This window comes from Hetaerina americana, unplaced genomic scaffold (assembly GCF_022747635.1).
Source record: "Hetaerina americana unplaced genomic scaffold, ioHetAmer1.1.p SCAF_137, whole genome shotgun sequence".
Taxonomy (NCBI): domain Eukaryota; kingdom Metazoa; phylum Arthropoda; class Insecta; order Odonata; family Calopterygidae; genus Hetaerina; species Hetaerina americana.
The window spans coordinates 43,431-104,378 of NW_027286481.1; the positions used below are offsets into that span (position 1 = coordinate 43,431).

The window sequence follows — 60,948 nt, forward strand, 5'->3', positions numbered from 1 at the left end:
CCTGTCGTAATACGCAAAACCATTGGTATATCTACACATTGGTTAATTTTTAGAATTTTACGCCGAAAAAATTAATCACACAATTTTAACTTCAAGTCATAATTCTTATTAGAAATATTTATCCCGAGAAAATATTCATGTAAACAAACAATCAATTTAACAGGATTAAAATTTTTAGTTTAGGTGCAAAATAAAATATACACACATAAGGTAATGTTAAATTTGAGTAATTTTTTTTTAATTTCTCGGCAGTGCAAAAGAGTTATAAATTCACAGGAATGACCACTTTCTATTAAAGTGAGAGTTTAAATAATTTAAAAATATTTAAATATGGCGATCACTTAGCGCCGAAATGAAACGAAATCGATTCTCGAACTCGCACTTAGTAATCGATTCAGAACGAACGACCTATCGAAATGTAGTCGGCCATTTTGAAAGTTACTGTTTTAGTGTAGTAAATGTTGACAGGTTGAAGTGCTCCAAAGATGCCTCGACACGAAAGTTTAAAGTGTAGATTATGTCTTAGCCGTGGTGGACGGTACACAAATATATTTTATGAAAACAACGATGCTGAGAAATTGGTGCGGGAAGCAATAGAAGAGTTGTTGGAATTGGAAGTAAGCTACGCGTTGTATGTTTACGTATTATTGATAATGATGCTTTTACAGTAAATTTACCACGAAATGTGCGACAATGCCCTATTTTAGCTGAAAATAGCCTTCAAATTATTCGGATAATGATTCGAGCCCCATTGAGAGCGAATGTTTAGGGCTTAATACTTTGATAATCATGTTTATATAGGTAGTCAGGGAAAGGAGCAACCCGTGGTTGCTGTGCTACAAATGCTTTAAATTGCTGACGGATTTCTACATGTTTAAGCAGCAGTGCCATGAAAACCACCATCTATTGAACAGTCAAAGGACAAAGAGACACGCGGAGAGAAATAACCGCCGCGCAACGGTGAGTCGAGGCCAATAATGATTGGTATTTTGTAATGCTATGAGGAATGTTTTGGATAACGTTATGCGTCAACGGAAGTAACTTAAATTGAATAATGAACATATTTATTTTTAATAAGTGTCCTCGCTATTGTACGCAAGTGTTAAGGTCTTATTACCAAATGACTTATACTGGCGTTTATATACAAATTTGGAATTAACCACTCTTCTGTTAACACTTCAAGCAATTTTATTCAATATTCAATTGGAAATCTCAAGGTACTGTGAGCTGAGAGTGAATTTTACTTAAAGTGTGAATATATTAAATGCAAGTAGGCAATCAATTTTCATAAATTGTGAGGTAACCGAAAAGGATGATAATATACAAATGTCCATGTAAACAATGATATCTCGTATTAAAATAAGATCTTGGAGTACTCCCTAGAATATTCTTTTGGTTCTTAATTTCATTAAGTCATTCAATTTTAATGAAATTGCCTCTAAAGGTAATTAGTAGGAATTATTTTGTGAAGTATTCATAATTTTAAAAAGATTAAAAAATAATGCACTTTTTAAACAAGTGTTGAGGGGAATGTTGGAAAGAGATTGATCCTTTTGATATATTTTATTAGTTAATATATTTTTTCAATTGATATCTTCTATTTTAATAAAAAAACTCGTAATTAAAACTTTTTTGTATTTTTTTGTCAACAGTTCATTAATATTTTTAAAACTCAAAAACTAAGGCTTCTATTAAGTTAAGTTGCAGTAACCCTATTTAAATAGTTATTAATATCTACTAAAGGCTGTATAATTGTAGGCTGCTCAATTTCATTTTACAGCATTTCACTTATCATTTTTTCCAGGATGTTACTACAAGTATATCCACTGGAGAAAATTTATTTCCAAATAATCGTGTCACATTAATTTTAATAAATTTCTCCATTGATTATTTGCAGAGGAATCTAAAGGTAGAGACAGAGTCAAATGATGCCTCCAATGATAGTGATGTGGGAGTAGCCAATTTGCGAGTGGTCACTGGAGCATCAAGCATTCTAGGAGAAAGATGCAATCCCAGTGTAAACAATGTAAGTACTCATTGAAATTCTAAAATTGATACCTTTATCCTCTGGATTCTGTGGAAATGAATTTTGATTACAATTTTGAATAAATCCATTAAATTGGAGAATTTTTATTCAGTGAATAAAGAGAAACTGAGATTTAAACCTGAAATCATCTATAAGGTGGTTTGGTTTTGCATTTTCGAATTGCATCTTTTAATAATTGCTCTTGCTGTTATATCTAGTCGTGTTTCAGGTATAAATTATGCCCCCACAGGTAAACATTGATACTCTCATTTCATATCCATAAAAAAAAAGAGAAAAACACTGGTGTGTAATTTAGATTCTCATTCATGCATAGGAAATATATATACATAAAAATGAAATGGAAAACGTTTATCATGAAAATAAATTTCAATTTCAATGTTCATCCTCTTTTTTAAATCTTTTTCAATATTTATATTTTGAACAATTAGGTTCAGATCACAGTAAAAAGAGAAACTTCAGATAATGATGATCAGGAAACTGTTGAAATGACAGCTAGGCTAAAAATAATAGACCACATTATGGATAATCGTGAAGAAGATTCTCTTCAGGTAAGGAAGACATTGGAACAGGTTGACATTTTCAAAGCTCATCCAAAGCTTTTGTTATTTTTGCAAATACTTATTCATTTGCATCTGAAAAGACTTTAGTCACTGATTATACTTAATATAAGAAATTTGTTTACACATAATTTTCTATAAATTACTGAAGTTCCATATTTTCACTGTTTAATAATTATTCAATTAACTCAGGGGATCGTAGTGAAGACAGAGGAAGTGGATGTTGAAGACCAAGAGGCCAATGAAATTACATCTAGCCAGGGAGATGCTGACCAAAATGTGAAGAATCCGGAATGAAACTCTCAAAAGGTAATTAATAAACTAAATCTGTGATATTAGTTCTATTATTGCTCATGTTTCTTTTTTTAACTCACGAATACTTAAAGTAGAAAAGTTTTCTGTAAGTCATCTTATAAAATACAATACTTTATACTAAATCTTTGATGCACGGATAGGTATTTATGAAAACCACTAATTTTTTTGGCTTGAAAGATTATCATGACCACAAAGCTATGTAATAACTTGCTAATCAAAAAGACAATAATGTTATATTACTGCTTATTATATAGAGAATGTGTTTTTATTGCATGTAATTTGTAAGTATTTTGCAATGCAAGAAGGTATATCTATGAATAAATATAGAAGTAAAATAATAAATGAAACCATTACTGTAGTATGACTAAGAGAGAGTTGAAATTTGCTTAAATGATAGTCATTAGGACATTACCAATCATCAAGTCATCATAAGAAATGCAGGCAAATTGCAAGAAGAAGGCATTTATAATCTAAGTGATGTAAATACTCATTTAAATTCTTAAATAAATAATTTGATCTTCGGGAACCATTTGATGGAATATTGATTGTAATTTGGATGAAATTCATAATATAGAATAATTCTTGTTTAATGATTCTGTACAGTCCGACATTTATCTGATTTTTTCATGCATGTCAACTAAAGGCCTGATATAATTTATCTAATCTCATCTGTAGTTCTCATTTATAAAGTTTCAATTATCTAATGAGAGTTTATTTTTCATTTTAAATATGTTTCCATCATTTATTGGTTTTCTTTGGTTACCTAGTGATATTATACATAAAAAATAATTAATGCTCAAGGTAAATATTGAAAATTTAATACCAAATGCACTTTTAATCAATTTTGAATTCCATTAATATTAAGAAAATTCATAAATCCTTATAATTATACCTTAAATCATTTATTTTTACTGTTTTTTCACCATTTAACTAACTTTGCAGACGATTGTAGACATGGATAAAATAGCAATTGAACAGCAGGAAACTGTTCCAGCTAGACATAGGGATATGGACAACAACGTGGAGAATCAAGAAGGGACTTCTGAGGTATTTAAGAAATATTATAACCATAATGGCACCAAAATAACCAAATTATTTTGGTGATATATGTGCTGTTATTGTAAATGCTTCTTCTTACAACTCGTGAATATCCCAAAATAGAACAGATATATGTTTGGCATTAAAGAACCCTATTAAAATGTCTTTTTAAGAGTTTTCATTTTGAAGGAACAGTAATAGGTGACATGGTCAGGCTAATTGGAGATAAAGTATCATAAATGTTTTTTTATATGATTCCATGCATTTTCTTTTGGTTGTAATAGCCTTATTGACACTTTACTTAGCCCATTCAGCACTTAGGTCAAAAAATATAAAATTTGGTCCCTTCCTCAGGTGTAAAGTTCTGATTGACCACGTCCTAAGCATAAAATAAAATGACAGGCACTTCTTTCACTCTAAAATTGCCTGATAGAAATCTTTTGAATTAGGAGGAATATTTAATTATTTTACTTAATTTTCATGTATTTCAATTGCATTCTTAACTGTTCTGCTCTTTTAAATGTTGCAGAAGGCCATAGCTGCAGACCATACTCTGTTTATGTTAACCTATAAAATATTCCAGATAAAACTATTTCAGTCTTTGGTGTGAGTTAATTTTTTTAATAAATATGTGCAATGTCATATTTCCAACCAACATAAACAGCCGTCAAGTGACCAGTTTCTGTTGGTTCAGAATTCAGCTGCTCACTAATATTTTGCACATGGAAATGAGTTCCATGCCTTGACGAATTAGGATGAAAGGAAAACACTGACCTTACCCTAGATGTGAATATCTCAACCTGAAAGTTATATTATTGATAAATCATGTTGGAAAAAATTTGTATATTTCTATAATCATTTTGAATATCCAATTTTTGCTTATATTCCCTTCTAATTAATGTTATAGATTAATATAAAACCTTATAAGATAATTTGCCAAATGGCCATACAATTTCTAAGTACCATTCAAAATTTGCTTTTTCTCTGCAACATTAATTATGCACAAAATTTCTCATTCAGAAATAATATGTAGCCAAGGAAAAGCCTATGAATATTATAATTTTAAGTAATGCCTATATAGGGCTTATTTTTAGGTGAACTTTATATTTACCTATCAAATATCTTGGTGTTGATTATTATTATTTATGTTTATTAAGGAGCTGTGTGTGCTCCCAAGCCTTCAGAAGGATTCAGAGATCCATGGTGTTGATTTGGTGAATGATAAAAGAAGAAATTTGATGGTGTTGAGAAGTTCAATGAAAGCTATTAACCATTCAGTACAAAAGTCATCAATTGAGGAAGAGGACAATTGTTCAGTCAACACTAATGTGAATTTGATGGATGATGATAACTGTGAAGAAGTTGAGATTCAGGTAAGGAAAGAAAGCTATTATGCATTGCTTTTATAACCAATGCTCTCTCATAACTATATACATTATGTTATATTCTGAGTGCATTGCTTTTTAAACTTAGGTAATGTTATGAGATGAAATTGCCTTCCATGTGGTTTTGCATGGCTAAATCCTTCTTTAAATGAGGACTGGTATAAAAAAATCTTTAATAACTGTATTGAATAACACTTTCATACAATTTAACTATTAACATTGTCAAATGTTCTCTGTTTAAGAATATGAAGGACTACAAAATTATTCAAGTACCAGAGTAATTTGAAGAAATTAGCTCCCAAGATGTATGTTCTTGATTAAATTATTTTGAAATTTTGACCATCTGTCATAATAGATAAGAATGGATATCCTTGGCATTAGTATCGTGATAGATGAGGAGAGCTTTAGATAGTGTTCTTTGGTGATAAATTGGGGCTGTCAATGTTCAAAATGACCAGGTTGTATTCTTGAACAAGATCATGATTCGAATTAGACAATGTGATGACTTCTTATATTTAAAGAAGCTTTTTGCTCTGAGAAAAATAAGCCGCCAGACCTATTCTCTGTATTTCATATGTTATTTAATTTAATTGGTGGGCCAAAACTATTATTCATAATGTTGAGGCATTTTCTTGTTAACAGTATTTAAATATTTTCATTTTATATTTTCAATCCATGGATATCAAAGGTTTACTTATATTTTAACAGTAAACTCTCCTATAATTTACCTTCTCTAAACTTGAATTGAAACACTGGCAATATCATTTGATGTTAGAAGGTTCAATGAATAATGTTAATGCTTTTGAAGAAATTAAGACAAATGTTCTGTATAAATGCATGGTAAAATTATTAATTTAAATCGAAATGTATAATTTTAAACCTTGTGTAATTTTATAGAATGGGTTTGGAAGTTTTTTGGGCATTTAATTAATGTTTTACATGGATGCAATGTACATTGGTTATGTTAATATTTTTCAGGATGATTTAGAAGATTTAGAATTGCATTTATCCTCTGATGAAGAAGTACACAATAAGGAAGAATGTGACAACAATACTTTGCAGGAGATGGGCGGAGTTACATCGGAACAGTTGAAGACACAAGGTAAGTGGAGCTGGAGAGACTGTTGTCTTACTTTTGCATTTTGAATATTTTAGAAATACTGAAAATGTCAGATAAAATATTATGACTAATTACAAAAATTGATGGGAAAATATTTAAATCAGAATAAGCCTGTAACAAAATTATTATTATCAGGTAATCTACCGGTCAATGTAGGTTATTGGATAGACATAAACACTAATAAAATAATTTCGACCCCTAGCAAAACACAACATTCTACGCTATATCAGGTCTCTCTTCAGCTCAGTTCTTTCTTCCTCCCATCATCCAGTCTAACATCCCTATTCTGTTCCTTCTCTTTCCTCATTTGCCTAACATTCTACCCTCCATTAGTCTTCAACATCCAGCTGCAAGTCAATACCTCCTTCAGAAACATTTCCTGCCTCCATAAGATATCTCCCAGCAAACCTCTTTCTTTGCCCAATATACCAAGCACTTCCTCATTTATTTTCTTCTCTGTCCATTTTACCTTCTCCATTCTTCTCCACACCTACATTTAAAAATCCTTCAGTCAATGTGTATCCTCCTGTTTCAATGACCGCGCTATACAGAGCTAGCCTTTATTTCAAAGTTTCCTAAAGTCTTTTAATAATGTCCTTGCTCAACATCCCTTTGCCTAAAGCAATTCCTATCCTTATGTCCCTATTACTTTTACTGTGTTGGTCCAATCAATACTGAGATACATAAACTGTTTTTCCAGCTCTAGTTTTTGCCTTCCTATTTTAATGTTAACCTAAGCTTTTTCATCCTAGAAAATTGCATATTCTTTGTTTTATCAATATTGATTCTCATCCCATACCTGTTGTACTGAATTGCCAATTTACTAAGCAATGCTTGCAGCCCCTTGGCTGACTGACAAACTAAAGCTTGGTCATCAGCAATCCTAACTGATTTTATCAATTCCCCACCCACTTTCATTCCTACCTCCAGTTCTTCCCATGCCTTCTTATTCATTTCCTCTGCATACATGTTGAACAGCAATGGTGATAATGGGCAACCCTGCCTTACACCTCTTCCTAACACTGCCCATCCTGACTCCCCGTTTCCCACTCGCACCTGAGCAGTCTTGGACATGAACAGGTAGCAGATTAGCCTCATTTCTCTCTAATCTATTCCTATTTTTGGCATTATATCTTGTGGTCATGTTCTTTATTCCTTTTGATTAAAAATCTCATTGCTGCAATGACATTACATGTACCTCCTCCTTCCTATACCTAAACTGATCATCCCGTAAGTTATTGATTGCCTTACTATCTTTCCTTTTGGTTATGATCCCAAGAACAACTGCAAAAGACTTTGCAAAATAAAATGCTCTCTTTCAGGAATTGACAAGGCAAAAATCCTAAAAATTAACAAAATAAAATGCATATAATAGATTTCATTTCACTGCTGCTGGTTGTTATTTTCTAAGTCCCTCTTGTTTTCAAACTTTAATAATTTAAGTACCAATCTGATACATATGTTGAACCACAAATATTCCATGGTTGCCTTTTTTACATTTTATACTAACAGTTAAGGATCTCTACCCCTTTTGGCCATGATTATAAATGGAATTGTTGAATATTCTTCCTCAGTTCGGAAGTTTCCTTTGTCAAGGTTTTAGTACACTGATCAATTTAACTCCAGGTTTATTTACTATGGTCTTAATTTGTAGAAACGTTTTTTAAAAGGCATTCCAATTTTTTTATTTTGAATATTTAACCTTTAATTATTCACTTAAGGGATTTTGAGTATAAAATTAAGTAGGATCCATACATAATAAGTATCATCGTTGCCTCTAAAAATCAGAAGCCAATGATGTTATCCTTACAGGTACCTAAAAAAATTGAAAATTTGTTCATCCTGCATCAATATACCTATACATGTTGGTTTATCTTCCACTTGTCAAAAGTCTACTGAAAATCATTTTCTAGAATATTGTTTCAGCATTTGTCATCAGTACTTGAACTGTTAGATTGGAGTATAATTGTTATATTTTTATCTGCATTGCAATGGCAAATTATGTCAGCAGTTTCTTTGTATTTTTGTTCCTTGCTCAAGACTCTTGCAACCACCTTTGCCCATACCTCCCTTAACACAAGATCTTTATTAATTATTAATGTTGGTTCCGCCCAAAAGGCTGGATTCTTTACTAACTAGGGAGGTTATTAAATGCATAGCAGAGTGAGAAATAGTTTCATTTTTGACGGCTCAGAATCAGTTGCAGTGGTCATGAGGTAACTTACCTGGCCTTTATCTTTATTAAGTTGTCACGCTTTCTTATACATTTTTTGCTACTTAAAAACTTCTCAGGCTTAAGACATCATTTGCATAAGCCTTTTTAATTAGTTCCAGGACTCCAAATTTAAGAGCTGGAACTAGAGCATTGCTCCCATATACACTAATTTCTTTCATGAAAACAAAAAAAAATCAGTCATAACTAATATCCACCATCTTTCTCAATACATTTTACCATGCTCATCTTATTGCAGTGGGCTGATATATCAGCTTTTGTATCCCTGGTGAAAATTGCGGCAGGCCGATATATTGGCTCTTGTGTAGGCTTTTGTTTAAATAATTGTAACTTATGGTTTTTTCTTTAATAATTTATGGTTTTTGTGCTATCAATAGGTTGAATTTGCTAGAACTACATAACCAATTTTTTATTTTTTTATTAGCAATTTTAAATGCTTTTAAAATACTATAATTCTTATTATAATTTTTCGTTCAGTTTTGTACATGTTGGGAAGCTCTGCCTAATTGTTTGCTCGTTTTTTTTTCCTGAGTGGTCTTTCCAATATGAAAAGCCACTGAAAGGCTACTAATCTGTTTTCATCTGTAATCTCTTGAATGTGTTGTTGGGTCGTCGTATTGATATATACCTGCTTATTAAGACTTTATTGAGATGGTGGAAATGAGACCACTGCTTTGTATTCATTTTGGTTTCTCTTGCCGTCCGTCGTATCTAATCAATTGTGCCCTGTTCAATGGATTACATTGTCAGCAGTTCTCTGTGAGTTAGAACTTGGTTTTTTCCTGCCTTTAGATTGTAAGCACATTGCTGCAGTCTCAAGGAAAGGGTAAAAGTCCCAATTTGACAACAGTAAGGTCAGCCTTTTCAATAAAATCAAACTATGCAGAGGCTGACAAAAAAATTTGCAATTCACTGGTTTCTCTTTAATTATATATAATATTTTACTACACGTCTTTTAGATTCTTTATTATATATAAATATCATAGTTTAATTGAAAAATGTCTTTAAAAAAATATTAGTTTTGTGTCTAAAAATCGAAATATTATTACTCAAAAAATATTCTTCAAATTTATGATACTATAATAATTACATTCATTATTCAGATGATGTAAATGCATTACATCATTATTAACTTTATTATTATATTTTAAATTAAAAAAACTGCATATGGATATCTAAGCAAATAACTTCATAATGTTTTTTTTTCTAAGGCGACACATTTTCTTAAATTAAACTTCGCACTTCTCACTAATACCCCTGAAATCCCAGCCACACTAAGAGGGTTAATATACACTTATCTTGGTCACTTTGAGGTTATAATTTCGCCAATTGGTCCTATATTTATTTCATTGCTAGGTAGTGAAATTTTAAATATATCAAGAAAAAGAATATTATAGTTAATGTATTTTATTCTTTAGAATTAAATTAATAGCCCATGTAATTGAGTCAGAATTATCTGCCCATGATTGAAACAAGGTCATACTCTTTAATTCTTTTTTTATTAAAGCACAATGAATGCTGGCATTTGAAATAGTCATGACACAGAAGTGCCTCAATTGCTGTTCAGCAGAACTTTTTGTGACACTTAAATTTGGTAATAATAACTTGTTTCGTTATAATTTTCTTTTAAACCCAACAGAATTGTCACATTTTATACACTGATATTTTTTTTTGTTTAAAGAAACCACCATAAAATTTGTTATCAGACCATAAACCTAAAAGTAAATTTCCTTTTTAAGCGATAAATATGTTTTTAAATCGTTTTATTTACAGAACTTTAAAGTGGGGGTTTTATTTTCTTTCTTAAATTTCTTGCAAAAAATTTATTTGCTGTGGAAAGTTCTAGCAATCTAAAGGACAAATATATGAAAAGTTATGCCAGGAAATGTGAAACGTCTTTTTTGGATAAATTGTATCAAAATTATGTATAAAAGTAATTTTAAGGGCACCATACTACCTTGATCAGAAAGTTCCCGGAATAACCACCGTGTGGCGCTCCCATCGTTCCGATTTGAGTTCTGTTTTTTTGTTAAATTGGTACATCTGTTGTTGATATTCCCTTTAAATCTTAGTGTCATAACTTGACATTTGCAAAAGTTACGTAGCCAAGAGTACATCTATCTCTGTGTGTGTTGGCGATTTTTTACAATTGCAGAAATGGATTTAAATTTGCAACAACGAACTTGTATTAAATTTTGCGTAAAAAACGGATTTAGTGGCGCACGGACGTTGGAAATGTTGGAAAAGTGTTTCGGCAACGATTCTCTAAAAAAAACGGTCGTTTACCAGTGGCACGAGCGGTTCAGAAGTGGTCGTGAGTCAATCGAAGATGATGAACGCAGTGGCAGACCATCGACATCGAAAGTCGGTGAAAAAATTGATAAAGTAAAAGAAATGTTGGTCAATAACCGCAAATTAACCATCAGAGAAATAGCGGAGGACTTGAACATTGCCTATGGATCCACCCAAGACAATGCGGTTAATGATTTGGGTTTCCGTCGTGTAGCAGCAAAGTTGGTGCCAAAAGACCTCAATTTCATGCAAAAAATCCGTGCTGACGTCGCAAAAGACATGATTTGCGAGGCTGAATCCGATCCCACATTCATCAAAAGGATCATTACTGGAGACGAGACGTGGGTTTATGAGTACGACATGCCATCCAGACATCAGGCAAGTGAATGGCGTTCACCAAATGAGCCGAGACCAAAAAAACCACGTCGTTTTCAGTCAAAAAAGAAGGCAATGCTGACGGTTTTCATGGATTACAACGGTGTAGGGCATCATGAATTTTTGCCAGAAGGCCAGACAGTAAACAAAGAGTATTATTTGGGCGTTATGAGACGTTTGCGTGAAGCAATTCGCCGAAAGAGACCAGAAATGTGGGCGGAAAACTCGTGGATTTTGCACCATGATAACGCACCGTCGCACAGTGCTATCATTATTCGTAATATTTTGACGAAAAATGCAACAAATACCATCCAACAGCCACCGAATTCACCTGATTTGGCTCCCTGTGACTTCTTTCTGTTCAATCGAGTTAAAAAACCATTACGGGGAACGCGTTTTAGCAGCCGAGAGGAAGTAATGGAAAAATCGCAGGAAGCACTGATGGACATACCGAAAACCGAATATAAAAAATGTTTCGAGGATTGGATCAAGCGCTGGCATAAGTGTGTTGCAGTCGATGGGGATTACTTTGAAGGGGACAATATAGATTTAGATGAATAAACTTGTATTTTTAATTTTCTGAATAAATTCCGGGAACTTTTTGATCAATGTAGTATGTCTCAGTTGGAAATCAGGGATTGCCATACTAAAAGTAGTTTCACATAATAAATAGATGTTATAAATAAATTTAGCATGAAACAAATTATTTGAGGAAAATGACTTTATCACTTACTAAAATGACCATTTTACCTGATTAGTAATTTGTCCATGAATGAATTGAGGATTTTATTAATCAATAAAGATTTTCATTCTCCTAGTCCCCATCTTAAATATTGTCATTTTGGTATTTTAACTTCTATATTTGGACTTTGTGCTTTGGGTAAAAAACAGCCACACAGTTAATTTCAATGAAATATCTATTCCCTAGGAAATGAATTTCCCTTTTTTATACAGCAGTCTTTTCTCTGATTCCATTCATTTAAAACAGGAAATATTCCTATTCCTTCTCAAAATCCTTTTACAAATTTAATTTTCTAGGCATTTGTTCATGCCAAGTAAACAATTGTGGAAATGTAATGCGTGATGGCATTGAACCCTTTTCGTGATATTTTTTTATGTATGTAAGTCAATTTACCACCAGAAAACTATATTCATTTTACTGCATATCTCTTTGTACTTGTATGTTTAAAGTCAACGATTAGGTGCTCATGGAATGTGCAAGCTGGTTGAAACAAGCCATCAGTTAAGTAAATTGGTGAACTCTTGTGCAAGGGTCATAATTTAATTTCTTGACATTAAAAATTTTCAATCATCATTTAGATTAAATAATTTTAATGGAACATGAAAATAATTCTTAAACATGATTTTATAAAATCAGGGAATGGAGCAACAAGTATATGTGTTTTAATTTGTTTGTTTCAAATAGAACTTCAATGGATGATTTGATTGTAACAACTCAGGGAAACAATTTCCTGGCCCATATCTTCTGAAAAAGTAATTTTAGAAGCTAAATGGTATTCTGCTAACCTTTTTGTGTTGAGTACAAATATTTTCAGCAGACTTTCTGAGAATAAAACTGAATACATTATTGGGTCAGCATCAGATAATGACGTGCTTTGTCCCTGGCCTTTTAGCTTTATTGAAGATGGCATAATGAAAATCATCTGAAATGAGCCCACATGCCATAGTACAATTATATTATAGGAGTAATTTATGTACATAAATGTTTAAATGTCATCTGGAGATAAAAAACTTGTTCATTGCAGCTAAAATTTTTCATTGATAAGATTACTTTTCTTTAAATCTTTCAGATAATTGTAAGAAACAAGATGTTGCAGGGAAAGATGCAGGAGGCATTTTATTGCATGCTTGTCAAATCTGCTACAAGGAATTTGCACAAAGGGACCTTCTCAAAGATCATGTCTTGCATGTGCATGTTTGGAATGCAACAAAATTCTATTGTGACTCTTGCTCAAAGGCATTTGACAGAAAAAATGACCTTGCAAGGCACATCAACTTGGTGCATGCTGGGAAAAGGAAGTTCCAACGTGAATTCTGCACCCAAAACTTCATCAAAACTTTACCTGCGCTCAAAGAGTCATCACATAATGCAGAAAGACCATTTAAATGTGCTATATGTTTGAAAGGTTATGTTCAAAAGCAGTATTTAATGAGGCACATTTTGACACATACTGAAGAAAACCCACATAGTTGTGAAATATGCTCAAGAGCATTTACTCATTATTATTATCTAAGAAGACACTTGTTGACACACACGAATGAAAAGAGGCACAAGTGTGAGATATGCTCAAGAGCATTTGCTCAGAATAGTCATCTAAAGATACACTTGTTGATTCATACTGGTGAAAAGCCATACCAGTGCACGATCTGTACTAAAGGATTTACTCAGAATAGTGATCTTAAAAGGCACGTGTTGATACATACTGGTGAAAAGAGACACAAGTGTGAGATATGCTCAAGATTATTTTCTCGGAATAGTCATCTAAAGATACACTTGTTGAGACATACTGGTGTAAAGCCATACCAGTGCATGATCTGTTCTAAAGGATTTACTCAGAATAGTGATGTTAAAAGGCATTTGTTGATGCACACCGGAGAAAAAAGTCTCAAGTGTGAGATATGCTCAAGAGCATTTGCTTGGAAAAGTGATCTTAAAAGGCATATGATGACACACACTGGAGAAAGACCACATAGGTGCCACGTCTGTTCTAAAGCATTCGTTCGGAAAAGAAATCTCAAGTCACACATGAAGTCACACACTGAAAAATGATCAGGGAGCAATGTAAATTATATTCAATTTCATTCACTCATGCTCATAACCGGAGCCTTATTGAAGGCCACATACATTTGAAAGCAGAAATGAGGTTGATATGTGCGTGAGAATTTTAAAAACAAGCTTTATCATTGAATAAAGGCAGGCTTAGAAACAAGTAAAAAACTAAAGTGCTCGAATTAAAAAAATCCTTCTCCCAAGAAGTACAGAGGCAATGTATGAATGACATGCATAATTTAGATAATGATGTTTATTTAATGATAAAAAACTTCCAAATAATTTTATCACTACCAAAGATCATTATAATACATAAATTTCAAGTTTGTAAAACTGTGACATCATTCTTCTGTTTTGTGAAACTTCTTTGAATAAAAATTAACAGTTATGAAAAATTTCGTTTGACTATCATTCATTTGAATATAATTAAGTGTAGCTAAAATGACTTAATGTTCCAATCATTTGATGACCTATGCATGAATCAACTGCGTGTAAATATTTAGATAGGTTGTTGATATGAAAGAGGAATAGTGTAGGACATTATGAGAATATATTTTTTACTTACGCTTTTCAGTGAAGGTGGATTTTTCATTAAGAGTGCTGTTAAGTTTGGCAGTTCATCAACAACCCTGATGTGATGCAAAACGTATTGTTGCATGACTTCGTTTAAAGTAAGAAGATACTAAAGAGATCCATCTTCAAATGCACAGCATTTAATTAGTATTAAGTAGACATCTATAGACGTGCCTTTATATATCAATGCTGAAATGCTGCAAGGGTATTCCCCAGCTCTTGCTGAACATTATGAGGATTGTATTGCTGACATTGTCTGGTGGGGAGAGTAAATTAGGAGTTAGGAGTATCTCTTTCTACACAAAAATAGAGATAAGAAGTTTACTACTTTCTGTGGAATGATCCTTCTGGATAAGGAGGTGTTGAGGTAAATCAGTCCAAAGTACCTTATTTTTATCTATTTAGGTCAAATAAGGGATCAATAGTGAAAGCTTTTCTCATCCAAACATTTCCAACTTGATTATCCTTAATGCTCCCACTGCTATTGAAGAAATATGGTTAATTGGGAATATAAATGAAGTTTTTTATACCTTGGGTTTCAAATGTATTTTTTAGTTGTATTTCCACTTTGCCTAATCATATGTTGTCTTTGGGCAAGTGGGTCAGGATGTTGGGATTTGTGAATATATGTTTCTATATGAAAATAGATTATAATGCAGGTATTTCTGTGGAATTTGCTTTCTTGATAAAGAGGCTTTGATATATTTCAGTCCAAACCACATGGGGTTAATGAAGGAAGTTTTTGTCATCGGAACATTTAAAAATTTATTTACCCAAATACTCCTGCTATTAAACCATATGTGTTCACCATTGGTTTCTTTGGCACTAAGCCACCTGATAATGTATTGGTAACGTCTGGAATCTGCCAAAACATTGTTTGGGAAATTGCTTTTAAAGGGCTTTTAACAAATGCAGCACTCACCTTGCCTTGAGCTTTTCCTTTGCTATCCTTAAGGTCTTACGTATCTCATGCCCCTTTAATCGTCTAATGTCGTACTATTTTGTATATTGTACTGTAGCACTTGATGGCTCTCCATCTTGTGGGTCATCTCAAAGGGATATTAGAATCCTGTTAAATTTCAGCATCTCAGTTTTTATCAGCTGAAATTGAATTAGTCCCCCTATACTTTCATAAACTTCAAGTGAATTTCCTAAGGAATTAATTCATTTAAAAAGAAGAATTTCACGTCTGCAAGAAATTCAAGTTTTTCAATTTTAATCAGAAACACAAAAGACATGTACTCGGACAATATGTTTAAAAAAACTATTTGAGAGAAAAATTTGGAACTTGCCTTTCAAACGAAACAGACATGCATTCAGGAAGGAATCATAAATATATCTCTGATTGAAATTGCATTCCTGTGTCAAGTTGAGAACTTTTATACTTATCCCTTATTATCATGCCTTTTCATACTCTCAGGAGAATTCTCTACTTAATGAGGATTTTCCTTAGGAAAGCAACTGGATTATGTTACCATCATTGAAAAAACTTAATCCCCAATTCATTAACTCTCTAGTTCACTGAAACTTGATAATAAAAGTTTTAGATTATCTTGCTATAATAATTGAATGTTTTTGTAAAAGATACTCCTGGAAATATACTGTATGAATATAATGACTAAAAAATTTTGCATACATAATAAGAGAATAGGTTACCTCCAGATATGGCCCAAGGAATGGTCCTCAAGGTCATTTTGAATATGGTCTACAAACATGTATGCATTAGTTTATAAACTATTCGATTGTATCTAATTAATAATGCACCTTAATTTGAGGTTATGAGAGAATTTATGTGTTTATATGTTGAGTGCCATTTGAAAAACCGAGATGCGTAATGGGCAAATTTCCTAATTACTAGCTGAACTTTAATCAGTTATTCAGTTACTGGGGTTGAGCAAATAACATGAAAGATTTTAAAATTCAATCAGAGCAATTAAGGAAATTCTAATGCTAGCGGTAAGATATTACAATACTCATTCTCATTTTTAAAAATTCCTTTTTTTATTGGGTATCCATGCAATAGGAGCCTTACAAAGAGCATATACACAATTTTGAACTTATATATATAGATGTTAAAATGTTTGGTCCTAAGTTGCTTTCTCCAAAAATGGCAGAACTTTTCTACTCTGATATTAATTGAATTTTATTACCTTTTATGTTATTTTCTCAACACCAGTCACTGAGTTACAGACTAAAGTTCAGTAAGTAATTGGGAAATTTGCCCATTATGCATCCTTATTTTTCAAATGGCCCTCCAAAAATTCTCTCAATTCTCTAGAAGTATTTATTAAGGCTTGAAAGGAGCAAAATTTCTATTTTTACACTATTATCATGCATATTTGTTCATACAATATGGTTATATATCCCTCTTTTGGTCATATATTAAACCTAATTGTGTTTTCAGGTTTGGGAATTATTTGCTTATTAAAGTATTAATGGTATCTATCTGGAGATGCAAATACATCAATTGCATAAAAATCTAAATTTTACTAATTTTCTTTAAAAAAGCATTGCAATTTTCCCAGGAAAGCTTGTCCTATACACTATAATATTGTCACTTTTATATGTATTGTATTTAAACAAATTAGCTGAATGCTGGCTTTATACCATCAGGAAAAATTGTCTGAAAAGAAAATCAAGGACTCTCCAGACATCTCATAGAGATGATCAATGTTTCTCTGATGATCTTCACATTTATTTTGTCAACATTTTTTCAGCTGTTGATATTGAATTGGTTATGCCATAATCTTTTAAATATGCAAAGAGAGATATTAGAGAAGATATAAGCAGTAAATCTATTAAAATTATAAAAATAAATAAATAACAGAAAATAAAGCCAATAATAATAAATAAAATTACAAATAAATGAAATAATTAGATACCACAAATGGTTAGAAAAATGAAATGGAAGATAGAAAATAAATAATTTACTATCTAGCTTCAATAATATAGCATAGATCCTTGCTAGTCTCAGGCACTCAAACACAATTAATAAAATTAAAAGTGGTATAATAATAAATGAAAATTATTCACATTCCTTAGCTTTGATGTAAAATACAGAATTGATTATTTTTAGTTGCATGCTCTCCCACTCTTTCAGGGCTTACAAGAGGTTTAACTCTGCACCAGGGGCTCACTAATTATACATAGTTATTTAAAATTAAAATAAATGAAAAATTATCACCTACTCTCTAGCTTGGATGTACTATATTGCAATGATCCTTGATAATCTCAAGCACTCATATTCAATTAGGGCTTAAAAGAGGTTCCCTTTGCACCAGTTATACATCAGTCACATGTCATATAAGTATAAAAGCAAAATAATAACAAACTCTCTAGCTTGGATGTACAAAGCAGCATTGATCCTTGCTAGTCACATACGCTCATACTCTCTCAAGGCTTACTAGTTTCTCTCTGTGCCAGTGGCCTACAAATCACTCACATGCCTCGATATGCAAAGATGCCATAGCCCTTACAATATTCTTCCACAGATTTGTTGTGGAATATCTTCTGACATTAGTACTGTGACTTTCACTTTGTGGAAGGGTAAGGGGAGGGTTCAGAAGCTCTTGCATAATAATACCTTGGAGGACAGATATTCCAGTCAGAAGAGGAAGTGCAAGGAGCAGTAGCCAGTTGGCTTTATGACACGGCATGAGAAAGGTATGACTCAAGTATTATGAAGCTGCTTACAAGGATAAAAACATGATACAATAATAGTCAAGGCAACTTTAAATTCTCAGGCTTTCTTAAGGTTTATACAAAGTTGAGAATAAATTATTTTTTCCATGAAGAACAATGCAATACCTTAGTTTTTGAAGGGTCTTTGTAAAATGCAGTAAACGTGCATTCCTATAGCTCCTGCATATGCCAAACTATTGATGGATAAACTTAAATATAAGTTCTTTCATGAAAGAGACACTCAAACTGTACTGTCATATATTTTTCTTCTTCCTTTCCACAGTATCTTACAATTCATCTACATCTGACTTAAATATAACTTTCCTAGCTATCAACATTCACACCTAGAAAAATAACTTGAACAAAGTCTGAATGAAACTTGTCAACTATCAACAGTAAATTAATTTCAACTGTAGTCACCCATCACAATCAAAATCGGTAATCTCCTTCTCACTCTGTTTTTGGCTCCTGCTTTTCTTCTCTTTATACGGGTCTGTATCAAGTCCTGTATCTCCTCCTGTTTTTTATGCACTTGTCACTATTACCTGTGTCCCACTTTCACTTACCATTGATTCTCTTGAAGACCATGAGTCTGTTTCCTACTCCTTGGGGTCTAGGGGATCTGAAATTTGAGAAACTCAACAAGGACCCCAGGTTCATTAGCCAACTTGTTCAGATGGTTTAGCACCACACTGAGTAATGGTGCAGGCACAGGCATTTGCTCAGTTGTCAACCCTGAAAGGGCTATCCCAGAATCTGCAGTATTCTGGGTATAAGCATTCTATGCTCTTGCTTGTCTGCTGGGCTGTCCTACTGGCTTATATAGCTATTGTGGTGGTGCTTGTACTATAATGGTGGGCTGCAGCTGGATAGTATTTGAAGGCAGCCGCAGCAGGATGTTACCCAATATTTCTTGAAATTGCATGGCTACTTCACAGCCATGTGCTTGGATGAAAGCAAGTACCCAGATTCTATTGTATACTACATGCTTTACTGGGCCTGGGGGTATCATTCAATTGGCCATAATGGCTACCATTAAGTCAAACTCGTGCAGGTCATGCCGGGCCAGCTTAGATGAATTCCTGCCATACTTATCTTGATGGCCCAGGGTGAGGACCTCATCATTGTCCTCTGGTGGGGTGATCCACGCGGCCAGGCTTGCAGAGCATAGTGCCACGAACATCTTCCCCAGTGTCGGCCTTGGTGCTGGTGGTAGAAGTGTTACTGGTCCTGCTGACTAACCGGGATAGATTTGCAATGTCCTAATGGTCTGCATCTCTTGGGATAAGGACTCAAATTATGTCTCCAGGGCTGCAGCCCATGCGCGTGGCTCCTGCTCCCTCATGCTCAGCATTATCTACATGCTCCTTGTTCCAGGAGATGGCAGAGAGAGACTTGGCTGTGGTCGAGATGGATGTCCAACTTTTGGATGCTTTGTTTGTTGTTGGGTGTGTCTCAGACTGAAGATGGGTGAGGTCAACTGGTTTGACATGTACATGATGGGGTAACCTTCATGAACAATGGAGAGATTCCTAGGCACTCTCCCTCTCTGAACCTTTTCAACCAACTGACCAACTAAGGCCTTGTCCCACCTATCTATCCACCCAACTCCTGAGTCTGAAGCTGAGCGGACCGGATTTGGGAGCCGTCATAATTACTGCTGAGCATTAGAGAGCAGGAGCCACACGTAAAGGCCCTAGCCCTTCAGATACAATTTCAGGCCTTATCAGGGTATTTTCAGTTTATTGGGGGCCAGTTCCTTTCTGTTCCGGTTAAGGTTTCTCAGGAAAACCTGGTACCTAAAAATCACTTAGATTTAGTGGAGCTGCAGGTGCCCAGAGTGCTTTGCCTAGGAATTGAGCCAGGGACCCTCCGGTCAGCAGTCCAATGCTCTACCTACTGGATTACAGCAACCCACATATACATACATATATATATACATTTATATATATACATTTATATATATATGTATATATTTATGTGTATTTTCATGTATATGTATATGTATATATATATATATATATTAATATATATGTGTTTATATTTATAAATACACACATACTTATGATTATCTTTGAAACAATGCTTTTTGACCATGCATAAATATACAAAAATACGGATAAAGATATTTCAAGAACAAAGAAAGGATACTTTAATGAGTAATTTTGATGGTAGTCATCAGAAAGTAGTCATTGGGGGAAGAATAAAGACAGTTTTGATAGGGAAATTGTGAGGGGAGATGTTTGTCGAATGGGAAGTGGTCAGACAATGATGAGGCAAGTAATATGGTAACTGATCATACACATTCCAGCATTAAGACAAGATGAATTCTTTGTATTGCATTATTGCTTACTTGCATTATTTATTATTTAATGCACTTTTACAAATTCATCCAATTCTACACAATCTCTCCCTTCCTAGTACTCTCTCCCTGAAATTATAATACAAGCAGCAAGCCAATGGCATTGAACAAATGACAATTAGTCTGCATTACTGTATAGTGCACCAATTCCACCCTTACTCTGTACACTTTCCACAGCCTCAGACATCATTTATACAATTCTTTTTATACTAGTATAATTTAGGTTAATTTATTATTTATCCTTATGCTTATTTGTACCTAAATCTTAGTATTAATTATCTAACTAATGCCTATCTGAGTTACCTGGCGTTTTTCATGCATACCTATGTCTTTTAGTGTCCAAACAAGGAATAAATAATGGCTAATCCTCATTTTAACCTGCAGAACTCAATGTCTTTCTCTATGTCGTGAATTCTTGTGCACAAACTGTAGTCTCGGACCTAATTCCCATCTCTATTTTGCCTTACATCTTATTCCAATCTTATATGCTACAAATGCTGCCTTATTTACCTGCATGAACTCATTATTTATTATGTCCTGTAAATTTGATAAATCCTATTAATTAATTTCTGCTTATGATTGCTTGGTATGTAGATGATGATCAAGGGCGTAGATTCCATGTGCACTTCTACCAATAATAAATTATCATTTGATAGGTTTATGAATACTTTGCTTTTATCAACATTTTCATTCACTATTTTGTCCATCCTTAAATATAATATCATGAATATCAGCGTTTCAGGGCTCATTATTATATAATGCCAGGGTTCACCTAAGACATAGCCATAAAGGTTTTGAAATAAATGATTGCAAGTTTAATGACATGTTATTTATATAGAATATTTATTGATTCAAAGGAAAAAAATAAGATTATTTAAGAAATATTGACCTAGAAAATAAGATTATTTACTGGAAAGCCCAGGTTTGAAGAAGGTAGAGGCAAGGGGGTGGGAAGATGTGGGAAAATACTTTTGGGAGGAAATCCAGCTCCTTCCCCCTTCTTCTACACAAACAATTTGGAAATAAAACTTCTTTAAATGGATTGTATTTCATTTCTTCTTTTCTTTGATTTCAGCCCTATTGTTTCAAGAATCCACTCCAACCGCAAAGGGCAGGGCACACTTCTGCCCTTGTCCATCACACCTCTGACTCTGAAGGCATGAGTTCATGCTCCTCAGACTAGCTGACTTCCATCACGGAAGAGTACCTGTTAGCCAAGTGGCTTAAGTCACTAAGTAAGCGGCGTGGATTAAGACAGGATCAGCTGCTGACCCAACTTGAGCGAGTTGGTGCCGGGGGTCAATTCATCCCAGGATGCCATCTCATTATTTCTATTGCACCTTGGCTCCTTAACATCAATGACATCCTACCTGACTGCTGCCTAGTCAGATGGTGCTGCAGCACTGTTGGGGATCCAGCCGGCATTGATCCGGAATGGAGTCACTGAGATGATTCCCACCACCACCATACTGTTCTCCAGCAACTTCCCATTTCTCCTCTCCTCCTCTTCCTCCAACTCGCCCTGCAGGTCTTCAGAGATCTCCTCCGAGATGAATGTCTCTCCAGCTGACTCCTTGATGGAAAGGGCGGGAAAATAGTTTTCAAGGGTGATATCTGTTACCTTTTAAGGATAAGTCAGGTCGGGTGAATGGCAGAGGATGATCAGAGGTATACAGGACTGGATGTGATCTGAAGGCACTCCCTCTCTGACCCTTTTTTACCAACTGACCAACTCAGGCCTCAACTCACCTATATATCCACCTGACTCCCAAATCTGAGGCTAAGTAGGCATAGGGAGGCAGGACAGTCCAAGAAGGATGGTCAGCCAGATTCTATTCTGAGGGAATGTACCCCCAGGTCACATTCTGTGACCATTCTTTAATTAAGCTCATAAATAGATACAAGATATCATGACACATAAATAAAACACATGTTCCCTTAGTCAGGGATTAAATTACAGCTTGATCATCAGGATAAATTATTACATTCGTATCGGGGTCTGCAATGCTGAATGCATGATGGGTCTCCATTTAGGCCACCAAAGCCTCCATAATTGGTCTCTAATGCTCTATGGCCCATATTTCAGTAGTTGAAAGCATCGGGATCACCCAAGCTACCTGGAATAGGGTGTTGTAACTGAACACATCTAAAATGTACTTATAATTGGAATACACTCTTGGTCCCTGCCATTTATTGTCATCCCATAGGCACTCCAGCCACGTGATGTTGCAACTTGCCGTGTCCTGGACTATGAATAGGTGGAGTTTCAAAATGTAGGTTATCCAGGCAATATATGCTGCTGCTTTGGGTATATCCTTTTGTTGAATTCTCTGGACCACATCAATCATGTATCTGATCTGCTTTATTGTGTACTTTGTCAAGCTGAGCTACATTAAAGCGGTGTCCATATATATCCCCAGATATTTTATTCTCACTGATGGAATTAACGAGCTCTTTTCAAGATTGACCATTATTCCTAGCTCTACTTGTATAAACTGGACTATTTGTTGCACCAACGTTGTTTGGTCATTATTCAACAGGATTAGCCAATCGTCCTGATACGCTATCATGACTACCTGGAATTTCTTGCACAGTTCACTACTAACTGCCTGTATCCACTGTTGCATAATGGTGGGTGCCAATTGAAGACCCATTGGTAGTCTCGTCCAAATTCCTTCTGGTCTTGGTACATTGGCACCCCAATGGATGGTCTGCCTGAAGGATGCACATCTATACAGGTATCTGCCTGAGGTAGGGAGTGCTTTTCCCTTCTTATTCTTGCAGTCCTGGTAACAGTGGCTGCTCCCTTGGCTCCTGCTCCTTGTCTGGATCCAAGTTATAATTCTGGCCTTTGTCATTGTCATGCGTTTCATGTGTAAGAAGTTGCGGTGGCAATTGCTAGATGCTTGTCTCTTTCTATGGGTCCATATCAAGTCCACTATCTCCCACTGTGTTTGACACACTTCTCACTACTTCCTGTTTCTCACTTTCAATTACCACTGATTCTCCTGACAATGAGGAGTCTGTCTCCCACTCCTTGGGGTCTAGGGTCTGTAGAACCTTTGAGGAACTCAACAAGGACCCCAGGTTCATTAGCCATCTTGTTTAGATAGCTTGGCACCACAGAGAGTGATGGCATTTGCACAGGCATTTGCTCAGTTGTCAAACCTGGCAGAGGAAGGACGTGTCCCATCACCATCTTTTGCCCCGAAAGGGCTGCCCAGATTACTGAGTAAAGGCATGCTTGCCTCCTGCCTGTCTGCTGGGTGGTCCTTCTGGCTGGTATTGTGGTCGTGGTGGTGCTTGTACTATAATGGTGAGCTGTGGCTGGATAGTATTCAAGGGCAGTCACAGCAGGGCATTTTCTGATGGTGGCTGTTTCCCAGCAATGTGCCTGGATGACAGCAAGTACCCGGATTCTATTTTATACTACATGTTTTACCAGGTCCAGGATTATCATTCAATTGGCCAAAGTGGCTACCATTACATCAAACTTGTGGAGGTCATGCCAGGTCAGCTTAGATGAATTCCTGCCATCCTGAACTGGATGGCACAAGGTGAGGACCTAATCATTGCCCTCTAGTAGGGTGATCCATGTGGCCAGGCTTGCTGAGTGTAGTGCCACAAACGTCTTCTCCAGTGCCATTATTTGTACTGGCGGTAGCAGTGTTATCAGTCTTGCTGACTTACCGGGCTGGATTTGCAATTGCCTAGTGGTCTGCATCTCTTGAGATAAGGCCTGAAATTGTGTCTGCAGGGCTAAAGCCAATGCGGTTAGATCCTGCTCCCCCATGCTCAGCTTTGGTGACTTGTTCCTTGGTTCAGGAGATAATGGAGACATGCTTGGCTGTGAATGGGATGTGTGTCCAACTTCTGGAATATTTTGCTTGTCGCCAGATGTCTCGGACTGAAGACCTGGGAGGTCAATTGGTTTGACATGTGCACGATGGGGTACCCACCACTAACAATGGAGAGATCTGGAGGCACTGTCTCTCTGAACCTTTTCGACCAACTTACCAACTCAGGCCTTGTCTCACCTATATATCCGCTTGGTCTCCAAATCTGAGGCTAAGCAGACTGGATTTGGGAGCCCCCATCATAACCACTGAGCATTAGGGAGCAGGAGCCACCCACATGGACTCAATTGCCCTGCAGACGCAATTTCAGGCCTTATCAGGGTATGGAAGCCAGTTCCTTTTTCTGTTCCAGTTATGCTTTCCCTGGAAGACCTGTTAACCAAAAATGACTATAGCTTTAGTGGAAAAGCAGGTGCCCTGAGTACCTGGCCTGGGATTGAAACCCAGGACCCTCTATTCAGCAGTCCAATGCTTTACCCACTGGACTACAGCAACCCACATATATATATATATATATATATATATATATATATGTATATATTTATGTGTATTTTCATATATATATACATACTCATATAATTATCTTTGGAACACAATGCTCCATGACCATGCATAAATGTATAAAAAGTATGGAACAAGATATTACAAGAACAAAGAAAGGATACTTACGTGAGTAATTTTGATGGTAGCCATCAGAAAGTAGTCATTTGGGGAAAAATGAAGACAGTTTTGGTATGGGAATTGTGAGGGGAGAAGATCTGTTTGTCCAATAGGAAATTGACAAGGTGGTGAGAGAGGATTGCTAAGTGGTGACTGAAATTGGACATGATTCAATCTTGGAGGTTTAAATGACTGGAGCACCCAGATATGTGCCATCTCATGCGTGTAAGTTTATGCATGTGTTAGTATGTCTTCATGAGTGTGCATTATTGTATGTATTGAGTGTGTGTGCTAACATTACTTTTACTATGTGCTTTTAGCCACATAGAGGTATGTTTTCGGTAGTTTTGTTGTGCATATATATGCATATAATCTCATCTGTTACTGTATTTTTGATACTAATTTTTGTATATTTTAGTATTTCCCATCTACCCTAAAAATTTAAGCATTTTATTCTGTTGACAATGTTGTTAACTCTTTGATTGTTTAAAGATTTGAGAGAAAACGCTGATTACCTTGCCTTGTGAAAACATTGCCTTATATTACAGCTATATTGTAACCATGAAATTGCTGAAATAAACTGTAGTCCATGGTTTAATGCCTGGTTATGTTTAAATATTATAATAAGTAATACAATTGAAGTAATATAAGGATATAAAATTCCACCAGCCATTTTTGAAGAGGGAAATTTTGCACAGAACTTTTCAATTGCTATTTATTCAATTTAAAATTCTATGTAGACTTCTTTTTACGGATCCTCTTTTACACTTACCTCATTTAATCAAGGCTTTACTGTTAATGAGAATAAGTACACTAAATACATGCCTGGCTAGTATTACAGATGGTCTGAAACAATTGCTTGCCGAAACAAACTTAAGTCCATATTTTAATGACTGTTGGTGTTGACATAACATAAAAGTAATACAACTCAAGTCAAATGAGCATATAAAATTAGAATTGCCATTTTTTGAGGGAGACATTTTGCACAAAACTTTTCAATTCCTATTTATATAACATCAAAGTTGTATGCATACTCTCCATAGAGCTCCTAAATCCCGGTTGCCATGTTTGATCAAGACCTCTTTCTTAATAAGCATTATAATGGTAATTGGAGACCCCTATCATATAAATTTTATCAGTCGTATTGTTTTCAAAAGAAATTTCATTTAAAGCTGGTTACAACTGTCAACTTGAATAAATGTCATTAATCTATGAAGATAGCAATGCATTTTGAATGAGATGGTCCTCAAGTATATAATTTGAACATTCTAAAAATATTTATGATAGATTTCCAGTACCCACTATTCCTATAAATATTTATTGTATCTTAAGTTTGCCAAATTTAAAACTATTTAATGGGTCACATTTTTAAGAGCTTTTCTGCTCATCAGTTTTCTCTAGGAAGCTAATTGAATCTGCTGAAATGTATCTGTAATTAGACATAAAAAGGGTAGGCTGATAACTTATGCAAATATATCCTTGTAGAACAGAGAGAATAAACTTCAGAAACACTTCTGGTGACATACCTCCTCATCTCTCATTTGTAGGCTTGAGGTCATTTCACTTGTTCAGTATATTTTAAGAAATGCAAATATTTAGACCTGTATTAGTGCTTTAGCAATAGAATTTAAACAGGGTGTTGCTATGGAATTTAAGTGATGCATATAATATCTTAATTAGGTATGAGCTGTTACTTCACTGACATTGTAGGAATTGTAGGAAGGAATACAGCTGCTTTAATGAGGAAAAACCTCATTAAGATAAAGAAACTTCTAACAGTATGAAATGGAATGATACAAGTGGGTAAGGTTAAATGCACTGTACCAGGCCCATACTTCATATTCCTAAATGAGAAAAATTCAGGATTTCTGTCTGGATATGTCCTTAGACCAGTTTCAACTTAATCTTTAAAAGTAGTTTGTTTAGACCTATTGTTGCAGTATATTGCTTATATGTTTCCTGTTGAAATAAATAAACTAAAATTTCTTGCAGCCCTAGAATTCCTCAATATAGATTCATTTTTTACTGAGGAAATTAATTCAAAGTTAACTAAATGTACAGGGACACTACATCTTTAATATAAACCATTTTAAAGTAGGAAGCAGAACTAAAATATGATCTTATATCCCTTGGAAATGATCCACCTGAAGGATGGCCATAAGGTGAAGCATCACATATAACATTGAATGGCCATGAGTTTATTATATGAAAAGGTGCAAAAAATATTCTGAAAGGAATTAGGGATGGGAAATCTCTGGGCAAGGTGAGTACGGCATTTGTGGAAAGCCATAAACAAGAAAATGTTCAAACATATTTAGCAGCAATGCTTCAATCAATTTAAGAGAAAACTGACCCATTTTTCCCTATGAATTATCACAATATATGAGAAATGGCTAGCAACATTACAAACAAGAAACAAAACATCCATCAAAGCATTGGATGAAAGCCAGAGTTTTACTGCCAAAGATACCCAAGTAGAAAAATCTGGTTTGGCAAAGCACCTTTATATCCAAACCTATCCAGAACCCAAAATTCTGAATGTCTAGATAAGTGAACCTTCTAGGTAGTCCCTCCTATTTCCCCTTCCTCCATCAAGAGATGGTACTCATGACAGAAATACTACAATGTCACTTTATCCTGAAGGCAACTTCCACAGAAGGTAACAGTGTTCCAATGCCTATTTTTGTGCAGAGCCAGATCCTTCAAAGTCCTAACATCCCAACCCACTTTCTTTATGATGAAGTCAGTTATACAATCCCCAGAGTTGCACAGAAAACTGGGGAATGCAATTGCAGTGTTTGATTCTTGACATACAATAGCACTTACGTAGCCTTAATACACCTTAATTTCTTCCAAACTAAATGCTGTGTGACTAAAGATGTATATCAGCTAAGTGCAAAACATTTTTGTTGCAATATTTCAACTGAATCAAGAGGAAGCAAATCTATTTTGTGCTACAATTTAATGCCATTAATGAGGTATTGGTCCAGCACCAAATGCATCGAAACAGCAGATAAAGCAGGTTTTGGAAGTCTGTGGTTTAGCAGTAAAGAAACCAAAGTCAAATGCTTCTAGTTTGGCAAAGGGAATTTATATCTAAACCCAGTTATTCAAACACTTATAATGAATAATTTCTATAATATTCTCCATGGACCACTTTTCTCCATTAAGCAGCAGCAGTTTCAGGAGAAATATGAGGTAATCTAGCTCAAAATGTCTAGATAGGTAAAATTTCCCATAGACCTCCCCTATTTCCAGCTCTTCCATAAATACAGGGTGTTCCGGACTGTAATACCTCAACTTCTAATCACTTTTTTGTGCATAACCAGGTACTCCAAACTCTTAAAATCCTAAAGATGATGTCTGCAATGCAATCCCCAAAATCATCCACCAAGAACCAGGGAATACCTTCACAGCATTCCAGTATTAACATAGTGGCATCTATGTAAATATACCTTTACTTCTTCCTAACCAAATGCTGTGTGATAAAGACATGCCTTGTTTCATCTTACTTTCACAGGCATCATGGAACAATTCATTCTTCACCAATAAACATTCGTGAACAAACCATGCCCAACTTTACATATTTTTTCTTCAGCAACAGTCTAAACATGTAAACCCTGCTCACCTTAGGCTTTCCACACTTACTCTAAAGAGAAAACATACACTCCAATGTCCTGTGAACAATATAATTTCTTTTTTCTCTTGCACAACCAACTTTGCATTATCTTTATCCTCAAGGAAATTAAAAGCAGGTATATTTCCAAGCAAAAAGGCAAGACGCAAGTATTTTGCCTTGTACAAACTGAACTTAGTAGATAGTACAGAAATGAACTTATTGATAACAATCCTAGCATGATTGATGGACAAAAGCCTTAAAATTGATTTAACGTTTAGAAGATCCAAAAATTGAAAAAATGATAGGTATGTTTGAGTTAATGATCAATTAGAAGATTAACACGTAAAAAATTATGAAATTTTTATTCTTACAGGTTGAAAATGTTTCTGTTTAGATTAATGTTATCAAGATGTCTATAATTATGCAGAGATTTTCAGCTTTAAGTTATAATTTATGTTTTACAATTGGTTTTTTCAGAGTGCAAGGGAATATTTGGGAAGAGTTAAGGAATAACAAATAATCCTCAGCAGTGTAATGCACTTCAATTTTATGTAGCCTAAGCACTCTTCTGTTCACAATGCTCCAGGTAATGAATGATTATTGACATATCTTACATTTTTATGATCATTTTGCAGAGTGTGTCATCATGTGTGATATTAGATGACTACGCTGAACGAATGCCTTTGAACACATGTTGCACTTGTGAGGATTTTCTCCAGTGTGTGTGAACATGTGCCTCTTTAGATGATTACTAAGAATGAATGCTTTTGAACACATTGAGCACTTGATAGGCTTTTCTCCAGTGTGTGTCATTATGTGTGCCTTCAGTTCGCCACTCCGGGTGAATGCCTTTGAACAGATGTTGCACTTGAGTGGCTTTTCCCCAGTGTGTGTCAACATGTGCCTCTTTAGTTGACTACTCTGAATGAATGCTTTTGAACACAGGCCGCATGTGTGTGGCTTTTCACCAGTGTGTGTTTTTATGTGTGACTTTAGATTACCTCTGTAAGTGAATGCTTTTGAACAGACTTTGCACTTGTGTGGCTTTTCACCAGTGTGTATTATCATGTGTGAAATTAGATGACTATGCCTTTTGAATGATTTTAAACACACCCGGCACTTGTGTGGCTCTTCGCCAGTGTGTGTCATCATGTGGCCCTTTAGAGAACTTCTTGCTGCAAATGCTTTAGAACAAATATGACACTTGTGTGGTTTTTCGGCAGTGTGTGTCATCTTGTGTGACTTTAGATTACTTCTCAGAGCAAATGATTTTAGACAGATGTCGCAAGTGTGTGGCTTTTCACCAGTATGTGTCAACATATGTTGCTTTAGACAACTACTCGTAGCAAATGGTTTAGAACATATATTACACTTGTGTGGTTTTTCACCAGTGTGTGTTAGCATGTGCCTTTTTAAGTGACTATTGGCAATAAATGTTTTGGAACAGATCTCACATCTGTGTGGCCTTTCTACAGCATGTGTCAACATGTGCCTCTGTAAAAGTATCTTTCCAGCTAACACTTTTAAACACAATGAACATTGGAATGGCCTTTCCCCAGTGTGCGTTGACATGTGAATTTTGAGTTTAGTGAAACTTAGAAAGTTTTTGGAGCAGAAATCACATTGGTGTTTCTTAAGAGCATGCACTAATTTGATATGACTTGCAAGGTCATCTTTTCTCTTAAATACCTCCAAACAAACATCACACTTGAATTGCATCACCTTGTTAAGGTGCACATGCATTACATGATCTCTGAGAAGGTCCCTTTGTTCAAATACCTTGGAGCATTTTTCACACACATGCAGTTGAGTGGATGAAGCATCTTCTCCTGCATCATCCTGTTTTTGGTGTTTATCTGAAAGATTTGAAGTATAAGTAGATATTCATTAAAAAGGTGCATACATTTATACAATCATACATCTACTCTTGCCTGTACATACTCATCAGTCTAAATATGTATGTTAGCAATGTCAGTTGCAATAAAATCTCAGGAACAAAGCATCTGTCATCACCTACTGCTGACCTGAATAAAGCCTTTTAGCACTTTTTGTTTTACCTTCATCAGTGTCAAAGTGCTTCTTTTTTGAGCCTGGGAAACGTAAAGAAGTTACAGGAAGCTAGATCCAGTGAGTGAAGATGGAGTGAACATATGATGCAATGCTCTTATTTTTCAAAAACTGCATCACAAAGAGGGCAGTATGACAATTTGGCAGTGACCAGGTATGCAAATCTTTTTTTTTCATATGCAAATCTACAGAAGAAATCCATAACTTTGCATATAATGTCTTGAGCAAGATAAATGTTTTGGCTGCCAATTTACCCAACAGGAAATAAAATTTATTGTAGTGTTTTGCTCTGGAAATTTGCCAAAATCAAAAAAAAATTGTTCCATTGACACGGCTGGTTTTGACTACTGCAGCCATTTTTTTCTAATACTTTCCTCCTCCTTTGGGTATCTGCAAAATTTTACCGTTTTTGTATGTATATTAGTATGCTTATCCAATGAGCACCTAATCCTTTATAAGTACATAAAGTATGTATTAAAAGTCACTCACAGCATCTTCAAATTCTGACCAATAAATGAGAGATAAAAAATATGTCTTTTGCTTAATTATGTTTTTTTGCTTATTTTGTAACATATAGTCTACATTTTTCTTGGCTAAATTATATGAATCACTGAATTATTTAGTAGCAACTTATTTTAACATCATATAATTAACTCTTTATTCATTTTTCAGAAGAAATTTAATGATAAGAATTTTAATTTCTGTAAAAAAGTAATAGGTCAAACTTTAAAACCAAATTTTTGCTGAATAAAAAGGTGTCCTGCATATGTCTTAGCTTATCTTGATAACATATTGACAAGATCAATTGAGGCAGTGCTGTGTAATGACCTTCTTATATTCAATTATTCCAAAAAATCAATTTTCTCTACTTTTGATTTGATTTTATTTAATGACTTTGTTTTACTAACTTTTACTGACTGAAAATAAAAAATACCACATTTCGGCAAAGTTGTATCAAGTTGACCAAGCCGATTGTCTATTTTGCCATATCAACATATCTCATGAGGACCTTGGGGTAAATTTAAAAAATTAAAAGGCACAAAACTAACTCCTATCTGGGGTTTGTAGATATTTTCCTGGCATTCAGATGAAAGATACCCCATTCTCAGGATGACACCATGTAGGTTGTTTTTGTTGAAGTAAACCAGGTTGGGCTAAACCAGGTTGGGTAATTAAGGCATGGCTTGAAAACACATTAATAAATAATTGCAAAAATGATGATACATTATCATCTTTTTTGCAGTTTATTATAATATTTTAAATGGCCTTTCAGTTATTTTTAAAACAATTTTTAAAAGTTAAACCAGTTTTTACACATTACATTAGAAGTACTGCAAGGGTTAATCACCAATAGTTGTATTACACCAGAAATAAGCTAAGATGAATGTCCTTAGCTTTCTTTACCTTGTTCCTGCAATACCTCCCCTCCCAGTCTTACTTTCATCTGAGGTATATCAGCATCACAATCATCCTTAATCTCCACTTCCTCCTCAGAGGGCATATTTACTTCTGCATCTGCCAAATGATCCTGCAAGATCAAGGAAAAAATATTACAGATTTTTTACAGATTACAGAAGTTCTTTAACAGACAGTTTTTCACATTATCCCTTTCAATTCTCTTGGATCTTTTCTATGTCAGCTATAATCTCACACAACTTATCTTTAATTGCTACCATAGATCTTTCCCTCTTACTTTCTGATAATGATTTTACCTTCTTAAATAGTACTCTAACTTGGCCTTCCTTCTGCGGACTTATTATATCCATGCATAATCCAGAGAACCCTCATTTCATATGCTACCAATAATTCAGAGCACCAATTACCTACAAATATAATTAGAAGAGTCAACCCCAGCCTTACTCTTATAAATGGGCAAAGAATGGGTGAGGGAAATTAGAAGTAGCAGTAAATCAATAAAAATTATAAAAATAAATAAATACCTGACAATAAAACCAATAATTAATATGATAAAAAAACCAATAATAATTGAAATAATTAGATACACCAAACGGTTAGAACAATAAAATGGAAGACTGCAAATAAATCATGTACCATCTAGCTTGGACTATATAGCATTGATCCTTGCTGGTCTCAAGCACTCAAACACAAGTAATAAAATAAAAATTATTATAACAATAAATGAAAATCAATCATGCACTCTCTAGCTTGGATGTACTATCCAGAATTAATCCATGCTTGTCGCTTGCACTCCCACTCTCCCAGGGCTTATGAGAGGTTTCCTACTGCGTCAGGGGCCAACTAATCACACATAGTGAAATAAAATTTAAAATTATAAAAAATGAAAAATAATCATGCCTCGGATGTACTATATAGAAAGCATCCTTGTTATTCTCAACCAATCACATTATATCAGGGCCTACGAGAGATTCCCTCTGTGCCAGTGGCCCATCAGTCACACATAATAAAAAAATAAAAACAAAATAAGTATAAACTCTCTAGCTTGGATATACTCAGCAGCATCGATCCTTGCTAGTCGCATGCACTCCCATGCTATCAGGGCTTACAAGAGGATTCCTTCTGCATCAGGGGCAAACCAATCTCACACAATGAAATAAAATTATTATAAATGAAAAATATTCATGCACCCTCTAGTTTGGATGTACTATCTAACCTTGATCCTTGCTAGTCTCAAGCACTAACATTCAATCATGGCTTACGAGAGGTTCCCTCTATGCCAGTGGCCTATTGGTCACACATAATATAATAAAAGCAAAATTATCACACACTCTCTAGCTTGGATGTACTAAGCAGCAATGATCCCTGCTAGAGGCATACACTCATACTTTATCAGGGCATACAAGAGGTTTCTACCTGCGCCAGTGGCCTGCTGAACACTCACTTGATTGGGCATGCAAAGCTGCCTTAATCCTTGCAAAACTCACTCAGAGGTCTACCATGGTATCTCTTCTGATGTTAGACCTGTGACTCGCAATTTGTGGAAGGGTAAGGGGAGTGCCCAGAAGTTCTTGCATAGTAAGACCTTGGGGGACAGATATTCAAGTCAGATAAGGAAGTGCATGATGCAGTAGCCAGTTGGCTTTATGATGCGGCATGAGAAAGGCATGACTCCGGTATTATAAAGGTGCTTACAAGGATAAAAAACATGATTCATTGTCAAGACAACTTGAAATCCTTAGGCTTTCCCAAGGTTTATACAAAGTTGAGAATAAATTTGTTTTTCTATTAAAAATAATGCAAGACCTTACTTTTTGAAGTGACTTTGTAAAATGCAGTTAATGCGCATGACTATAGCTTCCGCATATGCCAATCTATTAATGGAGAAACTTGAAAATAAGTTCATCATCAGTTCCTCATCATAAGCTCTCATCAAAGAAACACTCAAACGGTACTGACATGTCTTTTTCTTCATCCTTTCCACAGTCTCTTTCTTTTCATCTACATTTGACTCAAGTATAACTTTCCAAGCTATCAACATTCACCCCTAGAAAAATAATTTTAATAGTCTGAATGAAACTTACCAACTATCAACAAGAAATTTATTTCAACTGCGGCTACCCATTACAAAGAAAATCCTTCATCTCCTTTTCACTGCCTGTGGCTTCTATTTCTACAAGAAAAATCCCTCCCAATAAAAATACACTGACCAGCTACTTGATTGTCTCAGCAAAAGTGGGCAACCTGAAAAACTGCTGAGTAGAAAAATTCTCAAACCTTCAACCTTACACATTCCTTTTCCTAAACCAAACTGCCTGAAAAGCCCTAACCTTATCATAATTTCTTTATCCAAAAACCATAAAATGAAACAATCTCCAAACTTTTCTCCATTATAAATAATATTCAGTGCACATATGTTTTATTACCACATTTTCCTTCTATTTTAAATGCCCATGATATTTGCTGGACATTAGCATCTTCAAGTCCACACACAAGCAGTTTCTCCCAAGCCCCTGTTGGCAAATCTAACAACAGATGCTGCAAATGCTGCCACTTTTTCAAACCCTTTGACTTCATTGCTACCAAGTTGCAACCTGACATCACCTGCAGCACAAAAACATTAAATTTGACTCTTCTGTAACTTCTGTCTACCCTACTACATCAGTCAATGAAACACCACCCCTTCCTTCTTCATCATAACCAATACTATTCTACCAAACCCATTACAATCCTTAAATATCTCATCCTTAATCAACCTGCATCACACAACCAATCTTTTGATGACCACTTCTCCATAAAAGTGATTGAAAACCTATCAAAACCAGCAGGTACAAGACAGGTAAGAACTGAGAGATGATGCATATCTTTGTGCTCCACTCATTAAAGGAATCCAAGCCTCACAAAGCCCACTGAATGTATGTAGCAAATAAAATATGCAAATAGGTGACTACATATAATAAATTCGTGTGTCAGGGAAAGAACAAATAAAATGATTTGGTCGTAGGGGTGCTAAAAAGAATACAGAGAAGGATAAACTAAGTCATCCCAGTAAACACCAGGAATTTGAAATTGTATCAGAACATTTCATCCAAGCCTATCAGCTGCAGAGGAACAGAACACCTAAACAGCATCTTCACAATTCTGATTAATCCCTATAGTCTTCACCTGGCACAAACTTTCTATTTCCTGTTCTTAAAATTAAATCCTGCCAAAATTTTCACACAAACCTAATACATGCCATGCTTCATAATGGCCATTATCCATCCTAACACTTTAATTTGATATTAGAATCCTGGGCATACCTTATATCCTCTTTAAAACTGACAAATCACTACATTCACCTGTTTGAATGCACCACCTATATCATGAGCAGTAATTCAATGCTATTGTCTTTTTCATTGGTGAGGAATTACAATGAAGCTATGTAACCAAAAACATAAGTCTTGTTCAGAGACACTAATATAGTTTAATTAAATATATAGCATTACATTTCCAGCATTAAAAATAAACATTTGTTCCTCTCATAATTATCATGATTTGAAAAATTAAGCATTAGTCATTATAGCAGAAAAGCTCTAATTTTTCTCTTACCTCAAGAGAAGTCCCTTCCTGAATTTCAATATTGTGGTCCACTTCCTCCTTGCTAGCTGGAATTTCAATGACCTCCGACTCTTCAACATCAATCTCCTCCTTTTTCACTGTGATCTACAAATATTTGTTAAAAAAGTTGAACAGTAATAAAAAAATATGACTAGACTGTTGCTAGTTTCAACATTTAGGTACGAGAATTTTGGAAAGATATTGTGTAACAATGACAATTTATATTAGGTTATCATTGGTCATATATGAAGTGAAAATGTAAATCTCAGACATTCCACAATGACTAAATGCGAATTCTTCTTTTATCAGGAATCATTCAAAATAATATGTTTTGAACAAATGACCCTATAACTTTAATTATATAAGCATTAGATGCTAGTAATTTTCTTGGCAATTTGTATGTTTACCGAAGATTAAAAAAAAAAACTACCATTGGGACAATGTTTACGTTAATGAAATATTTCCGTATAAAAATTCACCTTTTAAAAACTAATACATTAATGAATCTGAGAGAGGGATAAACATACCCAAATACAGAGGAATTACTTTGGTAATGCATTGGAAATGATTGAATTTATATCTAATTATGTATACAAACCATAAAAAATGAATGCTTAGATATAATGATGAAATATACCATAATTGTAATCAGAATAAAACGCATCAAAGAAAGCCAGTACTCTTACGCATGCTCTTTAATAAACAATTCAGTATTCAATTTTTTCCTACGTACATATCTTATGTATACAATATTCGCAATTTTTAAGTCATTTCCGTATTTGCCATTTGGTCATTAGACCTTTAGGCATTTCTACATTAGGGAGGAAATACATTTAATATGAACACTTTTCAATCAATCAATTTACCTTACTTTCCCTATCCCATACTGTTATCAAGGACATTGCTCACTATGATCATTATGAAATAAAAACACAAAACTCACCTTTGCGAGACTGATATTTCTATCTTCCTGCTTTTTTTCCGTTTGCCTCTCCAATAAAAGATTGTTTTCGTAGCATTGCTGCTTGAACATATAGAAATCGGTCAGTATTTTAAAGCACTGATAGCAAATAAACCACGGGTTGATTCTATCCATCACTACCTACGAAAACAAGATTATAAAGGTAATAAACCCCACACATCATCCCTCAACGGAACTCTATTTATGTACTACTACTCTACTCTGACCCAAAACCGGGAAAATTTCGTGGTAAAATTACGATAAAAGCGTCATGATGAAAACGTAAACACGTAAATGATGGCCTACTTTCAATTCCAATAACTCTTCTATTGCTTCCCGCACCAACTGCTCAGCATCGTCGTTTTCACTAAAAATATTTGTCAACCGACCACCACGGCCAAGACATAATCTACACTTTAAACTTTCTTGTCGTGGCATCTTCGTAACACTTAAAACTGTCAACATTAAAAACACGTAAGCAATAGATTCCTAAATGGCCGACTACGTATCGATGAGTCGTTCGTTCTGAATCGATTCCGAAGTGGGAATTTGAGAATCGTTCTTGTTTTGTTTTACCCTAAGTGATCACCAAATTCAAATACATTTCCACTTCTTAAAATTATTTCAACTCTCACTTAATTGAGTGTAATCATTCTTATCAAAAAAAGTAAAACTGTCGAAATAGCAAGAGTTTAAAATAGTATTTGGTTACCTAAAAATTACAATTTAAAAATAATATTATATTGTCCGAAGCAAAAGAGTATACTTTATATATTATTTATACGTTGACCAAATAAGTTTAATCCTTTTAAAGTGAAGTTTTAATAAGACAGCTGAGTTTTCGGATAAAACATTTTCCTAAAAGCACCACTATTCATAGTGAAAAAATTATTCATGAACTCATTTATGGCATAAATTTATTTTAATGTGTTAATGAACCAAACACGATTTACTTAATATGGTATATTTAGTTGGAAACCATGGCATGGATTCTTAAACATACAACGACTGTTAGCCAAAAGTCAAAGAATTTGATATAATTAAAAAGAGGAAGTTTCAATTGCTCTGTTTTTAAAGATTTTAATCAAACCATTTAAATTGATAGTTCTTTTCCTGAAAACAAAGAATTTGGTATTTTCCTTGTGCCCAGTAGTATGCAAAATATATTACGTTAGTAATGTGAATTAATTATTTCCGGGTTTTCGTTAACTATAAAGAGGCAAATCCAAAGTCATGTGTTAATTTATAATTATGCCTTTTTAGTAAAGAGTAAAAATTAATAGTAAGATGTTTCCTAACCTTTTTACATCAGTAAACATGTTATAAATCCAAGTTTTAATGGCAGTTCTGTGTTCATATAATAATGAATAATAACTTCGTATATATGTATTTTCATTGGAGTAATAGTGAATTAACGATTTCATCCATTATAAAAAAGTATTTCTGATGCATCCTTTGGATTTATCCCAAACAATTCTTAAACTCCTCCCATTTCTGTCCGTTTTCAATCCTGTCTGCCTAACCTCCTGCATTTTCCTCCTCCATACTCGTATTACAAAAGGCTCCAACGAACGGCTATTATAAATTTAGCAGGACAAGTGACAACAGAAGAGACGGCATGCAATAGTCATACTCCTAAAGCTGCTCATACTGACTCTTCTATCCCCATGCGCACCTGATAGTAGTCTCAGACATGGACAGTATGTGGAAGAGCTTTCTTTCTCATTTGTGATATAATGCTTAGATACTATTCCCACCCACTTTCCTATAATCAAAGGTAGGACTTCGTTATTATGCATTTCATACGATCAGATTTTTCCATAATCTCAAGATAATAGTATAATGGCTCTATGACATAATATTAAGATACTCTACCTCCCAGATTTTCCTATGCCCATTACTAGTTTATAACTATTACAGCAGTTCATCACGTGAGACTGATTTCATGAGTATGACAATATGATATTCACCTAAAAACGTACATATTTTAGACAAGTATGTATGATCATATCCGAATGAATTAAAAAAAAATTTACCTCAGGTTAATGAATGCAAAAATAATATTAGCATGAAGTCATTCATCTATATTGGTATATAGGTCATAACATTTTTCGAATATCGGAAACGGGGACGCCAACTATCGAATAATATATTTTGACGAGTATTCTTAAAAAAACCTAATGAAAAATACGGGACAGTAGAACCTAATATATAATTTATTTACTCTAGGCTTACGACGCCTGTAATATTGGTTAATCTTGAATGTTTGCATCGTAAACAATGCTTATTGTAAATCATTTGACACGGATCTTTGAAATGAAAGAACGGAACAGAAATGTTTTCCTTCATTTATCTCTATGTCTACTCAAGTGGATACTTCATGGATACTACAAAAGCTCATAAATATCTTAAGAAAGGCGGATTCCGATTTTCCATGACTCAATCTTGAATTAAATCTGTGAATTCGCGAGAAAGGTTTTCACATGAGTGATCTGGAATAAGATCCTCTCTTCTAACACCAACCCATTCCCTTTCCATTCAAAACAACTTCGTAACAAATGAAGTACGAAATGCCAGTGGCCAGCAGACGAGATACGTATTTTGTGTGTTATTGCTATGTTGAAGACTTAAAATGCTCTGTGAAGTAATGTTTGAAAAACGGCTTTGTACTTCTATAGTTTGTTTTTAGGTCAATTTTTCTGCATTCATGAAAACGATCAGCATTTCCGATAAAGCCGAATTTTTACTATGCAGAGAGTGTTTGAACAGTCGTAAAGTGTTCATTAATGTTTCGGCGAGAAGACTAATTTACAATTCATGCTGGAAAAGAAAATAGAGGATTTAATAGATGTTAAAGTAAGTTCATAAGTCTATTTCGCTAGCTCCTTAAATTATGTGTTTAAGAAATTTCCCAGATCTGTCGAATGAATGAACGGAACATTTACGACGTTTTTGTTTTCAACTTTATATCAAAGAATGCCTGTCATGCTTCATCGCCTAATAAACATGTATAAAAGGGTTGATTTTTTTCATTTACCCAATTACTAGATTACATTGAAATAGCCCAAAATATTTGGGATCGGATTAGGATAATATATTTCCATATCAATGCATAACCCCAGTTCTAAAATTAGTGTAACAGTTGACAAACGAAATGCGAATTCCCTGCTATAATGTTGTTTACTTCTTTTCATCGGCTGTTTTAATAAATTTTAATACTAGTTCAATAAATTTTGACATATTGCATTATTTTTCTAGCGTTAGATTGTCCAGTAAATCATTCGGCGCACTCTAAAACCTTCATATTGTGCGATAAGCACGAATTTGAAGTCTGTAGATTGCGCTTAAACAGCCGCGGTCTGTTGATCAATGTTTTCGGCGACAATACTAAATTCCAAAAAATGTTGGAACATGCGATAGAGGTTTTAATACATGCCAAAGTAAGTTCAGTTGTCTGCTTTTTGTGTTTCAAAAATTTTGTTTGTGAGATATCTTAAATGAATTGGTATTAGGTTTATATACTCCGAACACTGTTGTCTAAATGTAAATTGAAGTTTAGGCGAGAGGAGTTACGTGCATTCTATTCTTAATACATGGTTATAGCATATTCTATTAGGTTGTGGAGGATGCGAATCATCCCTGGTTGGTGTGTTCTCCCTGCATGGAGAAGGTTACGGAATTCCGGCTGCTTTATCGTCAATGTGCCGAGTGATTTGTTTGTTTTTTTAAATCGCATCCAGGAAGGGAAGCTATCCTTCAAGGAAATACGCAATGACCAATCGAGAAGAGGTCAGTAGTATCTAATAATATGATCGATATTAATAACAAAGACAAATTTGGCGAACATTTAATATTTCCTGACATGTTCCTTGATTAATAAGTGGGAAAAGCATTTTACCGTCTCTGCGATCAAGCGCAGTCATTTGAATGTTATCGAAAATACCACTTTTTCAGGATGGAATAATGTTAACATTGAAATTAGAGTTTAATTTTATCGACAATTAATCAAGATAGATGGTTTTGATTTTTTCAAACGTCAAGAAGAAAATTCAATGTTTCATTGACTTTCCAAGGCGAATGACAAATAAACACTTGCACTGTGAGCTAAAAATTGGCTTTTTTGGTGAATAATGTAGTCAGCCCTTCTTAATCTTCTTTTGTTTCCTTGATACTCCTATTTTGAAATTGTGAAGTAAGGATGTTAATGAATTATGGCATTTTAATGCTTTGCGATACATTCCTGGTGAAACTGAGAGAGAGTATTCTGACGACTTGATTGACAGTGATGCTATTGACAAGAGGGCTGTGGCATCCTAGATGACATGATCAGTTTTAAAGAGGAGGTTGACATTGCCATTAGATGATCTATTTCTCCGGTAGAGGATTTTCATTCATCAATTGTTGCATCAATACAGGAAGGTAACAGTCATTGGTCAGACAATGAAGAGGCAGGGAATATGATAACTGATCATACATATTCCAGCATAAAATAATGCACATTCACGTGGAAAATAAATTTATTATTTAATGCACTTGTACAAAGTGATTCAATTCTTCACCCACTCTTCCTTCCAATAATCTCTCCCTGAAAGTATAATAGGATCAGGAAGCCAATGACATTGGGCAAATGACAATCAGTCTGCATTACTGTATAGTGTATAAATTCCACCCTTACTCTGTAGACTTTCCATAGCCTCAGTCAGCATTTATACAATAGTTTTTATACTAGTTTCATTTGTGTTAATTTATTATTTAATTTTTAATGCCTAATTCTTCTTAAACCTCAGTAATAATTATCTCACTAAGTCCTATCTGAGTTACCTGGCAATTTTCATGCATACCTATGTTTTTTCGTGTCATAATAAGGAATAAGTAATAGCTAATCCTCATCTTTAACCTGCAGAACTCAATGCCTTTCTTCATGTGGTGATTTCTTGTCCACAAACTGTGGTCTTGGACCTATTCACCCTGTCTACTCTGCCTTATATCTTATTCCAATCTTATATCACTATCATATGTTACAAATGTTACTCTCCTATTTTCCTGCATGAACTCATTATTTATTATGTTCTGTAAAGGTGGTAAATCCTCTCAATTTCTTTCTACTTATGATTGCTCGGTATGTAGACCAGAATGATGATCAAGGGTGTCGATCATATGTGCACTTCTACCGATAATAATTTATCAGTTCATAGGTCTATGATAACTATGCTTTTATCAACATTTTAATTCATTATTTTGTCCATCCTTAAATATAATATCACAAATATCAGGGTTTCAGGGCTCATTATTTTGTAATGCCAGGGTCCTTCTAAGACAGCCACACAGGTTTTTAAATAAATGATCACAAATTTAATGACATGTTATTTATATGGAATATTTATTCACCTTATGCATGTGATTCAAAGGAAAAAAAGTAGCATATATTGACCTAGAAAAAAAGATTATTTACTGGGAAGCCTTTGTTTGAGGAAGGTAGAGGAAGGGGTGTGAGAAGATGCTGGGATATACCTTGGGGAGGAAAATCACCCCCTCCATCTCTCTCTCCCTCTTGTCCTCTAAACACAATTTTGAAACTTCTTTGAATGGATGGTATGTCATTTTTTCTTCTCTTTGATATCAGCCCTATTGTTTTAAGAAACCAATTTACCTGCAAACGGTAGGACATACTTCTGCCCGTCTCTTTCACACCTATGATTATGAAGGCATTAGTTCAAGCTCCTCAGACCAGCTGAGGAGCTTGAAGTTTGGAGGAGTTCATATGGGCCAAGTGGCTAGAGTCTAGTGTAGAAGAAGGCAGGAGCTGCTACTGACCCAACTTGAGCAAGTTGGTGCCAGGGGTGGGTTCATCCTGGTGTACCTCTATATCTCATTATTCCCTTTATACCTTTGCTCCTCAACATGAATGACCTCTGACCTGACTGCCGCCTCAGCAGATGATGACCTGGCACTGCTGGGGATCCTGCTGGTACTACTGGTATGGAGTTGATGAGAAGATTCTCATCACTTTCACATAGTCCTCTAGCAACTTCCCATTTCCCCTCTTTTCCTCCTCCTCTCCTCCAACTTGCCCTGTGTCTCGTCAGAGATCATCATCTCTCTGGCTGACTCCTTGATGGAGAGGTGCGGGTGGGTGCACAGGAAGGACAGCACATGCCTCAGGTGGTAGTGGTGAATCTTAACATTGCGGGCCTTTTCATCCCCTGGCCCACCCTTGGCCGGGCCCTGGCTGTTCGGGAGTGGTTGCCCTAGGGGTCTTTTTCAGTATCTCCAGCAAGATCTCCATGCTAGAGCAGTTGAGGCTCATTCTGTTCATCTGGAACTTGGAAGGCAATTGGTCAGAAAAGTGGTCACTGAACTCACAGAAAGGTAAATGGCTCCTGTTCTTCAAGGGCGTGGGTGGCTTGGACAGCAGTGCCGGTTGATCCTCTTCAGAGAGGTGAGAGCAGCCCATGTCCCTATCCTGACCTTCCTCCACCCTCTCCCTTTTGACCCCCACCTTCCTGGCTGGGGCACTTCCTCCTGGGAAGGCACCTTGGGGGGAACAGGAACCCTGGTACCCCTCCAGATCTTAAGCTTGCCAGACAGGCACCAGCTGCAGCAGATGCCTCTTCTGCATCAAGAAACTGAGTCTGTGGACACAGTGTACCTGGTGAAGGAGATAAGTAAGTTTGATGGGCAAGTCACGGACCTCAGCTGGTAATTGTAACAGTAGTGATGTCACCCCCCTGACAATGTCACCACGGGGCAGTGTCCGGTGAAAGGGGACGAGGTTTAGACCATCCCATGACCGGCCAGCTTACCCCTCTTGGGACGAGTCTACCTGGCAAGGAGGACCGAAGTAGAGGCCCATCTGGGGGTGGCTTCTGATGGGGATAAAGGCAGGATCCCTTTGTGGAACACCCAGCTGCTAGGATTGGAGGATGTGGGCAAGGTAAGAGAGGGAGAGTTGGCCAGGGAAGTCAGCTCCCAGGAGGTTGAGGGAGGAGGTATGGTGCTGGAGATGGCAGATGGCCTTACCTCTTCCCACCTTTGTCTCCTCCTCTTCATTGTCCTCCATATCTTCCCCTTCCTCCTCTAGCTTAATTGTCTTGCTTATATCAGAAAATGAGGATTTTGGTGATAGTCGAGTTGAAAACCTTATAAACATGAAGTTGGGTGGTCAATCAGGGCTTCCAAGCACAATTGCCATTGGGGAAATACCACGAGGATCGCTGCTAGGACTAGAGGATGCCATCATAGAGCAAGTCATAGGTGATGACATGTCCAATTGCCCAGAGTAGGATGCCATTAGCTTACTGTTCTCATTAATTTTCCACTTCAACACTTCATTCTCCAGGGCAAGCTACTCATTCTGATGGCATTCCCTTTCCTAATTCTCAGACAAATACTTCACTCTCACTTGTAGTTTTCTTTTTGTGGCCACCTTTCACTGGAGTTGAGCCTCCAGCTCCTTTACTTGGGTTTGCAAAGCTGCAATGTGTGCAAAGGCACTGTTCAAAACCTCCGATTTCTGTCAATATTCTACCGTTGTCTTCCAGTGGTCATGCAATTTCATCCTCCATCTCTAATAAATGATGGAGGATGCCATCTAAAAACAGGAAAAAGGAAAAGGAAGGACATTTCCCACTTTCAAACGAAAAACATTTATCGAAGAAAAAAAAGGGAACTGAGATGAGAATATTTAAAATAATCCGTAATGAAATCAAACTCAAATGACACATTTCTCTTACTTATCATTTAGGTTCCAACAGTTTCTCTCTAAAAACAAACTTAATGACGCATCAACTACGACTTTGGAAGCAAGTTGAAAACACTTGCAATGGAAGCATACAGTGCAGTTTCATATTCTTATCCTCACAAATTAATGTAACAGGACATCTCCTAGAATATGTTAATAAAAATTGACTTATTTTCTATTAAATATTAATTCAATGGATATCCATAATTAGAGTTTGTGCTTGTGTAAAATAATGAAGTCAATAATGTAATGTAATGTTTCGTGTAATAATGTCTTCACACCATGAAGACATTATTACACGAAATTTAAGAGAAGTTTTCATTGAAAATGACAGGTAAATCATAACAAATGAATAAATTTTTAACATTAATTTAATGATTTCACCTGTAGATATGGTAGAGTTATTCAAACAGATATGAGCCCAGGCATCAATCAATCATCTGCATTCTAATATCTTCCATAAATATTCTGCCAAGGCACTATTTGTCCCAGAAGGAAGTGAATGTTCAATGGTAGCCATATACGCATTAATTGGTATTTAGTTAGTATCTATTTACAATTACATGAGCCTTACATAGTTGCATTATTTCATTCTGCAGATGGAAGATGAACATAACTTAAGATTGAGATTAGAGAGAAACTAACATTAACACCTTGGTATTTGAAGAATCAATGAGACAGCTGTTATTTTATGTTTTAGTTGAGGGTCTAAGGATAAGAGGGATATTAAAATGGTGATATTATAGTATTTATCTAAGGAATTATAGTGTTCTGGGGCTTTTTTGGGCAATTGGAAGTATCCCAATTGGAAGAATTCTAGAGTGAGCCTTGAGGTTGTTATTGATTCTAATACGAAGGATTGTGGTATAATGTCCAATATAGAAGGTATGGCTAGGTTGGCACTTCAGACAGTGAACCTCATCATATAACAAGCCTTTAATAATTTTAGTGTCTGGATCTTTCAGCTTTAATTTCATATAACTCAGAAACATGATTATTGAAACACTTTTGAAATGTGGCTTTTGAGAAGGTAGGGTAGACAGAAAGGAAAACAAATGAGTAATTGCTATTGGTAGATTGAGAGGGAACTACTGGGAAACACCTTAAGGAGAAAGAAATGATGAAGTCAGAGTTTTGGGCTATCTGATGGTTTCAGCCCAAAGCACCTATAAAATGGCATGGTTTGCAGACTAAACTCTATCAAAGGAACTGCCTTTATACCAAAATGAACCCTCAAAAAAGGGAGTAAATGTTAGCCAAAGATATTGAAATGGCATTTACAAATTGCCAACTGAAAAAAGTTATTTCCATTTTGATTTTACATATACTTGGTACATCTCAACTGATGGTTCATAATAATTAAAAAGGAGACACTGAGGGAGGTCAAAAGGCTGTTCCTGATGAAAAAGTGTGCCCACAACAGTGGTGAGACCATCTTATCTTGTTCCAGCAACTGATCCTTTCCCGGGCATCCTTCCTCCCAAGGAATCCTAATTATGCACTCATCCTTAATTTCCAATTCTTAATTTAAAGATGAGCAGAATCATTCATTATTTGAAGGATCTTGCAAGATCAAAGAAAAGCATTAGAGATGCAAAGATGTTTTCATACTTCCATAGTTTTCATGACTCATAGAATTGTTTTCATACTCCTAACCACTACTGCAAACAGAGGTACATAAACTGCAGTCATTGATGGTCACAATAACTTAAGTGAGGTGATATGATAACAAAATGGAAAGTGCAAATTCATGTAAAGAGGGAAGATAATTAAAATTCACATAGCAAAGAACAAAACTGATTTCAAAGCAAAGATTGCTAACTATGCAAGCAACATGAATATGAACACTCACCAAATTTTCTGCTTCATCATTGCTGGACCAGTCACCTTGCATTGATTTGAGCATTGGCAATTCTACATCCTTTACAGGAGCAACAGAGCAACCACTAGAAGTGTCAACCTCCTCTTTGACAGGGATCACATCATTCCGGACATTCACAGCCTTACTCTCTTCAGCATAAAATTTGCAGAAAACATGCAATTTATGCAAAATGTCAATAAAGATATGACTTCATTGCAAATAATTTCTGGTATTTTAGCATTGAGTAGCACTTCCTTTGCTAGGAGCACTGCTTCTTCTCTTGGGATACTTGTGAATAAGTTTACAACATCAAATGACACTAATATGGAATTCGTTGGTGGAGTTATATGTGTTAAGGAGTTTGCCAGTTCTATGGAGCTCTTTATGCTATATTTTCCATGAAACTGGGAATGTTCTACAAATTTGCACTTCACAACCCTAGAATTATTTCTTGTTTAATGGAAACCTTTATCAACCATTGGAAGGTCTAGCTATGGGCTCCCCCCTATCGCCTCTACTGGCTGAAATATTTCTGAATAACCTAGAAATGGAATTTTTCAAAAGTGAAAATCCTCTTCTCAAAAATGTGTACTACTGGTTCCGTTACGTAGATGATGTATTATGTTTGTGGACAGATACACAGAGACAATTGGTAAATTTTTTAAAGCTCATCAATTCTTTAACCTCAAGGATTTAATTCACCAAGGAGGTCCAAGAGGGTTTTAATTTGAATTTCCTGGATCTAGCTATTTCCATTAAAGAGGAAAAACACAAATTTTCTATTTTCCACAAGCTCACTTGTACAGACCAGGTCATCCATGCATCATCAAAACATGCATTTCACCAAAAACTTGCAGCCTTTCAAAGCATGATACACAGGGCATTAGGTATCCCTTTAGATCCCTCAGCCTTCACATAGGAAATAACAATTTTTAAAAAAATGGCTTTGGCCAATGGGCACACAGAAAAATTGATTGATGACTTGTTAGATAACAAAAGGAAAAAACTTTTATTCAGAGAAATTTACTGACCCCCACCCAGAGATCTAGCTTTGTGGCGACACATTAAATATGTAGGAAAACCCTCCTTTAAAAAAAACCGTGTACTCAGTGATGATGAACATAAAAACTACCTTCTAAAATAATAAAAACCTAAGGAGTTTGCTACTGGCAGTCAAAGACCCCATGAAACCAACTCTCCAGAGCAGGGTTTACCAATTGCAATGTGGCGACTGTGATGCTAAATACATTGGTCAGACAGGGAGGAGCATAATGGTTTGAGCGGAAGAACACCGGAGGGTTTGTATAAAGAACACTTGGATGTCCCAATTCGCAACTCATCTCTCGAAGGAAGGCCAACAAGCAGATTTCACCCCTGAATTACTGCATGGAGTGAAGAAAGGGATGCAGCTGGATATCCAAGAGCAGTTAGAAATTCTAAAAAATGGTTAAGAAGGAAAAGATAACTAATGACCACCTCTTCTCTTTCCACTCACCCCTCCTGGACATTCATATTCTACACACCAAAAAATCCCCATGATGCAAACCCATGCTCCCTTCTCAACCCTTCCCCCCCCTCCCTCTTACACCTCTCCTTTCCTTAATTACACTCCCCCATCTCCCATCTGTTACCTCTACCTAACCGAGTATGTAACTCAGATAAATCTATATTGTACCACTAGTCCTGAGGATGTTACAGTGAAACGAAACTAGTCGACCAATAGTTTATTTTGTAGAAAGCAAAGATTTTTCAAGCAAGTACTTTTCCTAAGTTAAAAGGCATATTTTATATCCCATTTAATCAATTGGGTATTGATGGGAATTACCTCCAGCACATGTGTGGCTGAGTGGAGGGTGAACTTTGGAGTTCAGATATACTTCAGATAGATGGTCACATGTCTTGAATGATCCTCTTGCCACCTCCCGCTTTCAAGATTGCTACAAAGGGAAAGGTGCACGTCGTCTTTTCCATTGTCTGGATCCCACTGTTTACCAGCATCGTCACATATGCATTGATCACCAGTGTCAACCACGTGGGCAGGAAGATATAGGTATCTCCTTTCTGGTCTTAGTTTGTTGGCACCCCAACCAATGGTTCAACTGGGGGATGCAAATCTATATGGGTATATGCCTGTGGTAAGGAAGAAGAGCCTCCCTCTTCTTTTGGTCCTGGTGACAGTGGCTTCTCCGTTGGCTCCTGTTCCGCATCTGGCTCCGAGTTTCAAATCTGGCCTTCGTCATTGTCATGCATTTCATGCATAGATAGTTGCAGTGGCAATGGCTACACATTCATCTCTTGGTATGGGTCCATATCAAGTCCACTATCTCTCACTGTTTGATGTTCTTGTCACCATTTCCTGTTTATCAATTTCATTTACCATTGATTCTCTTGGAGTCTGTCCTATAATATTTTCTACATGTCTTTTTCATTTTTTATAATGTTAAAATATTGTAGTTTAATTGAAAAATGTTTTTAAAAAAATATTAGTTTTGTGTCTTAAAATCGAAATATAATTGCTAAAAAAATATTCTTCAAATTTATGATACTGTAGTAATTACATTAATTTTTCAGATGATGTAAATATATTACATCATTATTTACTACAATATTATATTTTAAAATAAAAAAACTGCATATGGATATCCAAACAAAAAACTTCATGTTTTTTTTCTAAGGTGAAACATTTTCTTAAATTACCCTTTGCACTTCTCACTAGTACCCCTGAGATCCCCGCCGCACTGAGGGTTAAATATTGTTATCATGATATACATAATAATGCTGAGATTTTTCACTTTATCAATTTTTTTTTATTTCAAGAAATTACATAAAACATGATAATAATGTCACTTCGTTACAATGTTGTAATTTTTAGTTTTACAATCGTTTCTTTAGAGTGAAATAAACTCCAGGATCTTACATTTTTATGATCATTTTGCAGAGTGTGTCTTCATGTGTGTGATAAGGTGAGTATGCTGAATGAATGCTTTTGAACAGACATTGCACTTGTGAGGCCTTTCACCGGTGTGTGTCATTATGTGACTCTTTAGATGATGAGTCATAGCAAAAGCTCTCAAACAAATGACACACTTGTGTGGCTTTTCACCAGTGTGTGTCAGCATGTGTGACTTTAGTTCACTTCTCTGGATAAAAGCTTTTGAACAGATGATGCACTTGTGTGGCCTTTCACCAGTGTGTGTCATTATGTGTATCTTTAGATGACTTTTCATAGGAAACGCTTTTGAACAAATGTCACACTTGTGAGGCCTTTCACCAGTGTGTGTCTTTAAGTGTCTTTTTAGTTGGTTACTCAAAGCAAAAGCTTTCAAACAAATGACACACTTGTGTGGCTTTTCACCAGAGTGTGTCAGCATGTGTGAATTTAGTTCACGGCTCCTGGTAAAAGCTTTTGAACAGATGTTACACTTATGTGACTTTTCACCAGTGTGTGTCAGCATGTGGCCCCTTAGAGAACCTTTTGCTGCAAATGGTTTAGAACAAATATGACACTTGTGAGGTGTTTCACCAGAGTGTGTAATCATGTGTGCCTTCAGATGACTTCTCTGAGTGAATGCTTTTGAACAGATGTTGCACTTGTGTGGCCTTTGATCAGTATGTTTCAATATGTGATCCTTTAGAAAACATTTATAAGCAAATGCTTTTAAACACACATCGCATTTGTACCTCTTTCCATCAGTATGTGTCAACATGTGCCTCTTTAAGCTATTATTAAGAGCAAATCCTTTGCTACACATTTCACACCTGTGTGGCCTTTCTCCAGTGTGTGTTAACATGTGCGTCTGTAAATTTATATTTTTAGCAAAACCTTTTAAACATAATGCACATTGAAATGGCCTTTCCCAAGTATGTGTTGACATGTGCCTTTTGAGTTTACTTAAATTTAGAAAGTTTTTGGAGCAGAATTCACATTGGTGCTTCTTCTTAAGAGCATGCACCCATTTTATATGACTTGCAAGGTGTTCTTTTCTCTTAAATACCTCCAAACAAACATCACATTTGAATTGCATCACCTTGTTAAGGTGCACATGCATTATATGATTTTTTAGAAGGTCCCTTTGTTCAAATACATTGTTGCAAATTTTATACACATTCAGTTCAGTGGCTGAAGCATTTTCTCCTGCATTATCTTGTTTTTGGTAATCATCTGAAACATTTGAAGGATAAGGTAAGGTTGATATTCATTTAATAATATATTCCTGCAATGAAAAAAATTGTTTAAACCAGTTTTGATAAACATATTATTTTAAATAAATTATTATAGGTATGCATGTACACATCTTTTCCTGTAAAAAGTCATTTGTCTATGTATGTATGTATGTTAGCAAGTTCAGCGGTGCTGAAATCCCAGGAACAAAGCATCTGTCATTAACTAAAGCTGACCTGAATTATGCCTGGGGATAAGGGCTTCTCTGGTTTCGCACCAGGTCATGTTTTGGTAGCACCAATGTTTTGACAGCTAATTCTGCCATCGTCTTCAGGGTGAATTGACATTGCCGGGAATGTGCCCAGTATTTATGTTTGCTGTTGAGTCTGCTGTCTCGTGATTGGTTAAGATGCTTGTTCTCTCAAATCCGTGATCTTTTTGAGTACAGGTTTCCATGCATTACTAATCTGGAATCCATTGTCTCAATTTACCTGGTTCTTGTTCAATCTTATGTGGACTCCTTCATTGACAATCCGGTCCCAGTATCCATTGGCTGGACAAAGGACCTTTGTCTTTGAGAATTCTATTCTATGTTCTTTTTCGATGCAATGTTCTGCCACCGCCAATTTCTTGGGATAGCACAGTTGGATACATATCTTGTGTTCAATGAGTTGCTTTTCCACTGTTCTCCCGGTTTCCCGGAGATCCGGAATCATGATCTTACATAACTGTTCCACATGGGTTTATATAGTGTTACCTTAGCAAAATAAGTATTTTTTAAACAATGACTTCAAGAAGGAACAAGAACATTTCCTAAGCATTTAAAATAAAATTAGCATACAGGGAAAGAAATATATCATTTAAAGAATGATATATTTTTTCCACAAAAAGATTGTTAATCATTAGGGAAATTTTATACTGCTGCTTTTAACATAATGCAGAAAATAAATCAATAGCAATGGATATGACATAGCTAGGAAAACCTAGGATTGGGACTAGGAAAGTGAGAGTATACAGCAGTAACATTAAGTTGTGCAATTTATTTGTTATGATTTTTAGACATTTTTTTAAATTTCCATATGATTTTATTAATTCAATAATTGTGTTGGTAACATAAATTGAACATTTTTCCTGGCTATTTTATATGAATAACTGAATTATTTTGTAGCAAATTATTTTTGCAGCTTATTTTAATGTATTATAATTTACTCTTTATGCATTTTGCAGAAGATATTTAATGAAAATTCTTTTTAGTTTCACTGAAAAAAGTAATCAATCAAATTTTAACACCAAATTTTTGCAGCATAAAATATATGTGCTGAATATGACTTAGCTTATCTTGATAACTTATTGACAAGATCAATTGTGAGGCAGTGCTATGTAATTACCTACTTAAATTCAATTATTCCAAAAAATCCATTTTTCTTACTTTTGATTTGGATACATTAAATGACTTTTTTATACTTTTAACGACTGAAAATAAAAAATATCAAATTTCGGCAAAATTTTATCAAGTTGACCAAGCCAATTAGGTATTTTGCCATACCAACATATCCCAGGAGGACCTTAGGGATAAATGTAAAATTAGAAGGCACTGAACTAACTCTCATCTTGGGACTAGGTTTTTGTGGCATTCAGATGGAAGACTTTCATTCTCAGGATGTCATCATGTATGTTATTTTTCAGACAACAGTTTAATCTGTGTCAACAAGGGTCTTCAGGTTGAAGTGAACCAGGTCAGGATACTTCAACCTGCCTTCAACTGTTTTAGTTCTCAGAAAAACCACCTTCATGTGCCATCCCCAGAATGAAGAGTGTAACTCTCATCTTAATCTTTCATTAAATCCATTGTGTAGATATCAAAATTAGAACATAATATTTGGCATGTTAATTTTTCAAAAAGTACATACATCTAACAAGTGCTTTGATAAGCAATTCGAGGTTTATTCCCACGGAAACTGAATGAATTAGTACAGCAGGAAACTAAAATAAGGAACAAAAGTATGGGGCAATTAGGAAAAAAACAAATAAATCCTATCCTGTTGCTTCAAACAAAAGCAGTATATACATAAATAAAAATTATAGACATGGAAAATGAAAGAAAATAGTCTAACTGTAAATAATGGACATGTAAAAAAAAATGAATGGCATTGACACCTTTCACATGATGTTTAGATCTTACTTAGGGTAAAACAAGTTATTGAAAGGGAACATGTTTTTTTAAGTTATTTTGTTTATAGTTCTTCACTGATATAGTCCAAAATCAGCATAATTGAGTAAAACAAAAGAAGACACTTGAAAACGCAGCAAGATTAATATAAGATCTAGTATGCGAGGCTAAATAAATATCATTAAATGTAATAATAAATAATTGCAAAAAAGAATGATAATATTATCATTTTTTGGCAATGAATCATACTATTTTAAATGGCCATTCAGCTATTTTTAAAACAATTTTAAAAAGTTAACCCAGTTTTTCCACAATACATTAGAAATACTGCAAGGGTAAATCACCAACTGTTGTATTACACCAAAAAGAGGCTAAAAAGAAGTGACATCACAGTCTAAGCTCTCCTTACCTTGTTCCTGCAACATCTCCCCTTCCAGTCTTGCTTCCATCTGAGGAATATCAGCATCACAATCTTCCTTGATGTTTACTTCCTCCTCAGATGGCAAATTTATTTCTGCATCTTCCAAATTATCCTGCAAGATCAAAGAAAAAACAACAGATTTTTGGGATATCCATGAAAAATGTTTTAAAAGCATGTTATTTTTAAATTAAGATAAAAAAATTGTTAACGTGTACGCATTATATTAATATATTAAATAATATTTTAGCTGATAGCTCTTGAAAAAAATAATTTTTTTTCTTCAAACAATTTACTTGCATTGGTTAGGATAAAAGGATTGATGTATGCAGAGAGTATGAAATACTTGTTCTGAAGTTGTCAGCCTGTTCAGTTGAGAAACACACTGCAAATGACTACACAGAAATGCCTCTTGAGACTTGGCCTCAGCCATATTGAAGAGATATTAAGAACCCATCAACTAAGGCTGTACACTTTGCGAACTAGTGCTAACTTCATATGCATTATAATTATGTTTAGGTAATTACCAGTTAAGGTAGGTTATGGATGGACATAACTACCAAATAAATCTTTTGTGACTGCTAAGAAAAAAAAGTCCACTGGCACACTTCACATTAAGTCCCCGTTCATCTCTGAGTACTTCTTCCCTTCACCCAATCCAAAATTCTTTTCTTGTTTATGCCCTATCCTAATTTAACTAACATTCTCACCTCTATTCGTTTTTAGCCTCCCACTGCCAGACAATATGGCTTTCCTCCAATTTTTCCTGCCTTCATAGGATTTCTCGCACAAACCCATACCATTGCCCAAAATGCCTAGCACTTCCTGATTTGTTTTCTTTCTGGTCAACTGCCTTTTCTCTATTCTTCTACATACCCTCATTTCAAAAGCCACCAATACTTTTCTGTTAATGTCCCATATCAAATTTGAACAAGTCTAACAAGTTTATATCTTTACTCCATATCCCTGTCATCAAATCCTACCTTTTTAATGCCTCATTTCTTAGTGCAGGTTTTCTTCTTACCTCACTGCTGCATTGACAGAATTGTTACTGAACACCTAGATATGTAAACGCTATAGTTTTTGCCCTCCTTTTCCAATGCCTTGCATTTACCTTTCTTGAAAATTGCACAATATATTTCATTATTATTGATTCTTATTCCATATCTATCACATAATGGACAACCCAGCCTTACATCTCTTCTGAGCACCACCCACCAGACCATCTGTCCTTAACTTACACCTTCTCAGTCTGAGATATGTACAGGTTAATGATTAGCCTCCTGTCCATCCTATCTATTCTTATATTTCACATTTAACTCACTAGTTCAACCCAATTCACTATATCAAATGAGCTTTTGAAACCATCAAAACTGATAGGTACATAGTGATTGTAATCTAAATTCCTCTCGATTAATGTTCTGATTACTTCAGAAGCTTTATGCATGCCTCTCCCCAGACTAAAAATACCCTAAGTAATTATTTGCTCGACACTATCTTTTTATCGACAATACAAAGAACCACTTCAGATGTGCAGTATTTCAAACTTATTGTTCTGTAGTTTTCACATGATGTGACCTTTACCTTATTTGGAAAGGAAATAAAACTTATCACATAACGTTTTCCTGACACATTCCTTCCACAAAGCTTCTATGAATTAGTCCATATACTTTTCCTCCCATATTTTCCAAACCTTTTGGTAATTCTGCAAACATATTCTTTACCCCTACTGCCTTATTTAACTTAATCTGCTTTAAAGCCCTTTCTATGTCATCATCGGATATACCTGGACCTAACATATATTCCTCACTGTAAGCTTACTTTTTTATATATAAACTTGTTTACCTAAATTCTTAACTGTTCAGTTTTTTGATATTCTATCCATGTTTCTTGGATATTTTCTTTGTCCTAGCTTTCTTTATCTGAGTCAAGTTCTAACACTGTGTTACCATGTTGGCCTAAGTGCTTTAACAGACAGTTTTTCACATTATTTCTTTCAATTCTCTTGGATCTGTCCTATGTCAGCTATAAACTTACTCAACATATCTATAATTGTTATAATAGATCTTTTCTACTTACTTTCTGACAATGATTTAACCTTGCTAAATCATACTCTAATTTTGCCCTTCTTCTACAGACTTACCATATCCTTAATCCTGAGAACCCTCATTTTATATGCTAACAAAAATTTAGAGAACCAATAACATCCAAATATAATGGAAAGAGTCAATCCCAGCCGTACTCTTATTAATGGGCAAAGGATGGGTGAGGGAAATTGGGGAAGATATAAGCAAATATATCAATAAAAATTATAAAAAAAATAAATACCTGAAAATAAAACAATTAATAAAGATAATAAAAAACTAAAAATAATTGAAATAATTAAATACCATAAATGGTTAGAACAATGAAATGGAAGACTGCAAATAAATCATTTTCTAACTAGCTTCGACAATATAGCATTGACCTTTGCTAGTCTCAGGCACTCAAACATAAGTAATACAACTAAATTTAGTATAATAATAACTGAAAATTGTTCACTCACTCATTAACTTGGATATACCATGCAGAATTGATCCTTGCTTCTTGCATGCAGTCAATTGCTATCAGGGCTTACGAGAGATTTCCCTCCGTGCCAGGAGCTCACTAATCATACATAATGAAATAAAATTAAAAATTATAATTCATTCAATTCTTCGCCTCCACTCCCTTCCTAGTTCTCTTCCCCTGAAAGTTGATAAGAGAAGCAAGCCAATGACATTGGACAAATGACAATCAGTCTGCATTACTGTATAGTGCACCAATTCTTCCCTTACTTTTTAGACTTTCCATAGCCTCAGACAGCATTTTTACAATTCTTTTTACACTAGTTTCATTTGTGTAAACTTATAATTTAATGCTTAATTCTACTTAAATCTCAGTATTAATTATCTAACTAATACCTATATGAGTCACCTGTCAATTTTCATGCATACCTATGTCTCTTAGTGTCAAAACAAGGAGTAGGTAATGGATAATCTCCATCTTCAAACTGCAGAATTCAATTCCTTTCTCCATACAGTGAATTCATGTGCATAAACTGTAGTCTCCGAACTAATCACCATCTCTTCTTTGCAATTTATCTTATTACAATCTTAAATCACTATCATTTGTTACAAATGTTACTCTCCTATTTTCCTGCATGAACTCATTATTTATTAGATCCTGTAAAGGTGGTAAATCCTATCAATTTCTTTCTGCTTATGATTCCTTGGTATGTAGACCAGAATGATGATCAAGGGTGTAGAGTCCATGTGCACTTCTACCAATAATAATTTATTAGTGTTTAGGTCTATGATAAATATGCTTTAATGAACATTTCATTCAACTATTGTGTCCATCCTTAATATAATATCATGAAAATAATATCATGAATATCAAGGTTTCAGGGCTCATTTCTTTGTAATGCCAGGGTCCAAGTTTAATGACATGTTATTTAGATGGAATATTTATTCACCTTATGCATGTGATTCAAAGGAAGAAAAAGTAGCAAAAATTGACCTAGAAAATAGGATTTCTTACTGGAAAGCCTGGGTTTGAGGAAGGTAGAGGCAGGGGTGTGGGAAGATGCTACTATATAGTTTGGGGAGGAAAATCACCCCCTCCATCTCTCCCTCCCCCTTCTCTCCCACACACACTTTTGAAAAACTTTGAATGGACCATTTTTCATTTCTTCTTCTCTTTGATTTCAGCCCTATTGTTTTAAGAATCCACTTCACCTGCAAATGCCAGGGCACACTTCTGCCTGTCTCTGTCACACCTCTGACTCACAAGGCATGAGTTCAAGCTCCTCAGACCAACTGAGTTCCATCACAGAGGAGTCTGGTGTTGACAAAGACAGGATCTGCTGCTGATCCAACTTGAGTGAGTTTGTGCCGGGGGTCGGTTCGTGCCAGGGTGCCATCTCATTATTCCCATTGCACCTTGGCTCCTCTACACGAATGACCTCTGACCCAACTGCCACATTAGCAGATGGTGCCATGGCACTGCTAGAGATCCTGCCGGCATCGATCCTGTGTGGAGTTAATGAGACCATTCTTCTCCTCCTCTTTCTTCAACTCACCCTGAATGTCGTCTGGTTTGGGTGGGTGCACAGGGAGGACAGCACATGCCTCGGCTGGTAGTGGTTCTAGCTGTTCTATCTCCTGGCCCAGCAATAGATGGGCCCGTTATGTGCCAACATGTTGATTCTGAGTTAACTTGGATTTTGAAGTTGTCATGAGCAGTTTCTGCATCAACACTCCCTTCTCACAGCGTACTCTGATTTCACATGTTCATGGAGATCACTTTTGCAGTCAAATTAGTTAGAGGAAGCGTCACATCTGAGTTGCCTCTCCTTCCCAAAGTGCACACGCATGACGTGAGATCTGACAAGATCATACACTGTGAATATCTTGTTGCAAATCAACCACATGTACCAGAGTTTCCCTGCACCATCTAGCCCACTTGCCTTCCCTACATCTAGGCCACCTGAATTCCATGCACCATCTTTGTAACCTGCCTTCTTCTACATATATGTGTGTATGCATATATATATATATATATATATATATATATATATATATATATAAATATATAAATATATATATAAATATATATATATATATATATATATATATATATATATATATATATATATATAAATATATATATAAATATATATATATATATATATATATATATATATATATATATATATATATATATATATATATATATATATATATATATATATATATATATATATATATATATATATATATATATTATATAGAGGGCATAGGGAGGTAGGACGGTCCGGGACGGACGGTCGGCCGGATTCTGGTCCGAAGGGATGTACCTCCAGGTCACATTGCGTGACAATTCCTTTATTAGCGACATAAATAACTGTACAACATCGGGGCGAGTAAACAATATCCCCCTTCCTTTTATCAAGGAGTACATAACAGACATATTATCCGTATAAACATTTATCATTGTATCCGGCTCCGTGATACTAATGGCGTGGTGTGCCGCCATTAGGGCCGCCAGGCCCTCTGCTTCCAAAATCTGCCGTTCCTCTTCCAGTGCCCATATCTCTGTAGTCCGGAGCATGGGGATGGTCCATGCTACCTGCCACGGTGTGGCGTCTGCATACACATCCAGGATGTAATGGTAGTTCGTGAATTCTCTCGGGGCATGCCAGGTTCCATCCTCCCATAGGCGGGCGAGCCAGGTGGTGTCGCGTTGCGCCGTCTGGGTGATCAGGAATAGCGGTAGGCGGAGGACATAGACACACCATGAGATAAATCCCGTTGCTTTCGGGACATCGCGATTTCTAATGCGCTTGATCACTTGGGTGATATACTCGATTCTTCGCAAGGAGTGCTTGGTAAGACTGAGGGTCATTGCAATTGTATCAATTTTAACTCCTAGGTATTTAATCCTGGTTACTGGGGTCAAGCGACTTTTCTTATCATTAATATGGATCTGTAGTTCCCGGCGGAGGAAGTCTACTACTTCTAGGATCAAATGTTCCGTAGAGTTGTCAAATAACAGTAACCAGTCGTCCAAATATGCTATCATTACTATTTCAAATTTCCGATAGACTTCGTGTATGACCGCACGCGCCCACCTCTGCATGATTGCAGGCGCTAGCGCGTGGCCCATTGGCAAACGTGTCCACGTGTACGTTGCGCCTCGGTGATACACGCCGTAATTGTGTCGATGCGACGGCTCGATCGGCACTTGCCAAAAGGCATCTTTGAGGTCAATTTTTATTAATAGGGATCCTGGGGGAATTGACTCTAGGGCTTGGGCCGCGGATTTTAACGTGAATCGTGGTGTGCGTATGCACCCCGTCCATGCCGATAGGTCCTGGATCACCTTGACGCCGCCTCCCGCCTTGGGGATGGCGATAAGGGGGAACGCATTGGTTGCCCGCCCTATGGTCAAGATACCTCGGTTAACTAATTTCTTGATGTATTGGTCGATCAGTGCCGTTGGTCTCGTGGGGATGAACACGTGCGGTGCCCCCTGCGGCATCGGTAGGTTTGCTCCGAACCGAAGGGTGTCTCGCGTTGATAAGCACTGGTAGTCGAATTTCCCCGCCGTGGGGAAGTATTCGTCTTCACTTTCTTCTCCCGGTCCTGGTTCTGCGGCCGCTGGGGCTTCCGTGTCGTCGTCGGGCAGCCCCGCCTCTTCCGGTTCGTAGGCTATCGGGTCTCGTGGTTCTGGTCTATTTATATCTCCTAAGGGACCCGGGATTCGCCATGCACTAGGTTCTAACTCATGGTCACTGTCACTATCGTAATCACTGTCTTGTAGATTTTCTGGTTCGGAATCTTGTACACTCACCGAACACGTGGTGTCACTTACCGTGTCCGAATCTGTGACCCATTCCTCTGGGTCGACCGGTTCCGCGCTATCTCGGAAGAGCAGGAATTCCCCTAGTTGTTGCAGCGATGGTGGATGGCTGCTAGGGCTGCTCTCAGCCGCAGGTGGTGGCGGCTGGGACACGGGCAATGTTCTAGTTGGTATATCTGGTGGAGGATCCACGGCCGCCGCCTCGGCGACCACGGCCGCGAAAGGGCTGCGGCGGTTGGCCTCCTGCATTCCGGTTTCTTGTTTGCTGCTGCTGCGCCGGACCCCCTGCGTAGCGCTGAGGTGGTGCTTGGACTATGATGGTCGGAGGCGGAGGTGGTATCGCGTTCGCTGGGAGCCGGAGCAGGGCGTTTCCCGTTGTGTCGGTGAGCCGCATTGCCGCCTCCCAACCGTGCGTTTGCACGATGGCTAGGACGCGTATGCGGTTGTATACTATGTGCCGGCTAGTCTCCGGCAGGGTAGGCCAATCTGCAGCTAAACTGATCATGGCATCAAGTTCGTGTAAATCCCGCTTCGTTAAGCGCGTGGATCCGCGCGCTGCTTTTACCTGGTGGCATAACTGCATGACTTCCTGGTCATCCTGCGGCGGTGGGATCCACGTGGGTGGCCCGGGCTGCCGCAAAGACGCAAACGTTGGTTCTTCCGGGGCAGGTGTTGGTGGTCTCGGATTCTGCCCGGGAGGTATTCGCCATTCCTGTGTGGCTTGCTGTAGCTGCCTCCTGGTCTCGTCCATGCCTTGGGATAACTCGCTGATGCGGTTGGCAATGGCTAGGGCCCATTGCGGGGGTTCCGATTCGCCCATACTCAGTATCGGGGACGGATTCCTTGTCGGAGATCTGGAGAGATCAGATCGGGAGAGATCTGGAGATACGTCCTCCTCGGCTTGAGAATCTCGATCGACTGTCCGTCTCAGGCTTCATCCCACCTATATACCAGCCCGGACCCCGAATCCGAGGCCGAGCGGGCATAGGGAGGTAGGACGGTCCGGGACGGACGGTCGGCCGGATTCTGGTCCGAAGGGATGTACCTCCAGGTCACATTGCGTGACAATTCCTTTATTAGCGACATAAATAACTGTACAACATCGGGGCGAGTAAACAATATCCCCCTTCCTTTTATCAAGGAGTACATAACAGACATATTATCCGTATAAACATTTATCATTGTATCCGGCTCCGTGATACTAATGGCGTGGTGTGCCGCCATTAGGGCCGCCAGGCCCTCTGCTTCCAAAATCTGCCGTTC

At 36.0% G+C, this 60,948-nt stretch overlaps 2 protein-coding genes across 2 annotated transcripts; one reads left to right on the plus strand and one right to left on the minus strand.

The window, feature by feature from the left end:
- Positions 1–6,368: 6,368 nt before the first annotated feature.
- LOC139686268 (zinc finger protein 85-like) lies at positions 6,369–14,377 on the plus strand. The gene is made up of 2 exons (XM_071583419.1): positions 6,369–6,444; positions 13,174–14,377. The coding sequence occupies exons 1-2, from the start codon at positions 6,408–6,410 to the stop codon at positions 14,151–14,153; spliced, it is 1,017 nt and encodes a 338-aa protein (XP_071439520.1). The 5' UTR covers positions 6,369–6,407; the 3' UTR covers positions 14,154–14,377.
- Positions 14,378–22,150: 7,773 nt separating this feature from the next.
- On the minus strand, positions 22,151–44,099 carry LOC139686262 (gelsolin-related protein of 125 kDa-like). The gene is made up of 8 exons (XM_071583414.1): positions 43,970–44,099; positions 43,418–43,598; positions 41,513–41,534; positions 36,932–37,090; positions 35,980–36,093; positions 32,377–32,500; positions 30,685–30,761; positions 22,151–22,342 (listed from the first exon to the last, which is right to left on the minus strand). The coding sequence occupies exons 1-8, from the start codon at positions 44,097–44,099 to the stop codon at positions 22,151–22,153; spliced, it is 999 nt and encodes a 332-aa protein (XP_071439515.1).
- Between the last annotated feature and the right edge of the window lie 16,849 nt (positions 44,100–60,948).

Bases quoted from the DNA above. Each gene is read 5' to 3' on its own strand.
- LOC139686268 (XM_071583419.1), top strand. From the start codon at position 6,408: ATGGGCGGAGTTACATCGGAACAGTTGAAGACACAAG. The intron at 6,445-13,173 runs GTAAGTGGAGCT...TAAATCTTTCAG, and splicing joins GGAACAGTTGAAGACACAAG to ATAATTGTAAGAAACAAGAT.
- LOC139686262 (XM_071583414.1), bottom strand. From the start codon at position 44,099: ATGTTTATAAGGTTTTCAACTCGACTATCACCAAAATCCTCATTTTCT. The intron at 30,762-32,376 runs GTAAAGAAAGCT...CAAATCTTTCAG, and splicing joins GGAGGTATTGCAGGAACAAG to ATAAACACCAAAAACAGGAT. The intron at 22,343-30,684 runs GTATTTGAACAA...CTTTCCATCAAG, and splicing joins TGTGTGAAAAATGCTCCAAG to GAGTCAGCTGGAGAGACATT.